Source organism: Bufo gargarizans, chromosome 5 (genome assembly GCF_014858855.1).
Source record: "Bufo gargarizans isolate SCDJY-AF-19 chromosome 5, ASM1485885v1, whole genome shotgun sequence".
NCBI lineage: Eukaryota > Metazoa > Chordata > Amphibia > Anura > Bufonidae > Bufo > Bufo gargarizans.
This window is the reverse complement of record NC_058084.1, coordinates 400,472,266-400,530,414: the sequence shown is the minus strand read 5'-3', so window position 1 is coordinate 400,530,414 and position 58,149 is coordinate 400,472,266. Positions and strand designations below refer to the sequence as shown.

The 58,149-nt window shown below is 46.1% G+C and overlaps 1 protein-coding gene across 1 annotated transcript; it reads right to left on the bottom strand.

Annotated features, from left to right (window-relative positions):
• Positions 1–24,184: 24,184 nt before the first annotated feature.
• MYD88 (MYD88 innate immune signal transduction adaptor) lies at positions 24,185–50,354 on the bottom strand. The gene is made up of 6 exons (XM_044293665.1): positions 50,292–50,354; positions 45,188–45,590; positions 31,873–31,968; positions 28,449–28,629; positions 28,247–28,338; positions 24,185–24,714 (listed from the first exon to the last, which is right to left on the bottom strand). Exons 2-6 carry the CDS (start codon positions 45,501–45,503, stop codon positions 24,563–24,565), a joined length of 837 nt encoding a protein of 278 aa, XP_044149600.1. The 5' UTR covers positions 45,504–45,590; positions 50,292–50,354; the 3' UTR covers positions 24,185–24,562.
• Between the last annotated feature and the right edge of the window lie 7,795 nt (positions 50,355–58,149).

Genomic DNA, 58,149 nt, shown 5'->3' with positions numbered 1-58,149 from the left:
TATTTCTGTTTTTGGCCTGGCTCGTCCACTTGAGAGGGGAGTGGTCGGTCACCAAGCAGAATTTTCTCCCCAACAAATAATAGCGGAGAGACTCGAGTGCCCACTTGATAGCCAGGCACTCTCTCTCCACTATACTGTACCAGGTCTTGGCTGGTGTGAGCTTACGGCTGAGAAAGACAACAGGATGCTCCTGGATGTTCCTGGGACAGTACAGCACCGAGGCCTACTTTAGAGGCATCGGTCTGTACTATAAATTCCCACTTGAAGTCGGGAGTCACCAAAACCGGGGACCCGCACAGGGCCAACTTCAAAGCGGAGAACGCCTCTTCCGCCCGATCATCCCAGTGAACCATTACGGACTTATGTCTCTTCAAGAGCCCTGCCAATGGCGCGGCTATCGTAGCAAAGTGGGGGGGACACCTCATGTAATAGCCCACCATTCCCAAGAACGACTTTACTTGCCTAGAGGTGACAGGTCATGGCTAATTCTGTATCGCCTCTATTTTGTTTACTTGGGGTTTGATGACTCCGCGCCCAATGACATACCCTAGGTATTTATTCTCCTCTAACCCTATCGCGCATTCCTTTGGGTTAGCTGTTAGTCCAGTCTTTCCGAAGGGAGTCCACTATGGCCTGTACTTTGGGTAGGTGACTTTCCCAGTCGGTACTGTGAATGACAATATCATCCAGGTAAGCCAAGGCGTACCACCGATGGGACGAAGCACAATATTATGCAAGCGGGTGTGGAACCACTGCGCCACTGACTGGGTATACTCCAGAGGGGCGTAACTAAGCAGCTACCTGGTATTCACTAGAGCCCCTGATGGTGGGGATAGACTTGGGACGTAGGGTAGCTGCCAGGTGCCACTCCAGAATAGTCCCCAAGTCAGTGGCAGCTGACCAGGGGGTCAGAGTGCTCGGTGCAAGCACCAAGGGGACGTATGAGGCCTGGAGGTACAGGTCAGGGCAGGCGGCAATCAAGCCAAGTCAGCAAACAAAATCCGAGGTCAGGGGCAGCCAGCAAACAGGCAAAGTCCATAAACGAAGTCCGAGGTCAGAGACGGTGGCAAAAAGCAAAGTCCAGGAGTACAATAACAGGATTCGCTACACAGGAAGGCAGACAAGATATACACCTTTGCACAAGGACTAGACAGGCTAGACACTGAGGTTGCTCAGGCAACTTCCTGTAGTAGGAAGTGCCTTTAAATACCTTCTGAAATCCAACCATAGGCTGCTGAGACAGATGGCGTGTGTGTGTTGCCTCTTGGGTGAAGATAGACACACCCATGCAAGGTTTAACACTAATGCAAGTCTCCAGCAGGAAGGAAACTCTGGCATGGAACATATGTAGCAGAGTTAAGCAAGTTGCTGCCCATGTTTGTCAGCAGGACGACAGGAGGAAAAAGAGGGAGCCCGCCGCCCGTGCCTGCGGTTAGGGGCATCAGCGCTGGCACGGACTGCTGGCCTAACACACAATGTCCATTAGACGTTGAAAAGTGGTGGGGGTGCAGACCAAAGGGTAACACCTTATACTGATGTAGACCCTCAGGCGTGATGAGTGCAGTTTTCTCTTTGGCAACCTCCGTTAAGGGCACCTGCCAGTACCCTTTCGTGAGGTCCAAAACAAAAATACCGTGCTTGTCCTAACTTCTTGCTTAGCTCATCCACCTGGGGCATGGGATATGCATCGAATTTAGATATCTCGTTCAGCTTATGAAAATCGTTACAAAACCGTAACATCCCGTCCAGCTTGGGTATTAAGACTATAGGACTGGCCCACTCACTTTTAGACTCCTCGATGACGTCTAGCCGCAGCATTAGCTGCACTTCCTCCGAGATGGCTTGTCGCCGAGCCTCGGGTACCCGGTATGGCTTTAACCAGACTTTTACCTGAGGCTCTGTAACAATGTCATGCTGGATTGTGGAAGTGCGTCCAGGGAGGAGAGGCTGTCAGCATTTTTTACTGTGGCAATCGTTTCACTTGCATCAGATAGAGGGTCCGGAACCTCTTCCCCTAGAAAACCCGGCCGCGAGTTGTCTTCAGTACAGGTCTCCCTATCTTTCCAAGGTTTTAGTAAATTAACATGGTAAACATGCTCCAGCTTTCGCCTCCCTGGCTGGTGTACCTTGTAATTTACCTCTCCAACTTTCTCGAGTACCTCGTAGGGCCCCTGCCACCTAGCCAGGAACTTACTGTCCACGGTCGGTACCAGAACCAAAACCCGATCACCCGGGTTAAAGATCCGGACCCGGGCCTGCCGATTATAGATCCAACTTTCTGCTTGCTGAGCTGTCTCCATATGCTCCCTAACAAGAGGTAACACTGTCTCTATCCTTTCTTGCATCTGGGTAATGTACACAAGGACATTTTTGTGCGGAGTAGGTTGCTGTTCCCACGCCTCTTTGGCTACGTCCAACAAACCACGAGGATGTCTGCCATATAGCAGTTTGAAGGGCGAGAACCCAATAGAGGCCTCGGGGTACCTCTCGCACAGCGAACATGAGATAGTGCAGAAGAAGGTCCCAATTCGTCCCATCTTTAGACACCAGCCTTTGTAACATGTTTTTTAATGTTTTGTTAAACCTCTCTACCAGATAGTCCGTTTGCGGATACTGCACGGACGTCCGTAACAGTTTGATATGCAGCAACTTACAGAGTTCCCTCATGATCTTGGACATAAAAGGGGTGCCCTGGTCAGTCAGACCTCTTTAGGTAGCCCCACTCAGGAGAACATCTCCTTTAGCTCCTTAGCTATAAGCTTCGCTGATGTATGTCACAGTGGCACCGCCTCCAGGTACCGAGTGGCGTAGTCTAGGACGACCAAGATGTGTTGGTGTCCGCTAGCGGACTTCGGAACTGGGCCTACGAGGTCCATAGCAATTCACTCAAACCGTACCTCGATGATGTAGAGAGGTACCAAGGGACTGCGGAAAAAAAGGTGCTGGGGGCAAGTTGGCTGGCAGGTCGGGCAAGACTTACAGAATTCGTTCACCTCCTTAAACATACTGGGCCAGTAAAACCGTTGTAGTATCCGGTCCTGTGTTTTCTGCCTTCCCAGATGCCCCCCAAGAAGATGTTGGTGGGCTAACTCTAACACGATATTTGCGATAAGCCTGGGGGAACCACCAACTGTTCAATGGGTTCACCCTGCAGCTGGTTTACCCGATACAACATATCCTGATGAACCACAAAACGGGGGAACACTGACTCTGCCCCAGCTTCTTGTGGTTCACCATCTACTATTAATACATTTTGGGTCCTGGTGTTGTGCAGTACCAAAATTATCCCCGAAAACATTGAGGTCTGCCAGCTCAGGCCCGGGTGGCAAGTCCTCTACGTCTCCCACCATTACACTCAGTGCGGTTGTCTCCCCCTCTTCCACCGAAGTGGCGGTCACCCCTACCGCTGGCCCTTCCTCCTCGGGTTCCCAGGGTTCTGGCCTCCTCCCAGAGCAAGGCCACTCTGCTGGGGTTACCCCGTCTCATGGATATCAGTCACTTTCGTAGCAGACCACAATGTCTGGAAACCGGGGAAATCTCTCCCGATTATAAGTTCGTATTGTAAGTTTGTGGCAACTGTCACTTCATGAGTCCACCTGCCGGCCCCCGTGGTTACAGACACCAGGGCGGTGGGATAGTCTTTTAAGTCCCCATGACTGCACATGACCCCGACTTTCCGGCCAGTATACTCAGTGGACCGTACCAGGGGAGCCCTTACTAGGGACACCAGACTCCCTGGGTCCAGCAGGGCCTCCGCTGGAGTGTCTCCCACTTCCACCTGGCACAAGTGATTTAGAATTTCTGGGGTACCTTTTGCACACAGCTTCCTGGCATATAATGACTGACGGAAGCCATAGTTAGTGTCGATGGGCTCAACCCGATGGGGACAGTCAGCCCTTACATGGCCAGGCTCCTGACACCGCCAGCAGACTATCGGAGCCAGGTCCGCAGTGGGACATCATGGGCAGGTTTTATCGTCTCAAACCTCCGGGCCTGGGGTGGAGATTTCCGGGGTTTGACTGGCCCCCTCCCGAAAGAACCCCCTTTAGATTCCTGGTAGCCTCATAGCCAGGGGCGTACATAGAAATCATTGGGCCCCATAGCAAGAATCTATGAATTGGGCCCCATAACTCAGCCCACTACCCACCCCTGGCTCCTCCGCCGCCACACCCCCGTTGTATTCCTACTGACCCAGAGAATGAAAGGCACAGGTCAGTTTTGCCGCAAGAGGAACGCCATAGGAACAAAACCCATAAAACTGCAGGGGAATTAGATTTTTTTTTTCAATTCAACCCCGTTTGGAATTTTTTGCCCGCTTCCCACTATACTGAACAACTTGTACCACAAGGAAGATAGAAAACAAAAATGCAAAAATGAAAAAATCTCCGGTATCTCAATGGTTAAAAGGGTTATCCAACCCCTATTATGCCCCCAAAATGCCGGGCACTACATACAGATAACACTTATGCCCGGGGGGGGGGTGCAGCCAATAGCACAATAGTAGGCCGCGACGAAAATGAGCCTCCTTAGTGTCACCTGTGATGCTAGGAAGGCTAGTTCACATCGATCGTAACCTGCTATTGACTGCTCCCCACATCGCCGGGTGTTTTCATCCATGCGACAGGGCAATGCAGTGGTGGCCTTGAGGGCATCAGGAGGGTTGTGGGGCAAGTATAACCTGTATAAGGTGCCTGGATATTTTGGAGGGCATTATAGGGGTTGGATAACCTCTTTAACTCCTTTCTGCTGAAGCTTAGTTTGTATAACCCTGCAAGGTGACTGAGTGGGGATGTGCTACTGCTGTGCTGGCTGGGCACACTGTCCTCCATCAGCAAGCAGAGTTTATGGGGGGGGGTGGGGGAGCACACTGCCCTGAGTCCTCTATCTATGAGCCGACAGTGCCCCCCCCCCCCCCCCCAACACCACAGGAACTCTGCTTGCTTGCTGCTGCCCTCCCCCATCAAGAATACTAACATTAACTTTTTTTGACTCTTCTTACTGTGGGCGGCTTGGCTGTGGCACACATCAGGGGCAGGCAAGTGTTTATTCTGTGCCGCCGGCGGTGATGCTGGGGGCGGCCTGGCTATGTTCAATGACCAACTGTTCTCCAGTCCGATCCGGTGGGTGGCTGATGGCTGGACTCACCGTCCTATAGATGGCGACTGAAGGCAGGATCCACCCCAGGATCCAACTGGGAAAACTGCAGCAAAAAATTCCTCAAAATCCGCACAAGTTCAAAAATGATGCGACCAGAAGTAAAGAGCAGAGGAAGAGATTGTATCCACACTACTACACCCAGCATCCACTATACAACTAACCTCCCACAACAACCCACCCTATACATGACCTTTTATCCCCGTCGTCCACAATACCCAACACCTAATTCACCTATCGTCCACCACACTACTAACCTACTACACCCATCAACCACCATACTACAGATCTCCCCACAACCAACCGTCCAGCCGAAAAATCACCTACTATGCCTATCATCCAACATACCCATCACTTACTGCACCAATTGTCCACCATACTGATCCTCTACTACACACACTGTCCACCACACTACTAACCTACTACAGCCATCATCCACCATACTAATAACATACTACATCCATCATACTCCTCACCTACTACACCCATCATCCACACTCCACCTACTACACCCATCATCCACACTCCTCACCTACGACTCCCACAGGATCTGACATGCCTCTGTCCTTGGATGGTTGGCGGCACCTGACGTATACTCCTCCTCTCCCCCGCGGTACCGCGGCGCCCTCACCTTTGTGTACAGGAGGCTCTTCCATCTCTCGCAAGAGGCTCACAACAAACTTCCTACATTTCCTTGTCAGCAGCCGCTGGGTCTCCAGTATGTGGGTCTCCAGTATGTCAAGGCTCCTGGCCGGGTGTGCCTGGATGGACTGGTAAGACAGGGTCACAGAGCTATGGGGACTGGATATTGCGGATGTGCTAGCGGCCATCTAGCAACCCATGTCCTGAGCTCTATACACAAAATCCTGGTGACAGGTTCCCTTTAATACAGAATGCTAAATAAATTAGGAATGGAGGGGTTAAATTTTAAATTAACTCACCTCATCCACTTGGCCGCGCTGCCTGGTTTGTCTTCTTTCTTCTTCTTTGATGAACTGGGAGGAAAAGGACCTTTGGTGACGTCACTGTGCTCATCACATGGTGCTTCACCGCGACGCACCCGCATCCTATCCGGCCCTCACACGCGAGGCCTTATACTAAAGTCATTCAAAGTGCAGAGAGCACAGCAGTTGCAGAGAGAGCAGAGCCTCTAGGTGTAATGGCAACCCCCCTGTTACTCCTAGAGGCTCATTTGCATATGTTAAAACTTCATTTTTCTCAGCAGTGCGGGCACATATGAACATGAGACCAACACAGATACCTTCAACTGACAAGTGCACATGTAACAGGTCAGCCAGAGTCATAGGTACAAATCTGCTAACAGATGCTCTTTAGGCCTCATGCACACGGCTGCATTCATTTTTATGGTCCGCAAAATGCAAATCCATAGACCCTACAGGGAAATTTCCCGGTGGGCCGATGCCCTCTTGATGGCCGCAGGACAGGTACATAATGATCTGATACTCAACGGCCGCAGGTGCTTTCCTGAACTCAACTGCATTACTGTCCTCAAGGTAGTGATACAGTTGAATACTGTGGTGAGGATAGGAGTATTTTGTGCTGCCCTGTTGTATTTGGTTCCCATGGGGCAGTATTCTGCGCTGCACTTCAGTATAGCAGGCCCTGCCTACTTCTGTTGTCTTAGCCCATCTTCTGTCATCTAGAACCCACCTTCAACATGGGGCCACTTTTAGTTTTTTTCCTGGGCCACTTTATTTTCCCAATCCGCCCCTGCTGCTGTCTGTTAGATATGCCTATTCTTGTACACAAAATGGACAAGAAAAGTTCTTTTGTTTTCTCAGGGCCACATAACGGACATACAGATGCGGACACCACACGGTGTGCTGTCCAGATCTTTTGCAGCAACATTGAAATGAATGGGTCTGCCTCCGATCCGCAAAAAAATGCGGATTGGATGCAGACCAAAACTATGGTCGTGTGCATAAGGCCTTAAGGTAAGGCGTGGGCTACATGGTGATCTTACCCTTGACAGACGTCGCTCGACCAAAGAATGCTATGTAGCACCGCTGCTACTGCAACCCCAGATCCTCACAAAAATCCACCACTGTTCCATTTTTTGCAATTCTGGGGGGAAACAGTTGCGGCAACTTGTGAGTCACTCTGCAACCCAATTTAGTTCAATGGCTGCACAACTATATGGCGATCTTTGGTCGAGTGACAGATCGTGGCAAAGATCACCAGGGAGAACAAAGCCAGGCAGTAAACGCTGTATATATATATATATATATATATATATATATATATATATATATACTGGGGGAAATCGAAGCCTTCTGTCCGATTACTCGACTCTTCCTGAAGGCGATGGTTCAGATACCAGTTGTATATTAGGGAACTGTCATCTAAGTGATTCTCTAATGTACAAGGTGCAGCATGCTCTACATGATCCTGCGCTCTCAGACCTGCAACTCCTCATACACTAAAGAATCTAAGCGAGAATCTTCTTTTTTCTCCCATTCCCCCCATAATAGCAGCCAGGAACCCGGAGGACAGCACCCAAGTGATCAGGGCCCCTCAGGTACTCTCTACTGGGCAGCAGGAATAATTGTGGCAGACACAGTGGATGGGGTTAAATGGTACTTAAAAAAATGTTTTAACCCATGATTATAATACCCTTTTAAGCAGTGCATGCTGGTACATTTAGTTCCACAATGTGTGGCCACAAATAAAGCAAATTCAGTCAAATTACATTTCCTTTACTAGAGGTTCGTCAACAACTCAAACGAACTAAGCTCTATTCACAGCCCGCATTCCAGTAACATTCCTGACAGGAAGACGTCTTGCTGCCCTTCTCAAGATGGCCGCCAAATCCAGCCGGGCGTGGTGCAAGCGACGTGACGTAATCACGACAGCGCGATGTATCCCCGCCCACCCGGATAAGCGACTAGTGCAGTACGTTTCCTCCTGAAGAGTATTCGCTCCCAGGTCTGGGGGAGGACGTCGGTGTAAGCGTAATGCATTCGCCTCGTGACTCAGGCACAGGGACGCCATGATTACTACTGGCATAAAATGAGACTATGTAATAAATAGGGCATACAGTAAAGATGAAGGTCGCCCCCTATTGGCTGCATGCTTAACTGCACATAGCCTTTACCTCTGTGGCCGTGATGTCTTTGGTCATAGGAAGGATTGCTATTATAATATTGCATTTACAGCACCAGCATGTTGTATTCTGTGCTCCAGCAGATTATAAATTGTCTCAAGCTTCTTCAAAATATATGGGGGTCTTTTATATCTAACTAACAGAAGGACCCGGCTTCGCATAGGTATATTTCATTTGTGTGTGTCGTTAGAAGATATCAACAGTGTCCCGCCATAACAGTAACCTCTACAGCACCCGCCCCTTTAACAGTGACCCCACCCCTTTAAAATGGGACCTCCACAGCAGCCCGCCCCTTTAAAGGGATTCTGTCACCAGTTTTTGACCCCCACATTCAAAAATATGGTTATGTGCATGGAGCCCTTGTGATTCCTAATGTGGTCTTATAAGCTAAATCTGTAGGCTCATTTAGTTTAAAAAACGTTTTATCTAACCTGTCATTCATCTCGGTAAGGTGCCCAGGGGGTTGCTCATGTCTTCAAGATGCCGCCCGCCGCTGCCGTTCGTGCCCAGCTCCTCCTTTGCTGTCATCAGCGATGTGCCCAGCTCCTCCTTTGCTGTCATCAGCGCCGCCTGAGAATACTTTGCAACGCCTCCGGCTCTCCCTCACTCCCCCCTCCTTCTTCTCTAAGATCCCGCGCGTGCGCACAGGCCTGAGCCTGATGCGCCTGTGCGGACTTCTCCGTTCAGCTTCATTGAGCGAAGTGCGCATCGCCGGCACTTCACTCAACCTCCCGATGACCTGAAGGCTGGCAAAGGAGGAGCTGGGCACATCGCTGATGACAGCAAAGGAGGAGCTGGACACATCGCTGATGACAGCAAAGGAGGAGCTGGACACATCGCTGATGACAGCAAAGGAGGAGCTGGGCACATCGCTGATGACAGCAAAGGAGGAGCTGGGCACATCGCTGATGACAGCAAAGGAGGAGCTGGGCACGAACGGCAGCGGCAGGCGGCATCTTGAAGACATGAGCAACCCCCTGGGCACCTTACCGAGATGAATGACAGGTTAGATAAAACGTTTTTTAAACTAAATAAGCCTACAGATTTAGCTTATAAGACCACATTAGGAATCACAAGGGCTCCATGCACATAACCATATTTTTGAATGTGGGGGTCAAAAACTGGTGACAGAATCCCTTTAACAGTGAGTTTCACAGCACCCCACTCCCTTGACAGTGAACTCCTCAGGGGCCCACCACCTTAACAGTGACCCCCACAGTACCCTTCTCCCTTAACAGTGACCGCACAGTACCCTGCTGCTTTAACAATGACCTCCACAGCAATTGCCCCTTTAATAGTGGTCCCTGCTCCCTTAACAGTGACCTCCACAGCGGCCTGCCCCCTTAACCACTTCAGCCCCGCTAGGTGAAACCCCCTTCATGACCAGGCCACTTTTTACACTTCGGCACTACACTCCTTTCACCGTTTATCGCTCGGTCATGCAACTTACCACCCAAATGAATTTTACCTCCTTTTCTTCTCACTAATAGAGCTTTCATTTGGTGGTATTTTATTGCTGCTGACATTTTTACTTTTTTTGTTATTAATCAAAATGTAACGATTTTTTTGCAAAAAAATGACATTTTTCACTTTCAGCTGTGAAATTTTGCAAAAAAAACGACATCCATATATAAATTTTTCGCTAAATTTATAGTTCTACATGTCTTTGATAAAAAAAAATGTTTGGGCAAAAAAAAAAATGGTTTGGGTAAAAGTTATAGCATTTACAAACTATGGTACAAAAATGTGAATTTCCGCTTTTTGAAACGGCTCTGATTTTCTGAGCACCTGTCATGTTTCCTGAGGTTCTACAATGCCCAAACAGTAGAAAACCCCCACAAATGACCCCATTTCGGAAAGTAGACACCCTAAGGTATTCGCTGATGGGCATAGTGAGTTCATAGAACTTTTTATTTTTTGTCACAAGTTAGCGGAAAATGATGATGTTTTTTTCTTTTTCTTACAAAGTCTCATATTCCACTAACTTGCGACAAAAAATAAAAAATTCTAGGAACTCACCATGCCCCTCACAGAATACCTTGGGGTGTCTTCTTTCCAAAATGGGGTCACTTGTGGCGTAGTTATACTGCCCTGGCAATTTAGGGGCCCAAATGTGTGAGAAGAACTTTGCAATCAAAATGTGTAAGAAATGACCGGTGAAATCCGAAAGGTGCACTTTGGAATATGCGCCCCTTTGCCCACCTTGGCAGCAAAAAAGTGTCACACATCTGGTATCGCCGTACTCAGGAGAAGTTGGGGAATGTGTTTTGGGGTGTCATTTTACATATACCCATGCTGGGTGAGAGAAATATCTTGGCAAAAGATAACTTTTCCCATTTTTTTATACAAAGTTGGCATTTGACCAAGATATTTTTCTCACCCAGCATGGGTATATGTAAAATGACACCCCAAAACACATTCCCCAACTTTTCCTGAGTACGGCGATACCAGATGTGTCACACTTTTTTGCTGCCAAGGTGGGCAAAGGGGCACATATTCCAAAGTGCACCTTTCGGATTTTGCAGGGCATTTTTTACACATTTTGATTGCAAAGTTCTTCTCACACATTTGGGCCCCTAAATTGCCAGGGCAGTATAACTACGCCACAAGTGACCCCATTTTGGAAAGAAGACACCCTAAGGTATTCCGTGAGGGGCACTGCGAGTTCCTAGAATTTTTTATTTTTTGTCACAAGTTAGCGGAAAATGATGATTTTTTTTTTTTCTCTTTTTTCCTTACAAAGTCTCATATTCCACTAACTTGCGACAAAAAATAAAAAATTCTAGGAACTCGCCATGCCCCTCACGGAATACCTTGGGGTGTCTTCTTTCCAAAATGGGGTCACTTGTGGCGTAGTTATACTGCCCTGGCAATTTAGGGGCCCAAATGTGTGAGAAGAACTTTGCAATCAAAATGTGTAAGAAATGACCGGTGAAATCCGAAAGGTGCACTTTGGAATATGCGCCCCTTTGCCCACCTTGGCAGCAAAAAAGTGTCACACATCTGGTATCGCCGTACTCAGGAGAAGTTGGGGAATGTGTTTTGGGGTGTCATTTTACATATACCCATGCTGGGTGAGAGAAATATCTTGGCAAAAGATAACTTTTCCCATTTTTTTATACAAAGTTGGCATTTGACCAAGATATTTTTCTCACCCAGCATGGGTATATGTAAAATGACACCCCAAAACACATTGCCCAACTTCTCCTGAGTACGGCGATACCAGATGTGTCACACTTTTTTGCTGCCAAGGTGGGCAAAGGGGCACATATTCCAAAGTGCACCTTTCGGATTTTGCAGGGCATTTTTTACACATTTTGATTGCAAAGTACTTCTCACACATTTGGGCCCCTAAATTGCCAGGGCAGTATAACTACGCCACAAGTGACCCCATTTTGGAAAGAAGACACCCCAAGGTATTCCGTGAGGGGCATGGCGAGTTCCTAGAATTTTTTATTTTTTGTCGCAAGTTAGTGGAATATGAGACTTTGTAAGGAAAAAAGAAAAAAAAAAAGAAAAATCATCATTTTCCGCTAAATTGTGACAAAAAATAAAAAATTCTAGGAACTCGCCGTGCCCCCCACGGAATACCTTGGGGTGTCTTCTTTCCAAAATGGGGTCACTTGTGGCGTAGTTATACTGCCCTGGCAATTTAGGGGCCCAAATGTGTAAGAAGTACCTTGAAATCAAAATGTGTAAAAAATGGCCTGCGAAATCCGAAAGGTGCCCCTTTGCCCACCTTGGCTGCAAAAAAGTGTCACACATCTGGTATCGCCGTACTCAGGAGAAGTTGGGCAATGTGTTTTGGGGTGTCATTTTACATATACCCATGCTGGGTGAGAGAAATATCTTGGCAAAAGACAACTTTTCCCATTTTTTTATACAAAGTTGGCATTTGACCAAGATATTTCTCTCACCCAGCATGGGTATATGTAGAAAGACACCCCAAAACACATTCCCCAACTTCTCCTGAGTACGGCGATACCACATGTGTGACACTTTTTTGCAGCCTAGATGCGCAAAGGGCCCCAAATTCCTTTTAGGAGGGCATTTTTAGACATTTGGATCCCAGACTTCTTCTCACACTTTCGGGCCCCTAAAAAGCCAGGGCAGTATAAATACCCCACATGTGACCCCACTTTGGAAAGAAGACACCCCGAGGTATTCAATGAGGGGCATGGCGAGTTCCTAGAATTTTTTTTTTTTTTTGCATAAGTTAGCGGATATTGATTTTTTATTTTTTTTTTCTCACAAAGTCTCACTTTCCGCTAACTTAGGACAAAAATTTCAATCTTTCATGGACTCAATATGCCCCTCACGGAATACCTTGGGGTGTCTTCTTTCCGAAATGGGGTCACATGTGGGGTATTTATACTGCCCTGGCTTTTTAGGGGCCCTAAAGCGTGAGAAGAAGTCTGGAATATAAATGTCTAAAAAATTTTACGCATTTGGATTCCGTGAGGGGTATGGCGAGTGCATGTGAGATTTTATTTTTTGACAAAAGTTAGTGGAATATGAGACTTTGTAAGAAAAAACAAAAACAAACAAAAAATGTCCGCTAACTTGTGCCAAAAAAAATGGCTGAATGGAGCCTTACCAGGGGGGGAGTGATCAATGACAGGGGGGTGATCAATGACAGGGGGGTGATCAATGACAGGGGGGTGATCAATGACAGGGGGGTGATCAATGACAGGGGGGTGATCACCCATATAGACTCCCTGATCACCCCCCTGTCATTGATCACCCCCCCTGTAAGGCTCCATTCAGACGTCCGCATGATTTTTACGGATCCATGGATCGGATCCACAGAACGCATGCGGACGTCTGAATGGAGCCTTACAGGGGGGTTATCAATGACAGGGGGTGATCAGGGTAATCAGGGTGATCACCCCCTGTCACTGATCACCCCCCCTGTAAGGCTCCATTCAGACGTCCGCATGATTTTTTACGGATCCATGGATACATGGATCGGATCCACAGAACGCATGCGGACGTCTGAATGGAGCCTTACAGGGGGGTTATCAATGACAGGGGGTGATCAGGGTAATCAGGGTGATCACCCCCCTGTCACTGATCACCCCCCCTGTAAGGCTCCATTCAGACATCCGCATGATTTTTTACGGATCCATGGATACATGGATCGGATCCACAGAACGCATGCGGACGTCTGAATGGAGCCTTACAGGGGGGGTTATCAATGACGGGGTGATCAGGGTAATCAGGGTGATCACCCCCCTGTCACTGATCACCCCCCCTGTAAGGCTCCATTCAGACGTCCGCATGATTTTTTACGGATCCATGGATCGGATCCACAGAACGCATGCGGACGTCTGAATGGAGCCTTACAGGGGGGTTATCAATGACAGGGGGTGATCAGGGTAATCAGGGTGATCACCCCCCTGTCACTGATCACCCCCCCTGTAAGGCTCCATTCAGACGTCCGCATGATTTTTTACGGATCCATGGATACATGGATCGGATCCACAGAACGCATGCGGACGTCTGAATGGAGCCTTACAGGGGGGTTATCAATGACAGGGGGTGATCAGGGTAATCAGGGTGATCACCCCCCTGTCACTGATCACCCCCCCTGTAAGGCTCCATTCAGACATCCGCATGATTTTTTACGGATCCATGGATACATGGATCGGATCCACAGAACGCATGCGGACGTCTGAATGGAGCCTTACAGGGGGGTTATCAATGACAGGGGGTGATCAGGGTAATCACCCCCCTGTCACTGATCACCCCCCCTGTAAGGCTCCATTCAGACATCCGCATGATTTTTTACGGATCCATGGATACATGGATCGGATCCACAGAACGCATGCGGACGTCTGAATGGAGCCTTACAGGGGGGTTATCAATGACAGGGGGTGATCAGGGTAATCAGGGTGATCACCCCCCTGTCACTGATCACCCCCCCTGTAAGGCTCCATTCAGACGTCCGCATGATTTTTTACGGATCCATGGATCGGATCCACAGAACGCATGCGGACGTCTGAATGGAGCCTTACAGGGGGGTTATCAATGACAGGGGGTGATCAGGGTAATCAGGGTGATCACCCCCCTGTCACTGATCACCCCCCCTGTAAGGCTCCATTCAGACATCCGCATGATTTTTTACGGATCCATGGATACATGGATCGGATCCACAGAACGCATGCGGACGTCTGAATGGAGCCTTACAGGGGGGTTATCAATGACAGGGGGTGATCAGGGTAATCACCCCCCTGTCACTGATCACCCCCCCTGTAAGGCTCCATTCAGACGTCCGCATGATTTTTACGGATCCATGGATCGGATCCGTAAAAATCATGCGGACGTCTGAATGGAGCCTGACAGGGGGGTGATCAATGACAGGGGGGTGATCAATGACAGGGGGTGATCAGGGAGTGTATATGGGTGATCACCCGCCTGTCATTGATCACCCCCCTGTAAGGCTCCATTCAGACGTCCGCATGATTTTTACGGATCCATGGATACATGGATCGGATCCGTAAAAATCATGCAGACGTCTGAACGGAGCCTGACAGGGGGGTGATCAATGACAGGGCGGTGATCAATGACAGGGGGGTGATCAGGGAGTTTATATGGGGTGATCAGGGGTTTATAAGGGGTTAATAAGTGACGGGGGTGGGGGGGGGGTGTAGTGTAGTGTGGTGTTTGGTGGGACTGTACTGACCTACCTGAGTCCTCTGGTGGTCGATCCTAACAAAAGGGACCACCAGAGGACCAGGTAGGAGGTATATTAGACGCTGTTATGAAAACAGCGTCTAATATACCTGTTAGGGATTAAAAAATTCGGATCTCCAGCCTGCCAGCGAGCGATCGCTGCTGGCAGGCTGGAGATCCACTCGCTTACCTTCCGTTCCTGTGAGCGCGCGCGCCTGTGTGCGCGCGTTCACAGGAAATCCCGGCCCTCGCGAGATGACGCGTATATGCGTGACTCTGCGCAGGGCCGCCACCTCCGGACCGCACATCTGCGTTAGGCGGTCCGGAGGTGGTTAAAAGTAACATCCACAGTGAACACCTCTTTAAGTGACCGCCACAGTGCCCGCCCCTTTAACAGTGACCTCCACAGCGCCCTGCCTCTTTAATGCTAGGGCTAAACGACGATATGTGTCGCACGACATTTTGTCTGAACAATTTTTATAATGGTAGGCTATGGTCTCACACTGCGACATGCTGCGACTGCAACACGACAGTCAGAAAAAAAAATATAGTAGTGTAGTTGTGCCCTATGTGTCGCGCAACTTATTGTCGTCGTGTAGCCCTGGCCTAAAGCTGACCTACAGCAGTGAAGAGAAATGGCTGGGTTGTTATGGAAACCTGCAGTAAAACTATGTGGAGACTAAGTGCCTGCAAGCATCTATTGGCTGATAAGGGACATGTGACCGTGTGTATGGCAGTATGGATATGAACAGAAAAACTTGCAGGCTTGTATTGGATAATGCAGGTCATATTTTGACAATATCTCAGGAATGGTACATCCTAGAGAGCTGAGACCTAGTCTAAAACCTTTCCGGGCACCTGATGTACCTGTGTGCCAAATTTGGTGAAGATCGGTCCAGTCGTTTGGTCACGCATAAAGAACAGACAAACGTCAGGACGGCAGAAACTCACTGTGTACCGGCCTGTTACCTCCACAGTATTCTTTCCCAGATAGTAAGTGATATGTGTACTAAGTCTAATAGAAATTGATAGATGAGTTTTTGAGTTACAGAGCAAATTGTGTGTAGCAAACACAGTTGGAGCATACAAACTCCATGCAGCTGCTGCTGTGACCCCCACAAGATTTCTTTCCAGGTGGCAAGGGATGTGTATACCAAGTTTCGTTGAAATCGATGGTTGTGTCTTTGAGTGATCGCGGAACATACATACAAATATACGTCCTACTATATATATATATATATATATATATATATGTATATAGATAGAAGAAGATGGTTTATTGGGCTTTGTAAGGGCTCATGCACACAAACATTTTCTTTCCGCTTTCGTTCGTTTTGCAGACCATATGCGAAACCATTCACTTCAATGGGTCCGCAAAAACAACGGAAGGTACTCCGTGTGCATTCAGTTGCCGTATTTCCGTTCCGCAAAAAAGTAGTGCATGTTCTATTATTGTCCGCAAATCACGATCTGAGGCCCCATTAAAGTCAATGGGTCCACAAAAAATACAGAACGCATGCTGAACACATCCGTATTTTGCGGATCCGTACTGTAGAAATACTATGCCCAGCCCATATTGCTCATGTGTTTTGTGATTAATGTTACTCCGTGGCCGTTGTGCCGTCTTCCGTTTTTTTCCGCGGACCCATTGACTTTCAATGGGTCCGTGGAAAAATCGGAAGATGCACCGTTTGGCAGCCGCATCCGTGATCCCTGGCCGTGAAAAAAATAGGACCTGTCCTATTTTTTTTTTACGGCCAACGGTTCACGGACCCATTCAAGTCAATGGGTCCGTGAAAAATCATGGATGCACACAAGATTGTCATCCGTGATCCGTTTTTTCCTATCATTTCAATGGCAAACTTGACTTAGATTTTTTTTTTCCATTTTTCATGTCCGTGGTCCCCGTTTTGCGGACCATGAAAAAATACTGTTGTGTGCTAATGCTAGAGGTTTAGCAGATCCCATTCAAAAACAGCTTGAGGCCATGTTCACATGTTTTGTGCAGTACCAGCACAGTGGACGACATTTTAACAAATCTCATCCACACACTGTGCACAAAGCCCGCAGCATACGTTGAGCTGTGGTGCTGCATGTCATAGAAATGCCTATTCTTGTCCGCAGCTGTGGACAAGAATAGGACATGTTCTATCTTTTGCGGAGCTGCATACAATTATACATTTTTGTATATGTGAGCATTTCACTACGGAATGTGTAATTTTAAAAAAGATCCAATTTTATTACAATTCAACAGTATTTTTTGTACAGCATAGTGCAGCAGAAGTGAGCGTACGAGTCCTAAGAAAGAGGTTTATGCGATGGTAAGTCTGTGTACTGCATGTCCTGCTGTGGCCTCTGGCATTGGATAAAATTCATGGAAACGTGTGGTGAACTTGCCATTTAGGTTAGGACTACACGATGACATGTCGCGCAGCTTTTTTTTTTATGACAGTCTATGGTGTCGCACTCAACTATTGTGTCGCAGTGCAACACCATTGACTACCATTATAAAAATTGTTGCGCGACACATGTCAGCGTGTAGCCCTAGCCTTAGTTTGGCAATATGACTCCATATGAGAGCTGGGACCCCACTGATCAGACCTCTGAAGGTCGTACAAACCCTTCCGAGACAATCATTAAAACTTAAATTTCTCATGAACCTAGCAATGTTTTCAATACTTGCTACTCTTCAGTGGCATATTCATTTCCCTGCACATCTCAGTGTTTTTTGGCGGATACGTTTTTTTTTCTTTTTTTTAGTTTCGTTCCAGAAATTATACATGTCCGATTCTTCTCAGTATTGCAGGCAAGAATAGCCCTATTTATGGGACAGAGAAAAATACAGAATGCACACGGAAGTTGTCCGTATTAGACTACTTTCACACTTGCATTCAGAGCGGATCCGTCTGCATTATAATGGTAAAAAATGTCTAAGTGTGAAAGTAGCCTCAGACGGATCCGTTCAGACTTTCAATGTAAAGTCAATGGGGGACGGATCCGTTTGAAGATTGAGCCATAGTGTGTCATCTTCAAACGGATCCGTCCCCACTGACTTACATTGTAAGTCTGGACGGATCCGCACGGCCAGGCAGACACCCGAACGCTGCAAGCAGCGTTCAGGTGTCCGCCTGCTGAGCGGAGCGGAGGCTGAACGCCGCCAGACTGATGCATTCTGAGCGGATCCGCATACACTCAGAATGCATTAGGGCAGTACGGATGCGTTCGGGGCCGCTTGTGAGCCCCTTCAAATGGAGCTCACAAGCGGACACCAAAAACGCTAGTGTGAAAGTAGCCTTACATGGAGTAAAGTCCAGTTTTTTTTGTGGATAGGGAGCAGACCCATTCATTTCAATGGGTCTGCAAAAAATGCAGACAGCACACTGTGTGCTGTCCGCATCAGTATGTCTGTGTCGTAGCCCCGCAAAAAAAAAAAAAAAAAACAGAACATCTCCTATTCTTGTCCGTTTTAGGCATTGTTACAATGGAACTGCAAAAAAAAAAAAAAAACGGATGGCATACGGATATCATCCTGTTTTTTTTGCGGACCGCAAAACACATACGGACGTGTGCATGTAGCCTTAATGTGATCCGATAAACATATTAAGCAGCCACTCATGCCAACTCTGAAGGATTATTTCTATTTTAAGGTATTTTAGAAAACGTATTGTTATATACCCTCTTTGGGAATTCTGAGTTAATAGAGAGGGGGATACACTGGTTCAAGTCCCTCATCTGTTAGGAAGAGCACAGAGCAGCTGCAAAGCGTTGTATTGGCATCGAATGGACAACCCCTGTAAAGCATCATCCAGCTTTATTAATAGTACAGCATTATCTGAAAATTCTGCCTTTGCATTCAAAAGGAACAGAACACCTGGAAATGAAACGTGTTGTTTACCCCCTTGGACATTTCAGGCAGACGCCCCAACCCCCACCCCACAACATGGCCAGGTCTGCAAAGGGAGACATACTTACATGATCCCTGTTGCTGGGCTCCAGTTCTCCGATCTCTTGTATCAACATCTGGTTCGACGGGATCACGTGCCTTTTTCAGCCAATGACTGTCCACAGCAGTGACGTGTCCCCCATGCATCACATGACTCTGTGTCATGACACAAGGGGAAACATCACAGCTGCAGTCAGCCATTGGTTGCAGTGGCCACAAGGCACGCCTCAATACAGATGTTACAGCGGAGTAAAGACGGAAACAAAAGAGCGTCAGGGATCAGATAAGTACGATTCCAGACACACTCCTCCCCCCTGAAGAAGCTTACGCAAAACGTGCATTGGGGTCTTTCTGGTTCACCACTCAGGTATTTATTTCATGTTCTATAGTGGACGGTTTAGTATAATTATTAATGCACTATGCACTTTATATCTCTTTGTACTGTATCTGATTTTTAATCTGTCCCTATAGCTCAGGCTGGTCATATGTATTGGACACCTATTCGGGGTTATGCATTTATTATGTGATATCTCCAGCCCGGATATATATACCGTATTTTTCGCCCTGGGGGGTGCTTCTTATGGGGCGAATGCTGCTGATTTTGCCGAATTTTCAATGATACACCCGCCGCGATGCCGCACGGCAGGTGTATCAGCTGTGAGGGAGGAGGGTCTGGGGGCCGGCGTCTGCTTTGATAATGACAGCGGGGCCCGTGCAGTGATTGTATTCTACTACACGGGCCCCACTCACTGTATAATCATATCTCTAATAGTTAATTGTTATGTATATACCGTAATCGCATAATCAGCGCCTGTATAATTACAAGCACTCAGTAGGTAGCAGAGTGGAGGGAGGAGGCAGGCCGGGAGCTGGCAGCGTGAGTCACTAAGTCATGCGCCTGCGCCGCCCACTTTATGAATGAAGCAGGCGGCGAGGGCGCATAACGTAGTGACTCACGCTGCCAGCAACAGTCCTCCCGGCCTGCCTCCTCCCTCCTCTCTGCTACCTACCGAGCGCTTGTAAGTATACAGGCGCTGATTATGCGATTACGGTATATACATAATTAACTATTAGAGATATGATTATACAGTGAGCGGGGCCCGTATAGTAGAATACAGTCACTGCACGGGCCCCGCTGTCATTATAAAAGCAGATGAGGGGATCTGTGGATGACACGCATAAGATGCTATATATGTGTCATACACAGATCCCCATAACAGTGCCATCCAGAGACCCCAATAAGAGCCACCCACAGATCCCCCATAAGTGTCACCCACAGAACCCCCATAACAGTGCGCCATCCACAGATACCCCATAACAGTGCGCCATCCACAGACCACAATTAGTTCAAAACCCACCTTTTGGTTCAAAATATTTTCTTATTTTCCTCCTCAAAAACCTAGGTGCGTCTTATGGGCCGGTGCGTCTTATAGGGGGAAAAATACGGTATATTGAGTGATTAGTGGTGTCCCATGTTGTCCTGTGTATCTCTCATCCACCATTACATTGTTCGTTACTTGTATTTTATCATATTTTGTCTCGTATTGAGACTATAATAAAGTTTATATTTACTACTATTTGTGCTAGCCCTATTTTTCTCTTTTGGCGTCTTATTTTATGACAAGGGGAAACATCACAGCTGCAGTCAGCCATTGGTTGCAGTGGCCACAAGGAGCGCCTCAATGCAGATGTTACAGCGGCGTAAAGACTGAAACAAAAGAGCGTCAGGGATCAGAAGTACGATTCCTTCCACAGATCTCGCCACATTGAGACCTCAAATTCCTGTTCTCTGTAGGAATTGCTGCAGATTCCTGAAAGAGTCTTCTAGAAATTGTCTGCTAGAGAAGTGGTGCTTTGCCAAGGGGCAGGGTTAACATTACTTGTCTCCTATTGCAGACTGCAGCCACTTGTCTTATAGCCAGGCACATGTTTGTGAGAAGGAGGTGGAAGATGGCAGATCTCAACCAATAAAACGTAACAATCTCTTTATGTGTCTGTTATTAGTTTTTGTTTGGTCAGATATCACAACTGCAGACCATGAAAAATAAACTAGAAAAGCAGTGCACGGTTCTCTCAGGCTGCAGCCATATCTATACCCCCCTCCTAAACCCCTCTCGTGCTAGTGCACATTATCCAGGAAGGGCTGGGATTAGTCTGGAGAACAAATTGGACTGAGTGTGGCTATTTTGTTGGAAGTTACTAATAGTGAAAATAGATTTGATTACCACCATGTGGAGCTGTAAGACTACTGAATACTAAATCTAACAAAAATTCCCCTCCCCATTCATAAATAGTACCATAACCAGACAGATTTGCCTTTCCGAATCCTGGGAAAGATGGGATACCACCATCTGGAGCTGTAACAGACTAGAGAATACTAAATGTACCAAGATAAATCCCCTTCCTCACTCAAATATATCCAAATATACCGGTAACCCAGACATTGGTTTGCAGCAACAGTAAGTGAGAGAAAATGCCTGCTCTGATGGAAACTCTCCATCTGTCAGATCTTCTTCTCTAGTGATAATAGTTATCATTCAGACACGTAAGGCAGTGTTCACATCACATTTTTGTCCTACAAGTAACATATACGTTAAATGACCGCTTCAGACATACAGTGCTTTCCAATGAAGAGTCATACAGTGGTATCCAATGAAGATGCTAGAAAAATGGACTCTTGTAAGGAGCTGCTGGGGGTGGAGTCTTAATGTATGGACAGAACTACAACTCCCAGCATGTCCATAATGTTGTTATGGGGCATCGGTGGACATTATAGGAAGAGGGATATAAGAGGACAGAACTAAAACTCCTAGGATTTTGAGGTTATGGGCCATCAGAGGAAATTACAGGGTGCGAGTATAAGTAAAGAACTACAAGTCCTAGTATTTCACAACTCATGAAGGGAAACACTAGCATCACACACTGCATAGGAGCTCTGCCCACATAGTGGCATCAGTCAGGTCCTTCACCACTTATCTGCACTGCTGAGCTCTGCCTCAATGGGTAAATGGGGCGAGATGAAATTGGCTGGAGTGGAATGAGCAAAGCAGGGAGGCAGAGGATAGATCTCAGGGGAATGGGAGAAATAGTGGCTGTGGGGACTAAGGGAAGGCACTCCTATAGCAGTGCAGGCACATCAATCTGCCGGCATTTCAGTCAGCCCCTCTCCTGAACTCTGTGTGTGGTGTCAGGCTCTTTCACCCAGCCGTTCTCTAGCTGAAGACGGGGGAAGTCTAGGAGAAAGAAAAAAGTTGTTTGTCTAGACATAGCTCTATGTGCACTATGGATTAAAAGGGGTTGTCTGGGTTCAGAACTGAACCCGGACATATCCCCATTTTCACCCAGGCAGACCCGACTTGAGCATCGGAGCAGTTCATGCTCCGATGCTCTCCTTTGCCCTCCGCTAAATCGCACAGGGCAAAGGCATTTTCTGGAGTTTCGGTCTCCATGGGGCTGCCAGGCGGAGGCTTTCACCCAACAGTGAGCCCGGTGAAAAACCCCTGTAAAATGGCTAGGGCAACACTAAAGCCCACCCATCAGAGCCGGTGACGTCACCAAACACACTGCTGGGCGGAAGCCTCCGCTTGGCAGTGTGTTATTGTAAATAAAAGAGCCCTTGCCCTGCGAGATCCAGCGCAGGGCAAGGGAGCGCATCGGAGCATGAAATGCTAACCTGGGTGAAATTATGGGTATGTCTGGGTTCAGTGGGAGAGAGAACCGATAAGTGGAGAAGAGGAAATTTTCTCTGATAACATATTATATACATTTTCTTATATTCATGAGCACTACTGATTTATGCAAAGTTGCATGAAAAGTTACAAGGAGGAAATGTTGAGATTTTAATCTTAAGAAAATATATTTACATTAAAACGTACTGATATTCATAATTCATGAACTTGCTACAAACCTGTAACAGTAATAATGGTGTAGGGAGTGATCTGTGAATAATGTATACAGAGAAAGATCATGTATCATTTATACACTCACCTAAAGAATTATTAGGAACACCCGTTCTATTTCTCATTAATGCGATTATCTAGTCAACCAATCACATGGCAGTTGCTTCAGTGCATGTAGGGTTGTGGTCCTGGTCAAGACAATCTCCTGAACTCCAAACTGATTGTCAGAATGGGAAAGAAAGGTGGGCTACAACAGCAGAAGACCCCACCGGGTACCACTCATCTCCACTACAAATAGGAAAAAGAGGCTACAATTTGCACGAGCTCACCAAAATTGGACTGTTGAAGACTGGAAAAATGTTGCCTGGTCTGATGAGTCTCAATTTCTGTTGAGACATTCAAATCGTAGAGTCCGAATTTGGCGTAAACAGAATGAGAACATGTATCCATCATGCCTTGTTACCACTGTGCAGGCTGGTGGTGGTGTAATGGTGTGGAGGATGTTTTCTGGGCACACTTTAGGCCCCTTAGTGCCATTTGGCCATCGTTTAAATGCCACAGGCTACCTGAGCATTGTTTCTGACCATGTCCATCCCTTCATGACCACCATTTACCCATCCTCTGATGGCTACTTCCAGCAGGATAATGCACCATGTCACAAAGCTCGAATCATTTCAAATTGGTTTCTTGAACATGACAATGAGTTCACTGTACTAAAATGGCCCCCACAGTCACCAGATCTCAACCCAATAGAGCATCTTTGGGATGTGGTGTAACGGGAGCTTCGTGCCCTGGATGTGCATCCCTCAAATCTCCATCAACTGCAAGATGATATCCTATCAATATGGGCCAACATTTCTAAAGAATGCTATCAGCACCTTGTTGAATCAATGCCACGTAGAATTAAGGCGGTTCTGAAGGCAAAACGGTGTCCAACACCGTATTAGTATGGTGTTCCTAATAATTCTTTAGGTGAGTGTAGAAACTACATTTCCATTACCTCAAGTTAGCGAACAATAAAGGGGCTTTCTGAGATATTTTAACTGACGACCTATCATCTGGATAGGGCATCAGTATCTGATCGGTGGAGATCCAACACCCGACACTCTTAGTAGCGCTGCAGCCTTCTCTCAGCTTTCCCTAGGCCGCGTGGCATCAGAATATTGGTCGCATGGCCTAGGCGCAGCTCAGCCACCTTGAAATGAATGGGGCTAAGCAGCAATACCAAGCACAACCGCTGTACAATGTATGGCACTGTGATTAGTAAGCCGATTGGTGGGGGTCCGAGATATAAGGTGTCGGGCATCTAGAGGATAGGTCATTAGTATAAAAGTCTCAGAAAACCTTTAATATGGTAATAATAGTAATGATTTTCCCCTAAAATCTATATATTTTCAATGTATGGTTTAATTCCAGAGAACACTTTGTTGCAGGTCTCCTTTAGAACATAGGAAGGACTAGCTCTTCTGTCCTTGCACGATTTCCAGTTTCTGAACTTCAGATCTGGTCTTTACATGGATCCTCTGCTGTATGGGCTATACTTGGGATATACTTCTGTTTAAAGCCTCATGCAGACATCCGTGTAACACAGTCCGTAAGATACCGGACTGGCATTGCAGGAGCACACAGCTATGTGCTATGATGCCGTGCGCTCCTGCAATGCCATTCCGGTATATCAAGGACCGTGTTCCACGGATGTCTGCATAAGGCTTAAGGCGAACAAATTTAGAACCATGTTGAAAGAGGAATCAATGACCCCATCATCACTCATCTCATAAGGGCCTTGGCGAGTCTGTCCCAGAACCAACTCTGGGTGTGGGGGTTTGTATAGTCGCACACTGTAATGAACCGAAGGATGCTGGGAAATGACTTCTTCATGTGTTTATATTTTACTGGGATCAGTCTTCTCTCACGAGCACCTGCAGAGAGGAACGAGACAAAAAAAAAAAAAGGAAAATGAAAAATGACATTATTGTGTAAGTGTCCCCTACGCAGCAAGGAATACGAATTTTAATCAGAGATGTAATTTTGCAAGATTATACTGCAGGTAGACACTCCAAGACCACAAAGGGGTGCCTGATTTGGGTCTATTGTGATCATACATGGGAATATTAACAATGGAATATAAGCACACACAAAAAAAAAAAAAAAAAAAAAAAAAAAAAAAAAAAAAAAGCCATAATACCAATGGTACTCCCTTTAAAAGTACAAAATCAATACAATTACAGTACAGACCCAGATCGGCACCTCCAAGAAACACACATCCAGACACGTGTTACGTGCCAGCTTCCTCAGGAGATATCACAATTAGGGATGAGCGAATAGACTTCGAATGAAACATCCGAAGTAGATTTGCATAAAACTTTGTTTCAATACTGTACAGAGCAAGCGCTCCATACATTATTAGAATGTATTGGCTCCGATGAGCCGAAGTTCAAGGTACCATTTGGAAATCAACCCGAGTTCGGGAAATGTTTTTTTACAGTACAATTTCTGAAGTTATTATGCAAAGTCTCCCATCAGAGCCAATACATTCTAATACTGTACGGAGCGCTCGCTCCGTACAGTATCGAAACAAAGTTTTATGCAAATCGACTTAGGATGTTTCATCCGAAGTCGATTCGCTCATCCCTAATCACAATAGACCCAAATCAGGCACCCCATTGTGGTCTTGCAGTGTCAATGCCTCTATTTTTCTTTTAATATGTCCTCGCTCTGACCGAAGGTCGCTGCTTTGACCAGGATGTCGTCCAGGGTGATGCCCCTGGTACGAAGAAGGGCAAGTAGAGGAGCGAGCACTTTCATAAAGACTTGCGGTGCTGTTGGCCCAGCCAAAGGGAAGAGCGACAAACTTTGTCGTCTTGGGACAAGTCGCCGGAGTCCTTGAACCTTGTCCTTGGTTCCCTCCAATCTGCTCCTTGTGAGCCCCTAGACGCAGTTTCCCTCCGTATTCTTTTCTAGAAGGTTGTATTCCTGGTGGCAATCACATCTATCAGGCGCGTTTCGGAATAAGCAGTGCTTTCTTGTAAGGAGCCCTTTCTTATTCTGCACCCAGATAAAGCAATGCTTCGCCCAATACCTTCTTTTCAGCCGAAGGTAGTCTCTGCCTTCCATGTCAACGAAGATATTGTTCCTCCTTCGTTCTGGCCTCTCCCTCACTGTCATGGTCATATTGGCGTTTGACCGTGATGCGGTTGCCGTGCAGACTCGTTGCTTGTGGCAACGTGTAGTTTGCACGTGCACTTTCCCTTTAAGTTGCGTCTCCCTGCTGTGTGGTGTGCGTGGGGTTAATATCCTGACTTGGTTAGATCAGGGTGTGGTCCACTAGCTATTTAGTCTTTGCTTGGAGTTTAGTTGTGCTCTAGCCTTGCTGTAGACTAGATGCTATGCTCCATTCTGTGGCTATTCCATCTGCCCAGTCTTTGAGGGCCACCTTGTTGGACATACTGTCACGGTGGGGAGTGGGGGAAACTCCCCACTGTACAATGTCACCAAGTACTAGGCTGTAGGCAGGGAAAAGGGAGCTGGTCACCTCCTAAAGCTTCCCTAAAATTGCCCTAGACTCCTGGCTCTATAAGCCACCTTCAAAAGGTAAGGGGGCTCATACCCACAAACCAAAAGGTCTAGGAATCCCTGCATCGCCCTCAACATAGTGACAGGGCAGAGACCTCCTGTTCATCCATCACCACAGATGAAAGGCGTCTCCAGAGGCCTAGTAACAAGGAGGAGACAGCAAGCAACAACTGAATGTCAGGTAAGTATCCTGTGGCCATTGTACGGTGGGGAGTTTCCCCCACTCCCCACCGTGACAGTATGTCCAACAATGGCCACTCTTTTTCCTTTGAAAGAGGGTCCAGCATGTGTCGTCTGCCATTTTCTGGCGCACATGCTTATCCTCCGGAGGGAGGGTGAAAGGCGAACCCTGTTAACAGTGCGGTTCTCTGTAACAGAGGTTGCAGTAGGTGTGAACCGTAACTTGTGTTTGGGTCTCCCCTCGTCCTTTTCTCAGTGGTTCAGTCGCTTGTTCTGTGGTGGCTGGCTGCATTCCTGTTGTACTGGCTGTGGTGTATGCTGGTTCAGGGAGGTTTGCTGGCTGCTACCTGGTGTCTGAACTGTGTCTGAGTGTGGACGCAGTGGTCAGTGCGGTCCCTCCTGGCTGTTCGTTGGCTGGTTTCCTGGTTCCTAGTTGGTGGTTCTGGGGTGCTGGCAGCAGTCTGGGGGAGACTTGCTTGCACCGACACTGATTCTGCAATTAAAATTTTTTTCCCCCATTGTTTGTGGGTTCCCCACGAGCTTCCCCTTTTCTGTTGGGGGGGGGGGGGGGGGGGGCTTTGAGGGGTGGGAGTGTCACGGTCATATTGGCGTTTGACCATGACGCGGTTGCCGTGCAGACTCGTTGCTTGTGGCAACGTGTAGTTTGTGGTTTGCACGTGCACTTTAAGTTGCGTCTCCCTGCTGTGTGGTGTGCGTGGGGTTAATAGCCTGACTTGATTAGATCAGGGTGTGGTCTCCTAGCTATTTAGTCTTTGCTTGTAGCTTAGTTGTGCTCTAGCCTTGCTGTAGGCTGGAAGCTATGCTCCATTCTGTGGCTGCCTAGTCTTTGAGGGCCACCTTTGTTGGACATACCGTCATGGTGGGGAGTGGGGGAAACTCCCCACCGTACAATGGCCACAGGATACTTACCCGGCTTGTTGTCTCCTCCTTGTTACTAGGCCTCTGGAGACGCCTTTCATCAGTGGTGATGGATGAACAGGAGGTCTCTGCCCTGTCACTATGTTGAGGGCAATGCAGGGATTCCTAGACCTTTAGGTTCATGGGTATTAGCCCCCTTACCTTTAAAGGCGGCTCATACAGTCAGGAGTCTAGGGCAATTTTAGGGAAGCTTTAGGAGGTGACCAGCTCTTTTCCCTGCCTATGGCCTAGTACCTGGTGCCATTGTACGGTGGGGAGTTTCCCCACACTCCCCACCGTGACACTCTCATCCTAGGGAGCGAGCTCTCCATTAGCTGGATGTGGCTTGTGTTCTGAGGATTTACTTATCCATTTCTAGTTCATTCCGCCGTACGGACTCTCTTAGTTATTCCTGAAGGTCCTCGCAAAGGCTTGGCAGCCTCCCAAGGTGACGATTGGCAGGTGGATTCGTTTGGCAATTGCTGAGGCATAGCACTCCCGGGGCAAGGCACTGCCCCTCGGCATCACGGCCCACTCGAGCAAGGTCTTGTAAATCAGGCCTAATGGTATGATCCCATGTTATCTGTCATTCTAATCCTACCTGTGATATTATGAGGCTGAGTGGCCAGAGTGAAAACTGTGCGATTAAGACTAAGTTTAAATGTTAAAATATGTATAGAAAGTGTTTAACATAAAAAACAACAAAAAAACTAGATTTAAACAGCTCATTTTTGATAACACATTCCCTATGGTTGTCTTTATTCACATAATAAAACATACCTGGCCCAAGGCTGAGGGCAAACTTGGTCTGAAAATCGCATTCTGTGCTGTCCAGGTAATCATCAGATATAATCACCACCATCTTCCTACACCTGTACAATATACATATTCATATCAGAGTTACGTGTAATAAAGAATTAGAGCAATATACTTAGTAGGACTTGCTATCACAGCTATGATCTTGGAGAGAATCTAAACTCACCTATTTTCTATAAGCTCACTTGTTATGGACCACAAGCATGTTCCTGGGAGAACGTCCCTATCAAAGACACACAGCTTCAGCCTATGTTCAGTCTGCTCCAATCGCCTGATCATCTCCTGCACAAATTTAATATCCTGAGGACAGTAGCAGATGAAAGCATCAAAGCTTTCTGGCACTGATACTGTAGAATGACAAAGCACAGAAAAGTCTATTTAACCTGGTGCAAAGATAATCTAATATCATATAATACAGAAGAACATATATAACTGAAGCTTAAATGTCTGGCCTGTTATTAGAACTTAAAGGGAACCTGTCACCAGTTTTATGGTGTCCTAAGGGCAACATAAATAAGTAACTGATTCTCTTAGCAAAATGCTGGGTCACTTTCTTTAATTGACGCAGTCAATCTTCCAACATCTTGTATTGAAAAGCTCCAGCTGATAATGATGAGTCATGAATATTTATGAGCTCCTAACTCTCCCCACCCACCTGCTGCTGATTGACAGTTTTTTTTCCATATGAATCAGCAGCAGGTGGGCAGGGGAGTGGCTATAGCTATATACACTGGACTCAAATCAGCTCATTAGCATGCGGCATCTTTGTGTGTATATTATGGAGGTAACCTTCTGTCACACCAGTAAGTGAATACATCTAAGGCACTTTTTAGTAGTTAATGATTGTATATAATTAGTTAATTATAATCAAATATCCACATGACATGTTCCCTTTAAAGGGGTTTTACAAGTAAGGGTACTTTCACACTTGCGGCAGAGGATTCCGGCAGGCAGTTCCGTCGCCGGAACTGCCTGCCGGATCCATCAAAACGATTGCAAACTGATGGCATTTTATCCTGATCAGTCTGACAAATGCATTGAAATGCCAGATCAGTCTCTCCGGTGTCATCTGGAAAACGGATCAGATTCAGGCATTTATTATGTTCACATTTTTTTGCCATCTGAGCATGCGCAGACCGCAAAAATAGATCCGTTTTACCAGAGCACTCAAGACCGGATCCGGGCATTAATGCATGTCAATGGGGGGAAAAAAAAAATGCAGAATCCGGCAAGTGTTTTCGGAATTTTGGACGGAGATAAAACTCCAGCATGCTGCGGTATTATCTCTGTCCTGAAAAGGCAAAAAGACTGAACTGATGCATCCTGAACGGATTGCTCTCCATTCAGAATGCATTAGGATAAAACGGATCAGTTATTTTCCGGTATAGAGCCCCTAGGACAGAACTCAATGCCAGAAAATAATAATGCTAGTGTGAAAGTACCCTAACGGCAATGACCTATGCGCAGTATATGCCACCACTATCTGATAGACACCGCACACCCCTGTCAATCAGCTGTTCTGCAGTAGCTCAAGCGCTAGAATTCGGCACAGAAACTACACACCTCCATCTACTGTCTAGTAGATGGAGCTGGTTACTACAGTGCTGCTACCTTTAGTCCGTGTAGTTCTGGTACTGACTTCCAGAGCAGGACCTGTTTGAGAACAGCCGATTGATGGGGATGCAGGGTTTTGATCATATAGTGACGGCCTATCCTGTGAATAAGGAATCACTTGTAAAATACTGGACAACCTCTTTAACCCTTTACTGACTGGGATTTGGGTCCTTAAAGATGGCGACTAAGGTCTGCGATCGGCGATAACGCCAATCACAGACATTTAACTCCTCATATGCCATAATACAGTGTTTCCCAACCAATGTGCCTCCAGCTGTTGCAAAACTACAACTCCCAGCATGCCTGGACAGCCTTTGGCTGTGCGGGCATGCTGGGAGTTGTAGTTTTGCAACAGCTGGAGGCACACTGGTTGGGAAACACTGCTATAATAAATTGTGACCATGATATCTGAGACAGAATTCTCCAGAAGCATTGAGCTCCCAGGGTCACAATGGTTTCCCCGCACTGAGATGGGGAAGCCTTTGTTTGCGGCATAGAAACCCAGCCTATCACAGATCACATTGTGAATCTGTAATACATGGCAATGCAGTGTAAGGCAGAAGCGATCTGAATATCACATATTCAAGCTCCCTATGAGAATGGAGTGGTGGTGGGACTTACAGCAGACTGAAAGCAGGACAGGTCTCTAAGGGTTTTTATCCCCTCAGTGTAAATAAGGCCGAATGCACACAACCGTGGAACACTGCCGTGAGCCGTCCGTGGTATCCTTCTGAGAGCAGGAGCGCACGGCGTCATTGGTTGCTATGACTCCGTGCGCTTCATGCCGCCTCTGCACTATAGTAATACACTGGTATGATCTATACTGTAGTGTAGCGGCGGCATGAAGCGCACACCGTCATAGCAACCAATGACGCAGTGCGCTCCTGCTCTCAGGCCGGGATACCATGGACCGCTCACGGCAGTGTTCCACGGTCGTGTGCATTCCGCCTAAGAATGATTCAATTCAGTGACAGCAAACAGGGATCCCGAATAAACATTATGTAGTAGTGTTCCTAGACCCCATTGACTCATTCAGGATTCAGTGGCCTGGATTCTGATAAGAAATACTCATTGAGTGTGCTTTCAGGTGCCTAGAAAAAAATAAAAAAATCTGCACACATTGCAGTTTATCCCATGGTAAAAAGGTCTCTAAGAATAGAAGAGCCAATAGATCCTACTGAATGGGTGTAATCCTCACGTGGATCCATGGCACATCACACTGCACATCCTCAGCAGAAATCAGTGTCAATATCAGAGATTTTCTGTGGATCCTCTAGAAATAAGCCTCAGATGTGTGTGAACATACCCCAACATTCAATGACTGAAAACCTGTCGCTATCCTGTCCTGCTGACACAGCCATCAGAAGTGAGAGCTCCAATATGGAGCAAGCTGGGTCCATGTGAGCAGAGCATGCAGTGTATTCTACCTTTGCATAATGTCTATTCATAGAATGATTAAAGAGGACCTTTAACCGATTATGACACTGAACTAAGAATAAAGACATGGAGAGCGGTGCCCGGGGATCTCACTGCACTTACTATTATCCCCGGGCGCCGCTCAGTTCTCCTGCTAGGCCCTCCGGTATCTCCGCTCACTAAGTTATAGTAGGCGGAGTCTGCCCTTGTTCTTCTGTAGCGCTGGCCAATCGCATTGCAGAGCTCACAGCATGGGAGAAAATAACCTCCCAGGCTGTGAGCTCTGCGCTGCAATTGGCCAGCGCTACAGCAGAACAAGGGCAGACTCCGCCTACCATAACTTAGTTACTGAAACCTCTACCTACTATAACTTAGCGAGCGGAGATACCGGAGGGCATAGCAGGAGAACGGAGCGGCGCCCAGGGATAATAGTAAGTGCAGTGAGATCCCCGGGCGCCGCTCTACATGTCTGTATACTTAGTTCACAGTGTAAAAATCGGTGAAAGGTCCTCTTTAAGGGATTATGTAAAACCAAGAAACCCGTTGAGGAAGTCACATACCTGAGGAATCTGTACCCCCACTGCTGCCCACAGTGTCATCTTGGAGAGGTGGCTGCACTCTATGCTGCCTCTTCAAATATTTCTTACAGTCAGACTCTAGAACATGGAGAAGATAATTAATAATGGACAATTAGACAACACTCGACAAGAAAAATGTGTACAGTTTAGGCTACTTTCACACTTGCGTTCGGGGCTCTGCTTGTGAGTTCCGTTTGAAGGCTCTCACAAGCGGCCCCGAAAGCTTCCGTCCAGCCCTAATGCATTCTGAGTGGATACGGATCTGTTTGAATATGACACACTATGGCTCAATTTTCAAACGGATCCGTCCCCCATTGACTTTCAATGTTAAGTCTGGACGGATCCGTCTGAGGCTATTTTGACACTTAGAATTTTTTTTACAATATAATGCAGACGGATCAGTTCTGAACGGAGCCACCGTCTGCATTATATATGAGCGGATCAGTCTCAGACGGATTCGCTCTGAACGCAAGTGTGAAAGTAGCATTATGCGGACTAGGTTAGTGATTAGGCGATGACTGCAACTGGATCAGCTGGCAACGATCGGTGCCCCGAGTATGGCCCATAAGTCCCTAACAGACAAACTGTTCCTATGAACAGCAGCTCCACTTTCTGGACACTTCCTCTCCTCTCGGTGACCTGTTTTTATAAAAACGTCCCTGATACGAATCTATGTTTTGTCACAGAAGCAACAGAAACTTATTATAAATAACAGCCATTACAACAGTTACTAACTCTCTCTCTCCTCCCCCCCCCCCCCCCAGGGTCTCTCAGCATTACATTTGACACGCATGTTTGAAGAGTGCCACCGAACATGCAACTATACGTACAGCGGGTGAAATAGAAAATTGGTGACGTGTTCAAAACCTAACCACTTCACATCCGGGCCATTTGCCCCCTTCCTGACCAGGCCTAATTTTGCAAATCTGACAAACCATGTGGCGCTCCTTTACTTTTGCCCCCTGCCGTGTGCCTTTACATCATTTTTCGAACACATGTGGGGAGTTTCTGTAAACCGCAGAATAAGGCCTTATGCACACGACCGTTGTGTGCATCTGCGTCAGTTCCGTCATTTTTCACAGTTTAGCAGAGGTCCCATTCATTTCTATGGAGGTGAAGACACAAGGAAACACAACTGAAGCAAAAATCGGACACATACCACTGAAGCCAAATCACTGACAGTAAATAAACACTGTCGTGTGCATGAGGCCTCAGGGTAATAAATATTGAGTTTTGTTTGGCTGTTAACCCTCAACGTGTTAAAGAAAAAATTGCCAAAACCCACTTTATGTGATAATAGCTTTGGAACGCTTTTACTTATCCAAGAGATTGCCTTCTCTTGACACATTGTACTTCATGATAGTCATAAATTTGAGTCAATATATTTCACTTATTTATGAAAAAATCCCAAATTTACCAAAATTTGTGAAAAATTTGCAATTTTCAAAACGTCAATATTTATTACTTAACATTCCCCATATGTGTACTTTATGTTGGCATCATTTTGTAAATGTCATTTTATTTTTATTAGGACGTTAGAAGGCTTAGAATTTTAGAAGAAAATTGCCAAAACCCACTTTTTAAGGACCAGTTCAGGTCTAAAGTCACTTTGTGGGGCTTACATAGTGGATACCCCCATAAATCACCCCATTGTAGGAACTACACCCTTCAAGTTACTCAAAACAGATTTTACAAACCTTGTTAACCTTTTAGGTGTTCCATAAGAATTAAAGGAAAATGGAGAACAAATTTTTGAATTTCACTTTTTTGGCAGATTTTCAATTTTTATCATTTTTTTCCCAGTTACAAAGCAAGGGTTAATACGCAAACAAAACTCAATATTTATGGCCCTGATTTTGTAGTTTACAGAAACACCCCATATGTGGTCGTAAACTGCTGTACGGGCACAAGGCAGGGCGCAGAAGGAAAGGAATGCCATACTGTTTTTGGAAGGCAGATTTTGCTGGAATGTTTTTTTGACACCATGTCCCATTTGAAGCCCCCCTGATGCACCCCTAGAGTAGAAACTCCAAAAAAGTGACCCCATTTTAGAAACTACGGGATAGGATGGCAGTTTTGTTGGTACTATTTTAGGGTACATATGATTTTTGGTTGCTCCATATTACACTTTTTGTGAGGCAAGGTAACAAGAAATAGCTGTTTTGGCACAGTTTATATTTTTTGTTATTTACAACATTCATCTGACAGGTTAGATCATGTGGTATTTTTATAGAGCAGGTTGTCATGGACAATACCAAATAGGACAACTTTTTTTGGTTGTTGGTTTCAGTTTTACATAACAAAACATAAAAAAAAAAATATTCTTTAGTTAGTGTATCCACCTTCCGAAAGCCATAGTTTTATTTTTTTATTTATTTTTTGGGCGACTGTCTTCTGTAGGGGCTAAAAAAAATTCGGGATGAGATGACGGTTTGATGGGCCCTATTTTGGGATGCGTATGACTGTTTGATCGCTTGCTATTACACTTTTTGTGATGTAAGGTGACCCAAAAAAATAGCTTTTTTTTTTTTTTTTACACAGTGTTCACATGAGGGGTTAGGTTAGGGCTGCAGCTAACGATTATTTGAATAATCGATTAGTTGCCGATTAATTTCTACGATTAATCGATTAATCGGGAAAAACTACAAAACAGAGGTTTATATGATCTTACTTGAAAAATTATGTTCAAAGGCCATATTAAAACAAATTGTGGACGACACTATTATGGGGGATCTGTGGACGACACTATTATGGGGGATCTGTGGACGACACTATTATGGGGGATCTGTGGACGACACTATTATGGGGGATCTGTGGACGACACTATTATGGGGGATCTGTGGACGACACTATTATGGGGGATCTGTGGACGGCGTAGTTAGGGAGAGGGGGATCTGTGGACGGCGTAGTTAGGGAGAGGGGGATCTGTGGACGGCGCAGTTATGGAGAGGGGGATCTGTGGACGGCGCAGTTATGGAGAGGGGGATCTGTGGACGGCGCAGTTATGGAGAGGGGGATCTGTGGACGGCGCAGTTATGGAGAGGGGGATCTGTGGGTGGCGCTGTTATGGAGAGGGGGATCTGTGGGTGGCGCTGTTATGGAGAGGGGGATCTGTGGGTGCCGCTGTTATGGAGAGGGGGATCTGTGGGTGGCGCTGTTATGGGCATAACAGTGCACAGATCCCCCTCCCCATAGCAGTGCTATACACAGACCCCCCCCCCTCCTCCCCATAGCAGTGCTATACACAGACCCCCCCCCCTCCTCCCCATAGCAGTGCTATACACAGACCCCCCCCTCCTCCCCATAGCAGTGCTATACACAGACCCCCCTCCCCATAGCAGTGCCATAGACAGATCCTCCCCCCCTCCCCATAACAGCCCCGGCCCCGATGCTTATAAGTCGGACTAATCACTGCATCTTTATTTTACCTTTTTACAATGACGCTCCTGTAACAGGCAGAGCGGACGGCGGCGTAACGTCACTCAATCACGTGACGCACCTGCTCCGCCCACTTCATGAATGAAGGAGGCGGAGCAGGCGTGTCACGTGAGTGAGTGACGTTACGCCGCCGTCCGCTCTGCCTGTTACAGGAGCGTCATTGTAAAAAGGTAAAATAAAGATGCAGCGACCGCCCGCCCGCATAGCAACGAATCGGCGATTATTCGATAACTAGATTCGTCGACAACGAATCCAGTTATCGAATATAATCGATTAATCGTTGCAGCCCTAGGTTAGGTCATGTGATATTTTTATAGAGCAGGTTCTTACGGACGCGGCGTTACCCAATATGTATCCTTTTTTTTTTTTTTTTCAATTTACTTAAGTTTTACACAATAACAGCTTTTAAAAAAAATAAAAATAAACGATGTTTTAGTGTCTCCATATTCTGAGCCATAGTTTTTATTTTATTTTTTGGGCGATTGTCTTAGGTAGGGGCTCACTTTTTGCAGGATGAGGTAACTGTTAGGCCCCTTTCACACGGGTGAGTATTCCGCGCGGATGCGATGCGCGAGTTGAACGCATTGCACCCGCACTGAATACTGACCCATTTATTTTTTATGGGGCTGTTCACATGAGCGGCGACTTTCACGCATCACTTACGCGTTGCATGAAAAATCGCAGCATGTTCTATATTCTGCGTTTTTCACGTAACGCAGGCCCCATAGAAATGAATGGGGTTGTATGAAAATCGCAAGCATCCGCAAGCAAGTGCGGATGCGGTGCGATTTTTTTTTTTACGCACGGTTGCTAGGAGACTATCGGGATGGAGACCCGATCATCATCATTATTATTTTCCCTTATAACATGGTTATAAGGGAAAATAATAGCATTCTGAATACAGAATGCCTAGTAAAACAGCGCTGGAGGGGTTAAAAAAAATAAAATAATTTAACTCACCTTAGTCCACTCGCGAAGCCGGCATCTCCTTCTGTCTCCTTTGTTGAATAGGACCTGTGGTGAGCATTAATTACAGGAACAGGACCTTTGATGACGTCACTCTGGTCATCACATGGTACGTCACATGATCTTTTACCATTATTTTTTTCTACTTTTTTTCACTTTTTTTTGTCCCACTTTGGGACTTCAACTTTTGGGGGTCTGATCCCCTTTACAATGCATTCCAATACTTCTGTATTGGAATGCATTGGCTGTATGAGTAATACAGTGTGTATTACTCATACAGCTTCCGGCCTGTGAGATCCAGGGGGCTGGATCTCACAGGCTCTTCACCGAAAGGCAGCCCAGATGCCTAAGGAAGGCATCAGGCTGCCTTCCATGCCATTGGGTCCCTATTACAGCAGCACAGGGACCCGATGGCAGCACCGATCCCCGCCGTAATGACCCGTAAACGCTGCGAACCGCAGGTCTGAATTGACCTGCGGTTTGCCGCTACGGGGGTGTCACAGGACCCCCCCCCCCTCGGCATTGTCGCAGAATGCCTGCTGAATGATTTCAGCAGGCACTCTGTTTTAATCACCGCCCGTGATTGGAAATACATCAGGGCGTACAGGTACGCCCTGTGTTTTTAAGTACCGGGACATCAGGGCGTACAGGTACGCCCTGTGTCCCCAAGAGGTTAACTTCACTTTTTATTTTTCCACTATTGATTTCTCCTGTAACTGGGTCTGACATAGTAGCCCCAGTAGGGGTGGGCGATATAGGCGATATGCGATATAAATTTGTGCCACGATATGGATTTTGAGCATATCGCCTATATCGCGATATGATCGCGCTCACCATCTTCTCCTGAGCCGGCACAGTGGAGAAGGAGAGAGTCCCTCCCTCCCCACTGTGCGCGGCTGCCGCTGACCACCAATGACAAAAGGAGGAGGAGGAGGGGAGGGACTGACAGTAAATCACTGAGTTTTCACGTTCTCAGTGAGCGCGTGAAAAGTCTAATCCAATGGTATATTATAACCCCCAAGCGTTCCCATGGTGACAGGGACGCTTGCCTGGGGGTTAGAATATACAGGGACAAGCCGCTGACAGTAGAACATTTAAAAACTAATCAGTAACTTTAAACTTTATTAATTGGTGATCTCTACTGTATACCTTACTAGGCCTTAGCTCCGGTAACAGCAGGCAGTGCGGGGGGCGGAGCTCACTCACTGACGTCACGTGCCTGCGCCGCCTAGTGGGAGGAGCAGGCGTGTGACGTCAGTGAGTGAGCTCCGCCCCCCCGCACTGCCTGCTGTTACCGGAGCTAAGACCTAGTAAGGTATACAGTAAAGAGATCACCCCTAAGCCCCAGTTACAGGGGAAATACACCCCCAAAGAGGCCTTACAGCGGTATACTGCGCTGTACAGCCTCAGTGTAGCAGGGCTCCAGATGGCGACCAAAATGGTCACCAATGCGACTTAGATTTAATAAATGGCAACAAGACTTTGTAGTCTTGTCACCATTTGCGCCTAGACCCACCGCTGCTCTGCCTGTCACACACTAATAACTGACATGGCTGTCAGCGCGTGCCAAGTTCTTCTCCACAGCACAGGGTAAAAAGGAGGCAGTCCCTCCCCCCTGCACCGCTGCTGCCACCAATGGGCTGTTAGAAGCGAGGAGGAGGGATGGGGCTGTGGCCACTGTACCACCAATGAATATAGTTTATGCTTAATACAAACGCAGGCTGCGGATGCCGGCCATATCCCATACCCTATCCGCCGCAATTAACCCCTCAGGTGCCGCACCTAGGGGTTAATAGTGGCGGATAGCAGCGCGCAGTCAGAGGCTGGGTATGGGATATTAGTGGCGCAGTGGACCGAACACCCCCCACCCCCAGTATTATAAAGCAGAATCATTGGTGTGCCCCCAACCCCCCAAGTATTATTATCATTGGTGGCAGTGGCTGTTCCGATCGGAGCCCCAGCAGTGTAATCCTGGGGCTCAGATCGGTTACCATGGCAGCCAGGACCAGCAGTGTAATCCTGGGGCTCAGATCGGTTACCATGGCAGCCAGGAGCAGCAGTGTAATCCTGGGGCTCAAATCGGTTACCATGACAGCCAGGAGCAGCAGTGTAATCCTGGGACTCAGATCGGTTACCATGGCAGCCAGGACGCTATTAAAGCCCTGGCTGCCATGGTAATCTCCCTGATGCTGTGTGTACTATGCACAGAGCAGCAGGGACAGTGTGAGGTCCTATTCACCCTGATAGAACTCTATCAGGGTGAATAGGACAAGGGATGAAAGATCCCAGGTTCTAGCCCCTAAGGGGGGAAATAGTTATTAAATAAAGTTAAAAAAAAAAGAAAAAAGAACAGACAAACACCAAAATATTAAATCACCCCCTTGCCCAATTTTACCTATAAAATATATAAACAATAAAAAATGTACATATCGCCACGCCCGAAAAAGTGCAAACTATTAAAATATTTAAAAATACCTCCTATGTGGTGAACGCCGTAACAGAATTTTTTTTTTTTTTTTTTTTTTTAAAACTTGCAATTCGCCATTTTTTTTGTCACCTTGTCCCAACAAAAATTACGTTAGGATTGTTCTATTATGGTCCAGACGTTCCATAAAATGTGGAATGCACACGGCTTTTTTGGCGTTTTATTTTTTTCACGTGGTATCAAGTATAGCACTACTTTTTTATGGTATCGAAATAGTCAAAATTTTTGTATCGTGACACTAGGTAAGACATTTGTTTTTTTTGTTTTTTTATTATACTGTAATTATATGCATTTTAAATTTGGCGACTGAAAATTTTAATTTGGCTCCTTGATATTTTTTTTTAGTCTGGAGCCCTGTGCAGGGCTGATCGAAGTCTGTAGAAGACCTGACAACTCGTGCACTCTCCTTGCCCCGCCGGTCACATGACATGACCGCCGGGTCGAAACAGGAAGCGCATAGTGCTCGGTGAGCACTGTGTATACAGCAATCTAGAAGGCAGAGACACCTGGGAACTGTCCCTGCCTTCTTCCTGGGTTGCCCTGCTGTCGCTGACAGCGGGAGACCCGCTTGGCAGCTGAACGATTAGCATGCAGCTGCCATCTCTAAATGGACGTTCAGAGACGTCCATTCAGAGATAGAGAACCACCTGCCGGACGTTTAGTCAACGGGCAGATGGAAGGTGGTTAAATAAATATATTTCTAAAGGTGCTATTGACATGAAATTCTCCCGAGATGTCAGTAACCACCCCTCCAATCCACACAGGCAAAGAAATCAAACCATGTCCATAAATTAAGTTCTATGTAATAATGAGAAATGACACAGGGAAAAAGTACTGACCACGTTTTCTGAAATGGATTTAACACTTCATACAAAAGCCTTTGATGGCGATAACTGCTTCAAGACATCGCATGCATGGCTCAGGGACGATTTGGGCCCATTCTTCCACACAAACGCTCTTCAAATCCTAAAGGTTCTGTGGGCTCCTTCTGTGAACTCTAAGATTTAGTTCTTTCCATAGATTTTCTATTGGATTCAGGTCAGGTGATTGGCTGGGCCATTCTAGCTGCTTTAGGCTGAGTTCACACGGGCGAGATTTCCGCGCGGGTGCAATGCAGTAGGTGAACGCATTGCACCTGCACTGAATCCTGACCCATTCATTTCAATGGGGCTGTGCACATGAGCATTTTTTTTCATGCATCACTTCTGCAATGCTTTAAAATCGCAGCATGTTCTATATTCTGCGTTTTTCACGCAGCCCTGGCTCCATAGAAGTGAATGGGGCTGCGTTAATAACGCATTGCATCTGCAAGCAAGTGCGGATGCAATGCGTTTTTCACTGATGGTTGCTAGGAGATGTTGTTTGTAAACCTTCAGTTTTTTATCACGCGCGTGAAAAACGCATCAAAACGCATTGCACCCGCGCGGAAAAAACTGAACAACTAAACGCAATTGCAGCCAAAACTGACTGAACTTGCTTGCAAAATGGTGCGAGTTTAACTGAACGCACCCTGAACGCATCCGGACCAAATCTGTCACGCTCGTGTGAACTCAGCCTTAGGCCCCATGCACACGGCCGTTGTTCACAGCCGTGTGCGGGCCGTGGAACCGCGGCCTGGATCCCTCCTGAGAGCAGGAGCGCACGGCGTCATAGCAACCAGTGACGCCGTGCGCTCCAGCTCACAGGAGGGATCCAGGCCGCGGTTCCACGGCCCGCACACTGCTGTGAAACACGGCCGTGTGCATGGGGCCTTAGGGTACTTTCACACTAGGGTTGCTTAAAGGGAACCTGTCACCCTGTTTATACATATAAAAGTAAAGTTACCTTAAAACTTTTCTTCTCTTACTCTTTCAATTGACGAGTCCATAATTGTAACAGCCCCCCTAGTTCCCAATATTTCGCCCCCTGAACGCTTTCCCGCCTTTATCCTCATTATAATAATACTTTTGTTTTCACAGCCACGTCAGCGCCTATTCCCCGCCCCTTATGCAAATAACCTGCATTCGTTCTCGTTCTTTCTTCCTAAGTCTCGCGCATGCCCTCTCCTGAATCTTTCTGTAACCAATCATATTGTTCCTTTTCTGTATTCCCCCCCCCACGCCACAACGAAAGTTCCCAACAATCCTGTTCCTCAGCCATAGTACATCCGGCGCGAGAGTTCCTACCTCACTGCGATCCACTGACTGCTATTGGGCACAAGGAAAAAGATAACTTACTAAAGATCGGAGAGAAAGTGGCGGGGATGAAATAGAGGGTGAACTGTTACGCTGGGTTCAACGTAAATGGCGTTGCGTTCCAAAATAAACGCAGCCTCGTTTTCAGGTTTGCAATTACTGCGCGTGCCCGAGATTTCTGAACTGTCGGCGTTTCTGAGGCGGAGTAGAGGAACTTGACTCCAGAAAGCTATGACTCCTTGCGGCTGCTACTAGTAAGATATGACTCTTTTGGGCGCATTTACATATGTGGCGGGAAATAAATAAAAGATGATTTAATAGTTATACAGGCGGCAGATTTAAATGTAACTAAGATATTTGTGATTGGGGAGACGTACTAAAGATTTTGGAATGATTATTTAGATAGGTGAAGTCCAGGTGACAGGTTCTCTTTAAATCCGGCAGGCAGTTTAGTTGCAACTGCCTTCTGGACCCGAGAAGACAGGATGCAAACTGATGACCTTTTATCTGGATCCGTCTCATCCAGAATAACTGATTGGATATTTACATTTTTTTCAAAGATCAAAAGCAAAACCCGCTCCTCCTATATCTTGGCGCATGCGCAGATCGGAAAACCGGATTCTGCAATTTTAAGAACACTTGGTTCCTGGATCTGGCATTAATACATCTCAAGTGCGGTATTGTTCCGGGACTTTGGTTAGAAGAACTACCACAGCAAGCTGCGGTATTTTGTCTGGTGAAATACCGTACAAGGGACAGAACGGAAGACATCCTGATGCATACTGAACAGATTGCTTTCCATTCAGAATGCATTAGGACAAAAACTGATGCGTTTTTTTCTTCTTCCTGTATTGAGACCCTTTACCGAATTTCCATACCGGAAAAGAATAATGCTAGTGTGAAAGTACCCTTATTTTTTTTTTTCTCTGAAACCAATTGAGAGTTTCCAGGGCTGTGTGTTTGGGATCATTTTCCTCATCCTGGTAGATGGCAGAAGATTTTATCAAGAATGTCTCAGTACATTTGTCCAGTTATCCTTCCTTCAATTATATGAAGTTTGCCAGTGCCCAGATTATGGCCCCAACAGTGCTCACTAGAACCTTCAGTAGTTTAGAAACCTCTGTAACCAATGCCATCAGTATAAGGCTACGAAGGTGTTGGAGAGCTCACTGGTTCTACCCATCGTCAGATGGTTCTTGTGTAGCACCTTGGTAATGGGACACCTTTTTATGGCCATCAGTTGAACCAGTTGACAACTTTTCACTAAGTGTCGGGATTGCTTTCGAATTACTGAGACTTCAGCTGGTGTCATGACTTTCCATGGCTTTTTGCACCTCTCTTTCTTGATGTGTTCAATACTTTTTCCCTGTGTCATTTCCGATGCTAGGGAGGCTCGTCCCTGTCACCGCTTGTATGCTTGCCACTGACTACCATTATAACAATAACTACACTGTGTAATACACCAAATTTTTTGCTCCATAAGGCCTCATGCACACGACCGCATGCAGCGTCAGGACATAGTGCGCACTCTGACCTGATGTTGTGCAATGTCAGGGAGCGGCGAGTGCAGGAAAAGCTGCTGGATCTCCCAAGTGGCAACTCTGTCTGGAGCAGAAGAATTAAGTGAGGCTACTTTCACACTAGCGTTCGGCTGTCCGCTCGTGAGCTCCGTTTGAAGGGGCTCACGAGCGGACCCGAACGCTTCCGTCCAGCCCTGATGCAGTCTGAATGGATGCGGATCCGCTCAGACTGCATCAGTCTGGCGGCGTTCAGCCTCCGCTCCGCTCAGCAGGCGGACACCTGAACGCTGCTTGCAGCGTTCGGGTATCCGCCTGGCTGTGCGGAGGCGTGCGGATCCGTCCAGACTTACAATGTAAGTCAATGGGAACGGATCCGTTTAAAGATGCCACAATATGGCTAAATCTTCAAGCGGATCTGTCCCCCATTGACTTTCAATGTAAAAGTCTGGACGGATCCGCTCAGGCTAATTTTAACACTTAGCTTTTTTTTGCTAATATAATGCAGACGGATCAGTTCTGAACGGAGCCTCCGTCTGCATTATTATGATCGGATCCGATCGAACGCTAGTGTGAAAGTAGCCTTATTTTAATTATTTTATGTCTGATCTAGGGTGGCACCAGGTATTGAACCATCAATACTTTTAGACCTGGATCGATTCGATACCAGGTTTTACCATTTTCTGATACTATACCAGTATCAGTTAGAGAACATGGCACGCGCCGCTCTCAGCACGCGCCATGTTCTCCTCAGCAGCACAGTGGAGAAGGAGGGAGTCTCTCCCTCCCCACTGTGCCGCTGCCACCAATGAGAAGAGAAAGGGGAGGGGCTGTGGCCACCAATCAAGATAACTAACCTGTTAATACAAATGTAGGATGCAGGTACCGGCAACATCACATACGCGGCTACGATCTGCTGAACCATGGCAATTATTTTTATTGGTGGTGCAGTGATCCACCCCCCCCCCCCCCCAACATTATAAATTATAATCTATAATAATTAGTGGTGCAGTGGTGATGGATCATATGATCTGACGTCACCACAGGTCCTTTAGCCGGCAGCTCATGATTAAAGTAGTAAGAAGAGACCGGCAGTTACGCGATCAAGAGGAGAAGGTGAGTTAATTATTTTTTTTAACCCTCAATTGACCACCTACTAAGCATTCTGTATTCAGAATGCTATTATTTTCCCTTATAACCATGTTAAGGGAAAATAATAACATCTACACAACACCGAACCCAAACCTGAACTCCTGTTAAAGAAGTTCGGGTCTGGGTACCACAGTCAGTTTTTTATCGCGCACGTGCAAAACGCATTGCACCCGCACGATAAAAACTGAACAACAGAACGCAATCGCAGTCAAAACTGACTGCAATTGGGTACCTACTCACACGGGCTTGCCGCAACGCATCCGGACACGCTTGTGTGAACTCAGCCTAATAGATCTCTAGGGTGACAAGGAATTAAAAGATCCCAGGTTCTAGCCCCTTAGGGGGGCCAATAGTCATTAAATAAAAAGTAAATTATTATATATATATATATATATATATATATATATATATATATATATATATATATATATATATATATATATATATATATATATATATATATATAAAAAAATAAATAAAAAAAAACACACAACATGTGATTTGCCATTTTTTGGGTCACCTTGTCCCCCTCAACAAATAGGATAGGACTGTTCTATTACGGGCCGGACGTTCCATAAAATGTGGAATGCACGCAGCTTTTTTTATTGTGGTATCGAGTATCGCAATACTTTCATGGTATCAAAAATCAAAATTTTGGCAAGTTGACAAACCTAGTCTGATCTGAGGTCTGATGACAATTTTCTTCTTCTCTATTTTCCTCCTCTAAATCCTAGGTGAGTCTTATAGATCGAAAAATATAGTACATTGTTTACAGACATATGCCACATATACACTCTTACTATATGCCAAGCTAACCGAAGTCTATGGCACATAACAGTCTCTGTTACGAATAAGAACCTTTCGAAACGCGTCAACAGCCTTACACCAGAGAGAATTTGTGTCCTGTATAGTCTGTGAACACTTGCCAAATAAAGACTGAGAATTTGACACTTCAAAATAAGTGAGTGCTTGAGTCTACATTTTCTTAAATTTTGCTGTAACATGTATAGCAGGAGTCATCAACCTCCAGCAGCTGTAAAACTACAACTCCCAGTATGTTCCATTCACTTGTATGGAAGTTCTGAGTAAAACCAAGCAAGTTTACATCCTGGGAGTTCTAGTTTTCACTGCAACTGGAGTGCTGGAGCTTTACTGGTGAGTAAGGCCTCTTGCACATGGCTGTGGCCGTATTTCGGCTCGCATACGGCGGGTCTGCAATACACGGGGCAACGGCAGTGTCCATTCCGCATCAGGGATACGGACCCATTCACTTGAAAGGGTCTTCAAATTCGGAGATGCGGTGTGAAGCGGAAGCACGGAATGGAACCCCACGGGTTTCGTTCCGCAAAAAAATAGAACTTGTTCTATCTTTTTGCGGAACTGACGGATCAAGGACACCATTCAAGTGAATGGTTTCATGATCCGCATGCGGCTGGCCCTCGGTCGTTGCCCGTGCAATGCGGACTGCATGATGCATAATATATCAGAGTCAACCAAAAACATAATTCACGACTGAAAAAAAAAAAAAAAATAGACATTCACCCACAAGACAATTTACAACCTACCTATTAAAGGCGCAATGTCTGTAAGAATATCATGCCTCTCCATTTTTATCAACAGTTCCAGGAGTCGCCCGACAGTCGGCTGTGAACACTTTTTCTCCCAGTCTTCCAGGACAGCAAGAGTGGGGTTCGGAACTCTTTCAAAATTCCTGATCTCCAAATAGTCATAGTCCATCTCTTCTGCCAGAAGAGTCCATCCTGCAGCCACCACGGTGTCAGGGTTCAGATACAGAGACAGCCGATGCCTGGTATTATAATTTAATGCCACCAGGGGAATTGAGGACATGGCCGCCTCATCCAAACTTGACTCACAAGCCATGGTTCTGCAGTGCTAGTAGACCACCACTGTGCACACAGTCTTTGACATTGGGTCCAAAATGTAAGAGCCTTTCACTCCTTAGAATACCTGAAAAATGAAAAGAAATTCTTTAGGTTAATAAATCCAAAATAAAAATACCATCTATATTCTCAATTCTCCTTCTGCCCAGTCATGCCCCTGGCACCTCAGTCTGGGCCTCCTCCTCTATGTGCCAAAGCAGAACACTGCTCTGTAAGGGCTCACGCACATGACCATTGCTGTTTTTGCGGTTTGCAAAACACGGATACCGGCTGTGTGCGTTACGCACAAGAATAGGACATGATCTCTTTTTGCGGGGCAGCAGAACGGACATACAGTAAAGTGAATAGGTCACATAAAACCACTGATTGTCAGCAGCGTAACAGGGGATCTGCTGCTGGCACGCCAACAACGAATCTGTATGGAGATGAAGTCAATTGGAGCCTCGGCGCACTGACAATGCTGTGTAGTTCCAGCTGAGTGGCGGGGGTGCAGGGTCAGACTGACGCTCCCCAAGAGGCACATTTTTCTCCCCATTATGAAAGCGCTCACTAGTACACATCAGGGACGGGGAGCGGTGAATATAGCGTTACTTGTGCTGGCTGTACTCACAGCGTAAGCACACAGTGAGACATCATGTCACAGTGCAGCGAGACATCAGGGAGCGGTGAGTGCAGGACGGGCACTGGATCTGGAGTGGCAGCGCCGTGCACAGCAGAAGAGGCAAGTTAATACATTTTGTGTGTCATTGGGGGTCTTATGAAAGATTTTTTTCATCTTATTTTCCTCCTCTAAAACGCTAGATGCGTCTTATGGTGCAGGATCTATAGAGCGCGGAGGCAGTAATTGTGCGGGCATTACATACAATTTGTACCTCTAGGACAGTGGTGGCAAACCTGTGGCACGGGTGCCAGAGGCGGCACTCAGAGCCCTCTTTGTGGCCACCCGCGTCCTGGAAAAAGTCTATGGTGTACCAATATGCCTTAGATTTTTCCTGCCATTCATCAGCGCAGGCAGCGCATTGAATGTGGGCAGGCTATTATAGTACATGGAGGATATACTATACTGGACTGTAGTATTCAGGCTATTATAGCTAAATGATAAAGTACATGGAAGATATACTATATTGGTATTCAGGTTAAATCACTTTGCGATAAATAAGTGGGTTTTGGGTTACAGTTTGGGCACTCAGTCTCTAAAAGGTTCACCATCACTGCTCTAGGGCTATATGTAAACTACTGTTTTCTATGCAGGGGAGGAAGGGACTAACAAGAGCTAACTGCAATGCATCCTGGGAGATACAGGTGCTTGATTGTTTCATGTGAGCTGCTGCCCACCCACAGAAAGGGAAGAAAGTTCTCCACAAAAGTGGGTAAAAGAAAAGAATTTTAAACTTGTGGGATAACCCCTTATTATTCACCAGATCACAGACACAGTTTGGTGCTGGCTTTACCTCATGCACTTCATCCTAATCTCTACTACACCGACAGTAATCTACCCCAGCATCTCATTATATGAATAAGACTGTGTTCACATAATGTTTTTGCCATCCGTTTACCATTTATGTTGGGGGGGAGGGGAGCGTAGCACGCCACACTCTTCTATCTTGCAGATGGTAACGTCCTTTTTTCTTTTTTTACAATTTCACTCTGTTGTGAACGGATGCCACTGCATGTCATCAGTCTCAGGCATCCAATTAATGTATACGTTTTTGCTATGTGTTAATCGGATGGCAAAAACGTGATGTGAACCCGGCCTAATACACCTTCCCGAGCAGGCAGAACACTATAACGCCAGCCCTGTACATTCACTAGTACAGCAGTGGCTCCTGGTGACATCACTGGAGGGATATGTCATATTTCCCAACATACTGTACAGATCTGTTACAACTTGAACTGGCGCTCAGCACGGTCCCCATATTTGAGGGATAGAAATAAGAACAATAGAAGATGCTGACAGATATGCAGGATAACAGGCCGAACTGGATGGACAAAGTCTTTTTTCGGCCATATGTACTCTGTTACTATATGGGGGCTGTTGGAGCTGTACAATCTCTGAGATATTTCTACCGTTGTAATAAAATATGAGCCGCCGTGTAAGAAGAGCTAATCATTGAGGAAGTCCCGCGTCACTGGGCACATACAGCTGAGAACACAGATAACCGGTCCCATCACCTGCCCGATGCTGTGCCGCCAAACCGCGAGGAGAACGGAGACTGCACTAATGTGAGGGTTTACACACTGAGCCAAACAATACGATTGTTGCACAGTTACTTTTCAGCACAAAAAAAAATAAAAATGTGGCGGCGACCTACAATTAAAGGGGTATTCCGGTTGTAACGAGTTATCCAGTATCCACTCTAAACTCCAGACGCACAATAAAAATACTACACGATGGTGATGAAAACATTGAAAAGCCTGGCGTCTCCATGATTTTACTCCAGTAAATTACATGAACTATTTTTAAAGTCAGAAGAAGTTCCAAAACCACAGCCTGGGACGCTGAAGGACAGCAGATCTCCATCACTTATATAATATGGTTGTTCGAAACGCACAGGTTTTGTAAAAAATTTTTATAAACCTTCACTATGCGGTAATTGATGTTTTAACAAGTCTGAAATAAAGCTCCACATTTTTTTTTTTATCAATCGGGGTAGAAGTGCTGGATACCTCTTCTTGTCAGATGCTGGTTCGGAGTGAAACGCGCTGTACTCTGCATACGCCCGGGATTCGTGGTTAATCACATCTGCAAGGTGTCTGGTGGGATAAGGAGCCCTTTGCCTTTGTTGATATTATGCTTCGCCAGCAGATCACAAGATCCCTGAGCAACAAGATCCTTGAAATCAACGTTGCTTATGGAACACAGGGGTTGTCTAATGCAGTGTTTCCCAACCAGTGTGCCTCCAGCTGTTGCAAAACTACAACTCCCAGTATGCCTTGACAGCCTTTGGCTGTGCGGGCATGCTGGGAGTTGTAGTTTTGTAACAGCTGGAGGCACACAGGTTGGGAAATACTGGTCTAATCCATAGGATCTGTCAGTGGGATACTTGTTCAGGTGTGCCTCATGACCCCCTCCATATACATGCACACAAAATGTGAAGAGGGGAGAAAGTCACTGGCAGAGTCTTCTGTCAGCAGCTTATCTCCCAGAAAATGAAAAGATTGAGCATGTTGTAATCAATCAGCCCAATCCTTAAAGGAGCTTTCCAGCCTAGAACCCGACAACCCCAATGGACGTAACTTGTGCCCAATGTTGACAGAAAAAAATGAACACAAATGTCCACAGTCCCACCATTCCCTCCCCACTAGTGAGGAAGTAGATTGGTCCCCGTGACTGCTGCAGCCAGTTACTGGCCTCAGCAGGGAGCGGTAACATGTTCTATAGCGTCACTGCTACTGGTCTGTGCGGCTGTAACAGCTGATAATATACACGTGTAGGTCATGTTATGAGTGATCAAAAATGTCCAATCATTCGCCAAAGCCTACAGAGTGCAAAATGTGTGACCATCTCTGATCTGACAGTTCTGGGTGGCATTCTGATGGCTCGCATCCGGACGATACTACTCTGACATGTATGGGCAGTTTTCAGGCAGATGATGGCAGATAGGTGGCATCACCTTTGCTTCAGCTAACAGGTCATAGGATGATATATGGGGGAAGCTTCCTGCTCAGGGGTAGAACATTACACAACTTCCTGGTAGACGCCAGTAATGCTCATCTCACCGGGCAGAGCTTCATTGGATCCTGACGCCCAGTTACATTCGCTCCCCCTGTTCCCCTATAATGCACTACCCATACATCGCAGTACCCTGTGCCCACACAGTCCGGGCACTGCTCAGCCCTCACTCACTTTGTGTATTTCCCGGCTGCGCTCACACTCGGCAGTCTCACACAGCGACTCCCCGGCTGCGCTCACACTCGGCAGTCTCACACAGCGACTCCCCGGCTGCGCTCACACTCGGCAGTCTCACACAGCGACTCCCCGGCTGCGCTCACACTCGGCAGTCTCACACAGCGACTCCCCGGCTGCGCTCACACTCGGCAGTCTCACACAGTGACTCCCCGGCTGCGCTCACACTCGGCAGTCTCACACAGCGACTCCCCGGCTGCGCTCACACTCGGCAGTCTCACACAGTGACTCCCGGCTGCGCTCACACTCGGCAGTCTCACACAGCGGACTCCCCTAGGACTCCCGGCTGCGCTCACACTCGGCAGTCTCACACAGCGACTCCCCGGCTGCGCTCACACTCGGCAGTCTCACACAGTGACTCCCCGGCTGCGCTCACACTCGGCAGTCTCACACAGTGACTCCCCGGCTGCGCTCACACTCGGCAGTCTCACACAGCGACTCCCCGGCTGCGCTCACACTCGGCAGTCTCACACAGCGACTCCCCGGCTGCGCTCACACTCGGCAGTCTCACACAGCGACTCCCCGGCTGCGCTCACACTCGGCAGTCTCACACAGTGACTCCCCGGCTGCGCTCACACTCGGCAGTCTCACACAGCGACTCCCCGGCTGCGCTCACACTCGGCAGTCTCACACAGTGACTCCCCGGCTGCGCTCACACTCGGCAGTCTCACACAGTGACTCCCGGCTGCGCTCACACTCGGCAGTCTCACACAGTGACTCCCCGGCTGCGCTCACACTCGGCAGTCTCACACAGTGACTCCCCGGCTGCGCTCACACTCGGCAGTCTCACACAGTGACTCCCCGGCTGCGCTCACACTCGGCAGTCTCACACAGTGACTCCCCGGCTGCGCTCACACTCACCTCTCTGGGCAGCAGTCTCGCAATCACTGACTCTCTACCCTCGAGCACGAAACTAAAACTAACTAGACAGGGACTCGCCCACTGCCTGCAGGGGGGAGGACAAGGTTTGCTTTTTATGTAAAAAGTGATTAAAACGAAGGCGTAAGCTGATTAGTGAAACCAGTGTGTATTACAATTCGTGTGCTCTGCGGAGACCCCTTGCTCAGTAGGATTTGTCGTTCCGTGACTTTTTGTGCCTCCCCCTCAGTAACATGGACTGTGCTCAGACGCAGGAACTAGTGAGAAAGTTTGTGGGAAGTGAAGCCCGCGGATTCCTGTCACTGCAGAGGGCGGGCGTTACACCACAGCCTGACGTGTGGGGCCATGTAGCAGTGCAGCCACAGCACCATTGTGTACATACAGGGCTGCACTACTGCATGAACGTAGTCTAGTGACTATGGCACCTGTGGGTATAGACGCTGTGCACACACTAGCCAAGGGACTTATTGACAAAAAAATAACGCACCAAAAAGGGGATGTTAGAATCCAATGAAACTTTCTGTGTGAATGGAATGATACAGGTGCATCTCAATAAATTACAATATCATTGAAAAGTACATTATTTTCAGTAATTCAATTCAAAAAGTGAACCTCATATTCTATACATTTATTACACACGCGTATTATTCTATTCACATAGCCGTATGAGGGCTTGTTTTTTGTGACACAAATTGCACTTTCTAATGCCACCATGTAATATTGCATACGATGAAGTGGGGAGCTGGAAGAAAATTCCAAATGGGGTGAAATTGGGAAAGAAAAATGCAATTTTACCTCCTTTTCTTCTCACTAATAGAGCTTTCATTTGGTGGTATTTCATTGCTGCTGACATTTTAACTTTTTTTGATATTAATCAAAATTGACCGAAATTTTTGCAAAAAAACTAAATTTTTCACTTTCGGTTGTAACTTTTTTCAATTAAAACTACATTTCTATATAAATTTTTCTCAAAATGTATTGTTCTACATGTCTTTGATAAAAATAATGCAATAAGTGTATATTTATTGGTTTGGGTAACAGTTATGGTTAACTATGGTGCAAAAATGTAAATTTCTGCATTTTGAAGCAACTCTGACTTTCTGAGCACCTGTCATGTTTCCTGAGGTTCTACAATGCCCAGACAGTAGAAACACCCCACAAATGACCCCATTTCGGAAAGTAGACACCCTAAGGTATTTGCTGATGGGCATAGTGAGTTCATGGAAGTTTTTATTTTTGTGTCACAAGTTAGCGGAAAATGATTATTATTATTTTTTTTTTACAAAGTCTCATATTCCACTAACTTGTGACAAAAAATAAAATTTTACATGAACTAACCATACCCCTCACGGAATACCTTGGGGTGTCTTCTTTCCAAAATGGGGTCACATGTGGGGTATTTATACTGCCCTGGCATTTTAGGGGCCCTAAAGTGTGAGAAGTAGTTTGGAATCCAAATTCGTAAAAATGCCCTGTGAAATCCTGAAAGTACTCATTGGAAATTGGGCCCCTTTGCGCATCTTGGCTGCAAAAAAGTGTCACACTTCTGGTATCGCCGTACTCAGAAGAAGTAGGGCAATGCTTTTTAGGGTGTATTTTTTACATATACCCATGCTGGGTGAGAGAAATATCTCTCTAAAAAACAACTTTTCCCATTTTTTTATACAAAGTTGTCATTTGACAGACATATTTCTCTCACCCAGCATGGGTATATGTAAAAATACACCCAAAAACACATTGCCCTACTTCTTCTGAGTACGGCGATACCACAAGTGTGACACTTTTTTGCAGCCAAGATGTGCAAAGGGGCCCAAATTCCAATGAGTACCTTTTAGGAGAGCATTTTCAGGCATTTGGATTCCAGACTTCTTCTCACGCTTTAGGGCCCCTAAATTGCCAGGGCAGTATAAATACCCCATAAGTGACCACATTTTGGAAAGAAGACCCCAAGGTATTCCGTGAGGGGCATGGCGAGTTCCTAGAATATATATTTTTTGGGGCTCAAGTTAGGGGAAAATGAATATTATTACAAAATCATTTTCCGCTAACTTGTGCCCAAAAAAAAAGGCTCCATCCATAACTTGTGCCAAAAAAAAATTATTCTATGAACTCGCCATGCCTGTCACAACCAGACAGCTGAGAAGCTCTGACAGAGGCCTTTCAGAACCTCCTCCTTGAGTTTTCTTTGTTGTGGTATTCAGTTCCTCACCTCGTTAGCCTCTCTCAGCTGTCATGTAGTTGGACTGATTGCTTCCCTTTAAATTCCTCCCCATAATGCTTTACTGGGCGGCTTATACTTCTTCCTGGAGTGTGTGTGCATGCTGATCCTTTTTCCCAGTCTGCTACAAAGTTAAGTGCTGTACATTTATCTGTTATTTTTTGTTTGCTGGATCCCAGGTGACCCTGACTCCCTCCGTGTCTGGTGTAGGGAGCCGGTGGTCGTGTCCCCTCACTATTGTAGGGTGTTCAGGGGTTATATAGTCGAGGTACGTGGATATGCAACCATCCACCTTTGGGATCTTTGCATAGGCTGAGCAGCCAGGGAGAGTGCCAGCTCTTGTGCAGGGGTCTCCCTTTTGGTTCCTTAGCTTTGGATCCAGTGAGTCATATATGCATGTTGCTTTGTCTTGTTTCCTGTACACCCTCCGTGACAATGCCCCTCAAAAGTGATCTTTTTATGGCGCCGCAGCGATTTTAAAGTGTTTTTGCAGTGATCATAAAAAAATAAATTCTGTCACTGCGGTGGGGCGGACTGAACGCAAGTGTGCGCACAAGATCAGGCCTGATCGGGCGAACACTGCGTTTTTTGTAGAGCCTATAGAACATGTCCTATTCTTGTCCGCAATTGCGGACAAGAAAAGGCATTTTCTATATAGTTCTGGCAATGTGCGGGTCCGCAAAATGCGGAAAGCACATTGCCGGTGTCCGTGTTTTGCGGATCCGCAAAACACATACGAACGTCTGGATGGAGCCTTACAAGGGGGTGATCAATGACAGGGGGGTGATCAGGGAGTCTATATGGGGTGATTAGGGGTTAATAAGTGACAGAGGGTGGGGGGTGTGGTGTAGTGGTGTTTGGTGCTACTTACAGAGCTACCTGTGTCCTCTGGTGGTCGATCCAAGCAAAAGGGACCACCAGAGGACCAGGTAGCAGGTATATCAGACCCTGTTAACAAAACAGCGTCTGATATACCTTTCAAGGGTTAAAAAAAATGATCGCTGCTGGCAGGCTGTAGATGCACTAGTTTACCTGCCGTTTCCTGTGAACGCGCGCTCCAGCGAAATTGCAGAAGGCCTCGATGGTAAGGTGTGTCTTTTTGCTGATGACACACAGATTTGTAACAGGGTTGATGTTCCTGGAGGGATACACCAAATGGAAAAGGATTTAGGAAAACTAGAGGAATGGTCAAATATCTGGCAACTAAAATTTAATGTTGATAAGTGCAAGATAATGCACCTGGGACATAAAAACCCAAGAGCAGAATATAACATCAGTGATACAGTCCTAACCTCAGTATCTGAGGAAAGGGATTTAGGGATCATTATTTCAGAAGACTTAAAGGTAGGCAGACCATGTCACAGAGCAGCAGGAAATGCTAGCAGAATGCTTGGGTGTATAGTGAGAGGCATTACCAATAGAGAGAGGGAGGTGCTCAGGCCGCTCTACAGAGCACTAGTGAGACCTCATTTGGAGTATTGTGCGCAGTACTGGAGGCCATATCTCCAGAAGGATATTAATATTTTGGAGAGAGTTCAGAGAAGAGCTACTAAACTGGTACATGGATTGCAGGATAAAACTTACCAGGAAAGATTAAAGGACCTTAACATGTATAGCTTGGAAGAAAGACGAGACAGAGGGGATATGATAGAAACTTTTAAATACATAAAGGGAATCAACACGGTAAAAAAGGAGAGAATATTTAAAAGAAGAAAAACTGCAACAAGAGGACAGTTTTAAATTTATGGGGCAAAGGTTTAAAAGTAATATCAGGAAGTATTACTTTACTGAGAGAGTAGTGGATGCATGGAATAGCCTTCCTGCAGAAGTGGCAGCTGCAAATACAGTGGAGGAGTTGCATGGGATAGGCATAAGGCCATCCTTCATATAAGATAGGGCCAGGGGCTATCCATAGTATTCAGTATATTGGGCAGACTAGATGGGCCAAATGGTTCTTATCTGCGGACACATTCTAGGTTTCTAAGTCACTGGGAATGTCAGCATATTTAGACCAGGGATCAGCAAGCTCCAGCTGTTCTTGAAACTACAACTCCCAGAATCCTTCTTTCACTTCTATGGGAGTTTCAAGAACAAAGAAGTAATTGTTCATGCTGGGATTTTGTAGTTTCAGAGCAGCTGGAGTGCCGAAGGTTGCTGGTCTCTGATTAAGGCCTTTTTCACACCGTGTGTCCCCCGTGGCCGTATTGCGGTCGGCATACAGCGGGTCCGCAATACACGGGGCAGCGGCCGTGTGCATTCCGCATCATGGATGTGGACTTATTCACTTGAATGGGTCTGCAAATCCGGAGGTACGGAAGCACTACAGAGTGCTTCCGTGGGGTTCTGTTCTGTGCTTCCATTCCACAAAAAGATAGAACTTGTTCTATCCTATCTTTTTGCAGAATGGACGGATCGCGGACCCCATTCAAGTAAATGGGTCTGTGATCTGCATGCGGCTGGCCCACGGTCGGTGCCAGTGCATGCAATTTGCGACACCCGCCGATCAGCTGGTTGAAGAGAAGGTCACGCTCCATGCTGGAGCAGCCTTCCCTTCATTGTTTACCTGCTCGCAGTCAACATCACAGAGGTGAGCAGGTGTCATTACAAGAAGCCGTCCCATTCACGGCTCCTTCCTATTCAAGTGTATAAGAACGAGCCGTCCCATGGAAGTGAATGGGGCGGCTTCTTATAATAACACCTACTCACCGCTGCGATGGCGAGCAGGTATACAATGAAGGGAAGGCTGCTCTGGCATGGAACGCGGCCTTCTCTTCAACCAGCTGATCAGCGGGGGTGTCAGACTGAGGATAGGTCATCAATAAAAGTATCTCGGAAAAACCCTTTAAGGGGATACTGCCACAGCTTCAAGTATTTATAAGTAAATAGAGCAGTGATAGGCACTGTATCACATTCCTGACAGTATGTAACGGTAACAGTGATAGCCTTTTATGTAGCAGCAGAGGATAATGGCCTAACAGCGGACTAGACAGCTAATGGATATATGGTATCCTCAGAAGAGAGGGGGGAGGAAGAGAATGCCTCCTCGTAGTTACAGTCCTGTGTCTCCAGGTGTTAGTCAAGTGTCTGTCCTTTGCAGTACCGTATATACTGCTAGGGAATGCCGCCTGATGCTCAGTCCTCACACTTTTTCACACTGCGCTTTTACTTTTATTCTCCAGGCCAGTTCCTTTATAGCAATCCCACGTTTGTATAGTTTTTCTTGCGTTTTAATAATGAAAAATAAATGTGTATGGAGTTGTGTGAGGGCTCATTTTTTGCAGGGCGATATGTACTTATTCAGTGATATCATTCTGGAGTGTGTATTTTTGATCAGTTTTTATAAAAAAAAATTGTGGGAGGTGAAGGGACTAAAAAACTGAAACTCAGCCATTTTGACATTTTTTTTTCCGTTTCGCCGTTTACCACATGTGATAAATATCTTTTATATTTTAATAGTGCGGGTGTTTTTGCACGCGGTGATGCCCATAATGTTAGTTTTGTGGGGGGGGGGGTTATGTATTTTGATTTTGAGGGAAAGGGGATGATTTGAATTTTTATATTAATATATAAAAAAAATTAACATTTTTAAAAACATTTATTTTTACACTTTTCAGATTGTTTCTCTCATAGACTTCAGTGCATTAGCTTTGGAGTCTATGAGGAGTACATTAGGTTCCTATGGAGCCCTGCCACCATAGCCTTGGATCATTCAGAAGGACCGCAGCTGCCACACTCACCATCCAGCTTTCCCAATCCTTGCCGGGGAAACTGGTGCACACAAGCACTCTATCATCCAAGGCTGTACTGAGATTGTGTATATAAAATTGTGTAAAAAGTATTATGGAATTCTATAGTGAAGAAATATGAAGAGAACTGATTTAACGTAACCACCTTAATAATTCTTCAACATCAGCTGATATAATTAAAATAAACCACTGAAGAAGGAGCGTGTAAGCTCCAAAATGAGTCTGTATATTATATGAATGAAATCTAAAGAAGCTTCTTGTATTAAAATATACACACCGAAAGTGTCAAGGATATATTATCATAACCCATCAAAAAGAGGTAATATCGCCGACTGCGGGAGACAGTTGGGCTAAATACTCATCCGGGGTGAGATTCCTACAATCCCTGAACACAGCGGGGATTCAAATGGTTTGGAGTAAAGGCGCGCTAACACGTAGGACGCCAACTCTAGGAAACCATCACTACACTGCTTGCTGAATGGAAAGACATGGCCGGTGAGAGCACTAAATTGCTCCCAGTACAGACATCAGTACGGTAATCAAGCTACATTGTAGCAAACACAAATATTTAATATTAAATCAATTACTGAGCTCAGTATGAACATTGTATATTATAAATGAATGGATTGAGGACATTAATCAATGCAATTATCAAAGGGACACCATCACTTATTACAATTAATTTTTAATAGCAATATTATGGAAACATCAACTTTACCCATCACCACTTTACCCATATATATATATCATTTTTTTCAACTTTTTATAAACCTTTTACATTCCTTCACATTTTCCCCAAGTTTATTTTCACAATCACTGAAGAAGAAATTTTTAACCCTTTGGATTATTATGATATACAGCAACTTCATTCAATAATCATGGAAATACTGAACTAAATTATAATATATAAGGACAGTAATTGATTTTTAGATTTTTTTTAACTTGTGATTTTTATCCAATTTTTATTACTACTTTATTTTTTTGCTTTATTAAATTGCATTTATTAACTATTAGAACTTTTTGTATTAAAAATTATTTATATAAGTTGGAATTTAAACACCATTATAGTAGCAATATCTAATTACCATTTTTGACTGATAATTGATTATCATTGTATTAATTTATTTAAATTTTATCAGCTGATGTTGAAGAATTACTAAGGTGGTTACATTAAATCAGTTCTCTTCATATTTCTTCACTATAGAAATCCATAATACTTTTTAAACTATTTTATATACACAATCTCAGTACAGCCTTGGATGATAGAGTGCCTGTTAATCCAACCAATTGCTTTTTATTCTCTCGCGAGACTCTTTTGGGGGAAGCCTAATTAACAGAGCACCACATACCTATCTATAGGACACACAAGTAATTGCACTCCCAGATGGTCACTTTTGCAATTGCATACATTCATCCCGGGTGTCTTCTGTTTACAACAGCAGGCACCCAGTGGCTATTATGCCCCCATGATCACGAGCGGGTGTCATCTTTAAAGTCCCACCCAGTGCTATACATGTATGGCGCTGGTCAAGAAGGATTCAATGTTGATGATTATGGCTTATAGCTAATGCAAACCCACAAGTTAGTATCTCAGAAAATTTGAATATAAGACCAAATAAAAGAATGATTTTTAATAGATAAATGTTGGCCTACTGAAACGTCTGTACAGTATATGCACTCAATACTTGGTCGGGGCTCCTTTTGATGAATATGAGTGTTATGGAAGCTCGGGTTGCTTTGATAGCGGCCTTCAGTTCATCTGCATTGTTGGGTCTGGTGTTTAATTGTGTTACTCTTAATAATGCTCCATAGATTCTCTATGGGGTTTAGGTCAGACGAGTTTGCTGGCTAATCAAGCACTGTGATACCGTGGTTA

Excerpts from the sequence above, each read along its gene's own strand:
- MYD88 (XM_044293665.1), bottom strand. The coding sequence starts at position 45,503 with ATGGCTTGTGAGTCAAGTTTGGATGAGGCGGCCATGTCCTCAATTCCC. Across the intron at positions 31,969-45,187 it reads AGACATTGCGCCTTTAATAG|AGTCTGACTGTAAGAAATAT; the intron begins GTAGGTTGTAAA and ends TCCATGTTCTAG. Across the intron at positions 28,339-28,448 it reads AGTGAGCTTATAGAAAATAG|GTGTAGGAAGATGGTGGTGA; the intron begins GTGAGTTTAGAT and ends TATATTGTACAG.